Source organism: Rousettus aegyptiacus, unplaced genomic scaffold (assembly GCF_014176215.1).
Source record: "Rousettus aegyptiacus isolate mRouAeg1 unplaced genomic scaffold, mRouAeg1.p scaffold_m13_p_15, whole genome shotgun sequence".
Classification (NCBI taxonomy): Eukaryota; Metazoa; Chordata; class Mammalia; order Chiroptera; family Pteropodidae; genus Rousettus; species Rousettus aegyptiacus.
The window spans coordinates 29,536,056-29,608,144 of NW_023416290.1; the positions used below are offsets into that span (position 1 = coordinate 29,536,056).

A 72,089-nucleotide genomic window follows, 5' to 3' on the forward strand; every position below is an offset into this window, starting at 1 on the left:
TTAAGGGTCTTTTCTACAAATATTAGTAACTATAAGGTCTCTGAATCTGTATGTATCTTATACAGGTACTTGTAAATGTAGAATGTTTCTACTTATGGGTGGTATTGCCAAAAGAGCTTTGTTTAATTGAGTTGAGTGTCAAATGCTGTGAAGACTGGGTATTCTAAATTTCAGAAATATAAAAGCTAATCAAAATATTTTTTCAAGTTCACATGATCTAAGATAATCTTTAGTGAATAAAAGCTAGTTTAAATTTGTCAGATTAATTAAAATAGATATGTGTTTAGAGTTATAAACATTAAATATAATGCAGATAAACAACTTTATTCTGCCTGGGTTTTCTAGTCAAATGAGTTCGTGTTATCTTGAGATGTTAAAACTTTGTTGGTAAAAAAAAATCATTTGGTACTAAGGCAGGAGAGCTAGTGCAGGGACATCCCCTCTCCTTCTAGAATATGGCTATCGAAAATTTTCATTTCTTCAGACGTCCCTGTCTTAGCCCCAGCAGGGGCGGGGGGAGCCAAAAACTGGTCTTTTTCAGCTTAAACGCCGTCTTTGGCTAAGGCACGAGCCTTGGCTAATTATAATGTCATTATAATCTCATCCACATTGCAAATACTATGACTTTCATCATGCACCTGACACCATGACAGTTCCAGAAATACCATGTGAGGAAAGAAAAAGCAGGAAACCAAACACCATGTGAGGAAAGAAAAAGCACGAAACCAAGCTCCTTGACTACTGGGAGGAGACAACAAGGTTACGTCAGTACCATGTTTTCCGGAGCTCTGACTCTAGGTATAACAAAAAGTTCATAACCAGCCATCTTGGGCAACTCTCTCGCATGCCCTCTCTCTCAAGTTCACCCTCACTCCCACACCTTGAGTGTGTACTTTTGTTTTAATAAATTTTGTGCATTTCTATTTGCTGTTTGTCTTGCCTTTTAAATTCTTTCTCGTGGAATAAGACCAAGAGCCCCTAGCGTTCAGGCAACAGTATGATGACATTTTCATAAGTAATCTAAACATAATTGTTAAGAGCATGTAAATTAAACAGATATAAGTAGGATACAAAGTTCTTTGGTGTATTTTTCAAATCAGTTTCCAAAATCTTTTTGGTAACATGAATCTTTTTGGTAACTTAAGTCTTGCTAACTTAAGTTAAATGATGATAATTTATTAAATATCTTGATCATTTCTAAATAAGAAAAAAATACTGAAACATTAATTATCGAACATAAGTTTATTTACTTTGGCTTCCTATTTAAGAAAAGCTAAAGATAAATTTGTGCCTATATTAGTAAACATGTCTTGTGTCTGAGAAATTTACTATAAGAAAGGATGTTTCCAGAAATTATAAAAAGTATTTATAAATTTTCCAAGCCACAGAATACTAACATTAAAAGACAGTTCATAATGATTTATTTAATAGTTTTGCTAGAGATTAAGGTTTTTAAAGGTTAAAAATTCTAATATATGTAATCGAAGCTACTGGAAATAATAAAGGGGCAACTAAATGCAAGGAAAGTAGGATGTGTTTCTGGTCTGAGGAACAAATATGCATTTTGTTAAGGGAAATGAGAGTATTTTGTCTAAACTAGAACTTCTGGTTATGAAGGACAAATTATATTAAAAAAAGTTGAGGAGAGGGAAAGAGAATTTTACCTTGTGTAATTAAGCTGCCTAAAAATTGAATTGCTACTATAAGGGTTTTAAAAATCAAGCTTATTATAATATCAATGGTGTACTTATGTAAAACCAAAACTGAATTTTCTGAAAGGTTTTTCTTTCTGAGTAATCTGCCAAGAAAGTAGATTGTGCTTTATTAAAATTTTTCATTTTATGTTGTTTTAATCAGGTCTTTGATTACTTAAGAAAATTGAACCTTCTGAATAGTAAAAACTAATCTTCTGTATTTGTCTTTGAAATATTTTATTGTCGCTTTGACCAAATAGATAATTAAGTATTATTTCATAATAATCTGTGATCCCATTTAGGCAAATGTCCAAATATTAAAATTTCTTGTTTGTCAAGATATGTTATGTGTTCCATAAATTGTGTTTAATTCATGGAAGTCTGATATGTCTTGGCCTGAGATATTGTCTGTCATTAAGACTGAACCTGAGGATCAGGAAAATGCCCTCTCATGCCAAGGCAGCAAAAACAAAATCTATCAAGATTGTGGCACATGTGGATGAAGTGTGTTCTGCTTCTGGGAAAATATGACTCTTCATTGCCAGATTTTTTGCCATCCTGATGTCTTTGTTAATAGTCTGCTCCTAAATCAGAGAAATTAAGGGGGGTAAACCGGTGCTATAAATTGAACAAATAGTTGAGGCTATGAGAAACCCGAGATAGCTGTGTGGTTCTTCAAGGCTCTCTGGCAAAACCCATTTTTTAGGTTTTTGCGATTGTTCACTCATCACAGTGCATTTAAGAAAAACTTAAATCCCCTGGGGCCTCAGATCTTCTCCCTTTGAACACTTGCAATTAAGATGTTGGACTTCACTCAATTGCCACTTAGTATGAGTTATCAATATATTCTTGTATGTATGTTTTCTGGATGAGTTCAAGCCTTCTTCCATAAGGCTGGTTTCCTCACAGTGGCCAATAAACTGTTAGAAAATGTGTTTTCACACCACATGAGATAGTCACTGGAAGGCCAGTGTCTATTGGTATATAACCTTCTGCTGATCCCTTGTTGTGTCAGTCTCGTATGACCAGTTATTATAAGTCTTTAATGTCTTATGTTCAAGCCTATTATTAACAGGTTAAGGACACTTTCTCAGACCACAATTCAAGGGATCCTATTGGTTATAGTCTAAAGCCTTGTGACTGTCATCAGAGGACAGCCCTTAAGCCCTGTTGAAAGGGACTTCACAAAATACTCCTGACCACTGACACTGCTGCAAAACTAGAAGGCATGGAGCCTTGAAATCATGTCTCACAGCTAAAGAAGGCTCCATCTGACATGTGATACTGTACAAATGCTAGAGACATTCAAATCAAATTGACTAGTAAGAGTAGCAGCTAACATTGATGTAGACCACTTCTGCCCAAGATGCCAAATCAAGACTTCCTATTTTAGCTACACATGAAACCCTTTCTTTTCTTTCTGTCCTTTCCTCTCGCATTGGCCTGGAAAGATAACGCTGTCATTCATATCTTCCAGGCCATTGCTAAGGGGTGAGGTGAGATAACCTTTGGAACTTAACTTTTTTATCTCAGGTTAGGAGAAAACCTAACTGACCACTGGCTTGAAAGTGCCCTGACAGAATTTATCTTTGTGGTGGTTATCATTCTCCTTGTGCCTATGAATGCCTGGATGGCTGGTGCAAAGCTGGACAATACCGCTTAGATTCTCTAACTGCCCTTAACTGTTCAAGAAAGTGATTCAGGAATTACTTTCTTTGGCAGGGCCATATTTTACTGGTTAGGAATAGATTCAAATGGGAATATGATAAAACAACAACAACAACAACAACAAAAACCTCTCCTTAGCTCCTGGAGACATTTCGAATTCTGTTGCTGAGGCATTAGCTGCCCAGAAAAGATCCTTAGACTCTCTGGTCAAAGTTGTCCTTGATAACAAAATAGTTCTTGATTATCTTTTAGCTGAATAAGAAGGTATCTGTGCAGTGGCCAACATCATCTGCTATATCTGGATCAACATCTTTAGGGAAGTTGAAACTCAGTTACATAAGATTACTGAACAAACCATTTGGCTTCAAAGGGTGACTCTTTCAATGGGATCTTTGATTGGTTTGGGTTTTGGGGACTGTGGCTCTGAAGTGCACTCAAAACATTGGGAATTATTATGCATATAGTTATTATAAGAATCTCCCTAGCATTATATTCTTTCAAGGCTTTAAATGCATGGTTGTAGTTACTAACTGCCAAGCAAATCATTTCCCTAAAACTGGAACATCAAAAGGGAATGAAGAGAATGACCCACTTAAGGATTATAAATCTAGAACCATGACCTGTGACTGTCACAGAGATTAATCAAAAACGTCATGCCACACCAAGGAGCAAGAGCTTCAGAGTGGTAGCTGAGTGATGCTAATGCCTTAATTTTTAATCACATCTCTTAGTTAAGCTGAGAGTTTGATCAAAAGGGGAGGGGGAACTGATAAAGGGAAAACCACAGACCCAATATGGCATCATTTGTGTAAAAGCCCATGACCTAACCGCAGTTTTGACCTTCACCATAAATGAAACCTTAACCAACCAGTCTGGAATCTTCTGGTCAACATCAGTGAGGTATTCAATCTGTCAGTTGGGCCCTCTTCATTCCTACTCATACCACTCCCTATAGAAAGAAGAGAAAATATGCATGATAAAAGTTCTGACTTCCCTTCCCCTGCAAAAGCAGCTATCCTGGCCTAAAAAGAATCCTTTCTTTTCTTTTGCTAATAGCTCCCTTGCCCCACCTTCTTCCTATAAACACCTTCCATTTTGTACAACCCCTCAGAACACCCTCCTAGTTGTTAGATGGGACCCTACCCAATTCCTGAATCATCAAATAAAGCCAATTCGATCTTCACATTTACTTGTTTGAATTTTGTTGAGAACTGAGCAAACCCAGTGGGAGCAGAGCCAAGAGATGGCTCCTAGTGACATCATTTACATTCTGAATCAAGCTGTATGTAAAGTCAACTCTATCCTTGCATATTTCAGTTATAAGAGCCAATCGATTCCTTTTAAAAACACAGACCTATTTTCATTGGATTTGGTGTCAGCTTCAATGGAAATAGTCTAAATGATAGCCTTGGCCTATGCCAGCTTCCTTTTGCTGTGAAAGCAGGGACTATATCTGTTCTCAGGGTCTGGCTTAGTACCTGGTCCATAGGAATGTTCAGCAAATGAATCAACCAATGAAAAGAGGGGTCTCAGAGCTTCTCCAAACCCATGACTTCTTTTGAGGAAACGAGGCAGTGGGTTGTGGTTCTTTCTGGGTGATGATCTCGTTAGAGTCCCACTGGAACCAATTTTCTATAGAGTAGGGAACTCAACTATAAGAGGGCAGACGCTTACAAATCTGTGACAATGGGGCCCTAGGAAAGACCCGTTGCTTGATGATATTTTCAGAGTCTCTTAAGTTTTACTGTTAGTTGGATTCCTTTGGCTTACGGTTCTGAGAACTCTTAAGAATTCTCTATAAATATATATCTGTGTCTGTTTAGATGAGTATAAAGAAACTCTGAAAATATACACAAGAAACTAATAAAAATGGTTACTTGCAGAGTTGGGATGGAAATTGGCTCAATGGAAAGCATACGGATATAGGAATGACTATTTATAGATTGTTTCAATTTTGAGCAGTACGAATGTATTGCCTTTTAAAAAAATTAAGTTAAAAAAATATCCACGAGAGTGCAGAACCACTAGGAGCCATTTATCAGCTGTTAACAGCTGCTATGGGGTGGGGGTGAGCATTTATCAGTTGTTTCTCAGCTGAAGGAGCTGGTTTCAGCGGGGGAGGCCCTGATAGACTGAACAGGAGTAGTTTACCTTGGTTGAAGGAGGAAGAGTGAAAAGAGGGATGAAGAACCGAGGGGACTATCTGGAGAGGTCTGTCTTGGGCAGGTTACACACTTGATAGCCTTGGCCTATGCCAGCTTCCTTTTGCTGTGAAAGCAGGGACTATATCTGTTCTCAGGAGGGAGAAGAATTAGGCCAAAAGGAAGGGCAGGGCCCTTCAAAGATACTCTTTCCTGGGGACCCACCTGTCCTTGGCTGGACTTGATAATTTCCAAGACTCCGCTTATCTAAAGGAGTTCTGACACCAAATATGTGTGTGTCTGTAGGCATGGACATTCTGAGCCTGTTAATTCATCTGTAAAACAAAGGGTCTGGATTAATGATCTAGTCCAAAGTCTTCTCCTGTTCTGATGCTCTCATTTTAAAATGCTGTCCTCCCTCTTCTAAACCTCCTGTCCTAAAGCCTCTTCCTGTCCAGAAAAGATACAAGTGGTAACCAGGGAAAAACACATGTCCCTTCATGGCAGGCCAATCTTAAACACCGAAGAGAGCTTTGGACACAGAGCATCTGTTTACAGTTCCTTTCTGTGTTTAAATGTTGCTCATTGAGGTTGAGCAGAAGAGCAGGTGATGAATTGACTGACCAACCTTGCTCACCCTGGACCCGCTGGTATTCCCTTGTAGAACCTCTCATGCCTTCCTGATGCAGTACATTCCCTCACTGGCCAATAAACTTTTTCAGGGCTGAAAACCTGTCCATGACCCTGACTGTAAATGATGCTGCCTCTCATCTCTGAGACCGCCTGAGAGAACAGGGAAGGCTCTTACCCTGGGAAAGCAGTGGTGGCAGCTGCCGATGTTGTCAGTCAGTAGGGGCAGCAAAGTGGAGACAGGCAGCATTTGGGGATGACTAGAACACAGACCTGGTGCAGGGTGATAGTGGGGCACCTGGGCTGGACAGTGGGGCTGGAAGATGGGTGTGGAGCCTCTGGCACAGGGTCTGCTAAGAGGGCAGGAACACAAGAGGCCCCGTGGTAACACTCAAAGGCTCAGGCTTAGATTTTGATATTACAGCAAACAAGACAGAGATACAGTGATAGGTATGAAAGATATTCATCACATCACCCAAAACTCTTGGCTCCTGGCATCTAGCTCTCACCGTAGGGCAAGAACAGCAACAGTTGCACACAGGTGGAAAAGAGTAGGGGTAAAGGTGCCACTCAAGCCCTGTAAAACCACTGCTTATAATGCACTATAAAGAAAAAAAATTAGATATCCAGTTCATATATTACATGATATATGGAATTAAATTCTGTAATTATCTTTTTTTGATAATTATCTTATTATATGGCTTGCACTTTTGTGTTAATATAGTAATTTGCTCAGGATAATACAGATGCTCCTCAACTTATGATGGGGTTATGTCCCAATAAACCCATTATAAGTTGAAAATATCATAAGTTGAAAATGCATTTAACAGAACCTACTGAACATCATAGCTTAGCCTAGCCTACCTTATACGTACTCAGAACACTTACATTTGCCTACGGTTGGGCAAAATCATCTAACACAATGGATACACTGTAGAGCAGGGGTTCCATCCCCAGGCTGCAGACTGGTACTGGTCTGTGGCCTGTTAGGAACTGGGTCGCACAGCAGGAGGTGAGCGCCAGGTGAGCGAGTGAAGCTTCATCTGTATTTGCGGGCACTCCCCAGTGCTAGCATCATTGCCTCAGCTCAACCTCAGATCATCAGGCCTTAGATTCTCATAGGAACACCGGTCCCTGGTGCCAAAAAGGTTGGGGACCACTGCTGTAGAGTATTGGTTGTTTACTTTCGTGATCATGAGCCTGACTATGCACTGAGGCTCTCTGCCACTGCTCAGCATCATGAGAGTATTCTACTGCATATTGGTAGCCTGAGAAAAGATTAAATTCAAAATTTGAAGTACAGTTTTTATTGAATATGTATCACTTTTGCACTATTGTAAAGTTGAAAAATCATTAAGTCAAACCATTCTTAGTTGGGTACCATCTGTAAGTTAAATGATACCAGAACTTTTGCGATTGTGTTTTGAGCCTTCATTTTATAACTGGGAGTCAGAGTACATGCAGGCAGATCAGGTTCTTCCTTGGGAGGCTCTGGGGAGATGGCTGGAGGGAGAGGGCCCTCCTCTGTGGGTGGTGGGCTCAAGGTAGCCTGGGCTGTCAGCAGGGAGTCAGAATAGCAGAAGAGCTGGCTCAGGTGTCTTCTGGCATTCTGAGCACACGGCTTTGGCATCCACTTTACCTCTATCACCTGCCCCAGGTGAGGAAATCACCACTGTAGTCAGGTGCCTTCCATGTGCTGGAGCTTCTGTACTGGGAGCTCCATGGCCCAGTCATCAGGTGTTTGGGGCTCTCTTCCTAGGGATCATAATAATTCACACCTATCATTCTTCATAATATGACTTTGGCTCCTCTTTACATTTCTCAAAGATTCTTCTTTTCCATATTTCTCCTGACCTCCTCCCATTCTCAATCCCCAATAGGAACCTCTCAACAAACTCACGTTCTCACTCCTTCCCTACCCCATGTCCCCTTCTTCCATGACGCCTTTGGCAGAAGTATTTACTGATTTACAGGTTATGGCTTCCAAGCTTGTCAGCAGCCTCGTGGTGCCAAAAGAAAGGGAATGGGGCTTCAACGCCTTAAGCCAGGACAGGGACAGATGTGGAGAGAGCCATAGGACCAGCCGGATGTTTGTTTTTCTTTTTCTTTTTCTTTTTAGTTTTGTGATCTTCAGAAGTTACTCAGGCACTATGACCCAAAGTCTTAGACTTCCACTACTATTTATCTATAATTTGAGTTACATTATATGAGAAGGGAAATTGGTAAATGAAATGAGTTTGGACTTTGAATTTGGGTTGAAATCTCAGTTTAAAAATTAGCTGAATGGATAATTTTCTGGAGAAAAATAACTTAAATTTGACTTCAATAAGTGATAAAAATATATATGAACCAGTATTTTATCCTATTCTCTGCACTTTCCTTTATGTTTGAAATATTTCCTAATATATAGTTTAGAAAGCAAATAATGCTCAAAAAGAATACTTATTCCATTGCTTTAGAGAAAAAGCTAGTAACTTTCATCCATAGTTGGTACTAATATAAATTGATACTACCTTGTAAAAGGATAATTTGGCAATATTATCTAAATTAAAATGTACATATTCTAAGGTCAACCATAACATTATTATTACTTTTATAATATTTTTACAAGTAATAATGTTATTATTACTTTTTTGGTTTAAAACAACTACCATTTAATTACATCTCACAATTTTATGGACCAGAAATTCAGATAGGGCTCATCTGGAGCAATTCTGCTCCATGCCAACTAAGGTCACTCAGTTGGATAGTGGATGGGCTGACTTGGAGGGTCCAAGACAGCTTCACTGAGTCGGAAAGGCTGGGCTCCACTGGCACCAGAGTGCCTATGTGCAGCCTTTGGCATGTGGAGCAATCTGAGATAAGCTGGAATTGTTACATGATGGATTACATACATGGTCTAGCTGCTCAAAATATGGTCCATAGATCAGCAGTAAAGAAATGCATAATCTGGCCAGCAATCCCATAACAGAAAAATATTGAAACAGAAATCTCCATAAACAGAAGAATGGTTACATAAATTATGGAACATCCATATCATGGAATACAACAAGCCATTACAAATAATAAGATAAATCCATGTACACTGGCTTGGAAAGGTGTCTATGATCTACTATTTGGTAAAAAAAAGTAAATGGTAGGATAATAATATATACCAGATTTTCACCTTTGTTAAGAAAAAATTTTCAGTAAATATCGCTTCCATCCATCCATCCATCCATCCAGAAGTCTAAAAGGAGTAGCACCAAATGAACACTGTTTAATTCTTGGGATAGTGGAGGGATTTTTGCTTTTATATATTGTATTTCAATAAACAAAAAAGTGAGAGTATAACATTTTTTATTTTTTTTGTTTTTCTGTACATTAAAAAAAAAAAAACAAACAAACCTTAAAAACAAAACCAAATCACTGTATTCTGGGAGTATTTGTGTAGAGCAATCATGCTCAAAGGTCCTGAAGGTATGGTTTCCTGGTCTCAGAAAGCCTGTCAACATAAACTTACTTACCCTTATGATCTCCTCAGTCACCTCTGCCACGCCTGTCACTTTGATTTTCCATCTTTTGCTGTAGGAATCATTTCACTGCTCCTCTTTAACTTTAGGCCCCTGAAATACGTGGAGTCAATTTTTGTGTATCAATTAAAATGTTCCAGTTTCCTTCCTAGGGTGGGTCCACAAGCTCAAAATGACAAGTGCTTCTGCATAAACTTCTGGGGTTAAGACTGATCATGTTTGGGGACTGTCCTTTTCTCCTAAAAATAAAGACAGTGGTTTAGGGAGGATTTCCATTTTCAGCCAGAGAAAAACATTTAATGCCACCACTGCGGGATATAGTTAACGACAGCAGGCAGATTTTGATGAAAAACAAAATGGATAATATTTCAGAGAAGCAGTCTGGGTGCTTTCCCAATGGACCAAAAAGCCCATCGAAAAAAATAAACAAAATCAGGTCCTCAGTGCACGCCTGCCCCCTATGGGCTAGATTCTTAATTTATTAGTTTCACCAAGTCTGTAGGGCTAAGAATGATGGGGTCTTTTAAAATCCTCAAGTCCCTTGGAGCCAAATTTGTCCCTTCTTTCCCCAATGTAACTAGATACATTGGGGAAGTAAAGGCTTTTTCAGGACCTCCTTCCTTTGCTGGGTCCCTCAGGCCTCAGCCATGGCCAGAGTTGGGCTCAGAATGTGATTTGATGATTCAACAGCAGATCTGAAAGTATAATTTTAGATGATAAAAGGGGAAGTTTAAGCTTTACTTTCATCCTTCTGGAAGCAGTGTACGTTTCTAGCAAAAGTATTGACACACAGGCTAGCAGTTTCCATTTTAGTCACCTTCTAATCAATGATGAGCAAAGGGGATATATGTCCAGTGTTGAATTTCACTAGGTTGTGAAATAACCTAAATGTACCAGCTCTGCTTGTAGATGTTTGTATTTTGATGTTCAAAGATGCTTAACATAAAAGACCCATAATTACAACTCCTTAGGAAATGGTCAGTCTTCCTGGATGATGACTAGTGTCCTTGGGCCCTACTGACACAAACCCAACCTAGCACCTGTGCTTTGAAGCTCCCTTTAAATGGATCACTTTAGGTCATCTGCTGTAAGAGGAAGCTTGGCAGCGCTACCACACGTTAAAGACAAAATAGGAAGAATGCTGAAGGGGAAACCTATCTAGAAAGTTGTCTTTAAGGTATGCATCTTTACGTGGATTATTGTATTCACTTCCTCCAGCAATTCTGTGAGGTAAGCATTCTTATAATCTCTGTTCTACTGGTGGGGGAGGAGAGGCTCTGGGAGGACGTGACGTATCGAATGTTACCTCTTTTAAGTTGTAGAGTCAGGGTTCAAATCCAGCAGCCTGACACCAGCCTGTGCTCCTAAGCTCACCCACGACAGCTCATTAACAGGGCAAAGGTGAGAAGGGGCATGGAGTTCCTTTGTTGAGCTTCATGAGTATGCACATCACCTATGCCTTTACAAGTTGGGCTGTACACATCTTTTCCTTCTCATTCCTTGGGTTTATCACTGGACCTGGGATAGCTCAGAATAAATTTGTGCTGGTAATGAAATACCTAAAGGTCTATAAAAAGTGAGTGGAAAAAAGCCCAAGTGGTCTTTAGTACATAGTCAGCTGTGGAGGAAAACCAAAGCTAGCTAGAACAGACTTGGAAGGCATTTTCTGGGATATGCCGCAATCCACTGGAAAAACTCTTGATCCTCCATCCCTCAAGCAAAATGTAAAAATAAAGCATTATATTCTTTGAGAGTAAATCTTTTGCAATTTTTCTTATACATCTTCTGGATATTTTAAAAAATCTCGGAATGGAAGAACTTACATTGGCTTCTAAGTTATGTAAAGTTTCTCTATTAAATGAAAAATTTTTCCATCTACTTTTTTTAGAATACTGCTTTCTACTTAAGTGTTGCTCTTTGCAATTAAAAATGGTGCCAGTGACTCACTTTCTGAAGGCCGCATGCTCTGAAATGCTTCTTCTAGTGGAGAATTTGCACTATCCACATTTGGGAGGTTGTTATTCTTTTCCATGTAAGGTGAAAGGCTACTATGGAACTCAAATCTTGAACTTGATATTGATGCCTTGCTGTTTCTAAGGACTAAGAGAAACACTGATGACAGTACACTCTGAACCCTAAATGATGTAATTATTTTATAATGATTATGTCATGAAAAGAGATTAATGCAAGTTTAATCCTAAAAGAGACATTAGAAATCACTTAGTATTAAACCTCATATTTTTATACTGGCAGTGAAAGCTCTTAGCAAATAATTTTTTTTTTTTTTTAACAGGAGAGAACACTAAAGCCCAAAGAATGTGACATGCCCAAGGTCATATGGCTTCACATTGGAATAACTAGGAGAATTTTTTAAAAATACTGATTCTTGGGCCTCACTGCAGACAAATTAATCAGAATTTCTGGGCCCCTGGGCCTGAACACTGGCACTTTTTAAAGCTCCCCAGGCATCTCAATCTGAAGCCAGAGTTGAAAACCACTGATCTGGACAGGAACCCAGGTCCTAACTTTGTTCCAGGGTCATCAAATTCACAGTTGTTTTTCATTGCTCATCCCCGACCCCACGGCAGACTTGACTAATGGATTATGGAACTCCTTCCTGCTGCACCCAACCTGGTCTCCCTCTGGAAGCTACCACCTGTCCATCAGCATTGAGCAGCAACCTGTGCACTGAATGTTGCTTCTTCTAAAAATGGCAGAGAAAATATCTGAAAGAATTATTTTGGTAAAACTGGGGTTGTATATTCTCTCACTCTGGTGTATTTATTTATTAGTCCACCAGGGTTCTACTGGGGAATACAGGGTGAAAGGCCTGGGTTACTCAACTGAGCCACTCTAGCTCTTCTTGCAGAAAGCAACTTTTCCTTTCCCTTGCAGAGTTGAGTTGATTTAGGTTTGAATCCCATTCTGCTATTTACAACCCTGGTGACTTTAGGCAAATTCCTCATGCCTCAGTTTCCTCATTCATAAATAATAATGACACTATTTTATGGGTCCATCTTTCTTGTCTCTCTTCTGGTTTTGATCTCTAGCAAAACTGATGCCTAGATCCACAACCTATTCTAATCTTCCTTATCTGTCTCCTCTCAGTTCCCTGATAACAAATTGTTCTGATGAATAGATACTTGATAAGAAGGAGTTAGTCCTTAGGCCTCACTTGCTAGTATTTAGAGTACCTGCAAATGCCTTCTGAAGACAATGACTACATTCCAATACATTTAGGTTTGTTTGGAAGAGGAGAGATACATAGGCAGAAGCTGAAAAGATACTGTAAAAGGCCCAGAATGCCTTGATGACAGGAAAAGGCTAGCGTGAGCCATTTTTGTTTTGTTTTTGAAAGTTGTAGTTTCAACTTTTATGTAAAGATAAAGCTGGCCATGTTTACATTTACTAGTTATAAAATAAAAACAATAGCATAGCTGCTTTTCTCATAAGGAAGTTTAGGGAATGAAAAAAATAAATGTGGTGAAATGCTTTGCTGTAAGAAACATGCTGCAGTTTTACTTTAGACAACACTACTTTCAGAAGGAAAAATAAGAACATATATAAGCACATATTCTGAACACTATGCTAGTCACTTTTCATGTTATATAATTTAATCTTACAACAAGCTCAAAAAGAGACGTCACCATTATTCATATAGATGAGGCAAATGAAGCCAAAAAAGTAACTTCCCAAGGGATGTGACTCTCCACTCTGATTTCGTAACATTTCATATTGTCTCCCATTATCTCAAGGCATTTGGGGAAAGTCTGAAAACAAATTTATTTATTAACCACATGTATATCTATATCTCATGTGATCTTTTAAAATAGAGCACAAAATGGCATCAAAACCTCAAAATACATATAAGATATTAAATCTCTAAAGAGACTGTAATTTTGAATTTTTTCTTCCATTCAAGAACTATTTTAAATAATATGCAAGGCTGGTTACTAGGGGTGGTATGTTGGCTGACAGAGATTTTGTTAAAACAGAACAATTGAGAAAAAGCAACATTTGAAAGTTACTGCTAAGCAACACTGTGCTTACTGAATACAAAGACCTCTTTGGTTCACATTTTTAAATATTAGATCAATAAGAAGAGGGAAAACAATTTAATATCATAGTCTGATGCCATTTTCTTTGGCTCAAGAAAAGAAGGATGCTAAGTTTACTGACATCAACATACAAGATCAACATGGCTTGTTCTGCTGACATTTGGGCCTGCTCCTTTAAATACCCACATTGTGCTACACATGCATGTACACACACACTGCGTGTACACACATGCGAATTTATGACATGCTTCTCCACCCCAGTGTAAACAAGTAAATTCTCTATTCGACTAGATGGTTGGAAACTTTTGTTGATATTTTAAAATAAATCATAAAAATTATTTCGAATTAATCCCAATATGAATATTTTACTATGTAATAAAGGTAACTAAATATAGAGTAAAGCTATTAGTTATTCATTTCTAAGTAGGATAAGGGTTGGAAAGTAAATAAAGCAGTTACCTAGCTTGGCAAAAAACAGATAGTGCTAAAAGTAGAAAATTATTATAAATGTTGAAAACAAATAGATTAAACATCTTGAAAATTTTATAGATTTTACACTTTAAGATTATAGCTAATTAGAAACTACGCTTCTACACTGATACTAAAATAGTTGCATTTTGGCTTAAATTATACCATTTGGATATAAACATGATATTCATTCTACATTTTAGATTAAAAATTGTACGATATTAGAAAGCTTATAAAGGAAATTGCCAACAAAAATATGAACCCACATAGACATTCTGACATTAGGGAATTATTATAATTACTGTTATGGAATGCCAAACACTGGCAATGTATCCAAGTTTTAGGGTAGCTATGATGAATGAAAATAAAAGAAAAAATATTTTCAAATTAATGATTTAGTAAATTTATTTGAATAAAAAGAAAACATCACCATTATGACTAATGTGCCAATTTCCACAGCGTTCTGAATGTGCGGATCTTGTTGCTGTACTACTTTTTGTAATAGGTGACTTTAATCCAGATCCACCTACGTTTCTGGATACAACTACACTGAGATAAAATTTTAGGGGCTAAAACATTTTTATTGAACGATAAAATCTGTAAACATATTCTTAATACAAAAAATGTGAGCATCTGCCACTAGATTTCTTCTGTGGCAATGCCAGACTTACCAAAGTCAGTTTTACATATGTGCAAATGTGTCATGGCCACGAAAAGGATTTTAATGACCAGATTTTCCTTCTCTGCTTAAGTAGGGTGGCTGCACTGAATTCAGCAAAAGACTAAGCAGATCATAACTTTGCTTTGATTACTCCTTTTCAGCATGCCTTATGTCACACATTTGAACTATATACTAGACACATGCGATGAAGAGCTTTTGGCAGTTGGGAAAGCCCCTAGAATCTCTCAACAGTGGCTATGAACTGGTAATGTTGAGGTAACTGATTTCCTGAATGTGCTGTTATTGTAGGACTCCTCAAGTTTCAGTGATGTCAAGGAGCTCAACAAGTTGGTTCAGCTTTGCTTTATTTCTTTTTTCATGCACTCATATAATATGTTGATCTGATCCTACCAGAAAAATCAATAGGCTGCTGAGAAAATACCTTACTTGTTGTTCACGATACTTGACTGGAGTTTTAGGTCTTAAAGGCTAAAAAGTACTGGAACATCCAACAATTACCTATCTGTATTAGGATTGTTCTTTGTGATTTTAGGTGCATCAAAAATTTTTATATAAAAATGAATATTTGCTAAAATTGAAAACTGGGTAACTTTTGATATCTAATGAACAAAAGTAGAAATAAGCTAAAACTTGCAATATGTACTTATCATTACTATACTTAATATCGCTTTAAGTTGGTGAGGTAAGACCAGATACAGGCAGTGTTTTCATTTGCAACATACCTATACTCCTGAAAACCCTTTAGTCAGTCACTGCTTATATGGTTTCTACCATGTTTAAATTATGATATTTGGCAACAACAGCTCTGACTGGAGGAGGTGATGTATACACCTCTCAATGACCTCTCTGACTGGCCAGGTTTATCCCCTTTAAATGCTATAAATGAAGAATGCTTATGTAAAGTGTATTAACAGTCAGGAATATTGCAGTTGTGAACGAACGGCTATATGTTTCTATGAAACGCCATACTCAAACTTCCAATTAACAGGAGACAGGCTGGTAAAGAATCTGGATAACTTGTTGCCTTACTTACAAAGGGAAATGTCTATATATCAAAAAGGAATAATTCCAACATGTTAAAGCACATTATCTTCTCAGGTCCATTTGGTTTTCAAAAATTGGTATAGTCATTAAATGAAATTTGCTGTCTTTTTCCAAAGGCCATGATACTGCTATGTACCTTTTCCTAAATATTATGATTAATGGAGACTACTCTCATGAATGCATTTGTCTGAATGTGAAAAGTCTGCATTCTTAATGTTTGCCGCAAACCCAACGTAGTTGATGATCAGTCTGAAGGTCAGTCAGTTCTTCAATAGTTCTCCAGCTACACTGGCAGGCATATGCTCGTGTTCCTTTCTTCTTCACCAACTTTGTTTTTAATTTGTGGAATTCTGGCATGTTGTTCCTATTAGTAAAATATGAATATTTTAGAATAATGGCTTTGTTTAGAGCTCAATGACTTGAAAAAAGTTCTAATTGCTTTATTTTCCTATCTGTATAACACTTGAACACTAAACAAATGTTTGGTCCCCTCATACAAACGGTAGAAGATATGCTTCTGCATTCTTTCTAATGGGATTTCTTCAGTATCCACTACTTTTTAAGGGCAATTCTCTAGGCCTGTTCAGAACACAATGACCTAAAAGGCTGAAGAATTATTGCTTTGTCTTATCAGAGATGGCATGGTATGAGAATAGAGTGGGAAAACTTACCTCAGATTCTCGCTATTCCATATTCTAAAAGTCTGCACTATGGCCAATGGAGGGCATACAAGAGGTCTAAAAATAACAGGCTTCTAATGGGTTAACTACAGAAATTTTTCATGAATAGAGAAAAGGTGCCTGTTATTTTTATGTATTGAATTGATGTATCTTTCATTTGTTTCAATATGTTTATTTACTTATAGTTATCAGCAAGAAAATAAATGCCTACCCTACATTAAACGACAGTAATGTTAAAATAATTGAATCAATGGGCAGGACTATCATAAAATATGATAACCATCTGACTTGATGCAGTTACAAAAAAAGACTAAAGAAGTTAAAGTTTAATTAACTGAAAGTCAGTTATGATTTTCATGATAATCTATGTGCTGAATTTATATGACTGTTTTGTGGCAGAAGAAAAATAAAACAATTCAAAATGAAATTATGAAGAGAAGCAAAGGAAGACAATGAAGTAAAATATAAACATTTTACAAAGACATATAGTCCTATCTTCGCTCTTTAAGTCGCTGCAATAGAAGGCAGGCTACAAAGTGCCCTCTGGTGGCCAATGGGCACCAGACTCAGTACTATACTGTACAAAATCCAGGCACAATTTAGGTTTGGTACCTAACAAAACCTGAGAGATTTTCCAGGCCAACTGTCTGATTTCAGGAAAACGAGACATTAACCACCTAAGTGACTTAGTTAAGGTTACAGTGAGCTTGGGAAAGAAATCATCGAAGTTTTATCAGATAGAAAAAAACTCCACAAAACTAAATGAGTTTAATGAAAACTAAATGTTTAAATGAAGTAAAAACAGTCTTTATTCAATCTGCAATATATTTTGACAAGTTTAGCATCTGATACCTAATTGAATATTTAATTAGAGATTTTGGGAGTAGGAATTATGAATAGCTAGGGAACTAATTAATACATTTCAAATGCTTTTAAAGAAGCACATATCTTAAAAGCTTAGGAAGAAAAATAATTTCATTATTTCCCATAAAGAAAATGATTTAATAAAACACTTAATTTAGCTATATTATAGCAGGATGGTCAAGTATAGATTACACTTCTTTAGAAAGTCCTACAACTTCTCAAAACTAGGATATACTTATTTCTCTCATTTATGAAATAAGGACAATAAAACAAACAATAGCATGGTGTTTCACAATAACTAATGAGCAGATTGATAACCTTTAAAAATAAATGGCTCCCCATGTTCCGCTGGGCATTCAATGGCACTCTGTAAACCTTTTAACTTTCTTTCAGTCACCACCTATTTCTGGTTTCCCTCAGTGATTTTTCCCTATCCTCCTCAAGTGTTTCATCTACCTTCCACTTCTTTACTTTCAGCAGACCACATCCTCAATCATAAAGCCAGGCCATCAGATGTGAAAAGGCTTCCATCTCCAAGCTTTTCCCATTATCACATCAGTATCTCACCTCCTTCCACTCCATCACAGAGGGTGAACCCCCTCTTCTTAGCTGAAGCTCACTTTCCAATAGCACTCCAGGCCCCAAAGCCTCCAGGACCTTGTTATTGCCATCCCCCCTCGCCCTCCATACATCTCTACTACCCCTGACAATGTAAACATCAAAGCACCTATCTTAACTAAATGACTCTTAACTCTGCATTCACTGACATGCTTCCACGTTGCCTTCCTGGGTCATACTACCCAATCTCATGGTTTCAACTACCACGTTATGGATTACATTTCCTACCAGAACTTCAGAGCCATAGTTTCAATAGCTCCCATAAATGAACTTATAGCCTCTTCTTTCAAATCTGTTCATAAATTACCTCTATCAATGGACAGTATCATTGCCCATCTACATATACCAAGACAGAAACCTAGAACTCATCCTAGATGACGTTTGTCTCTCACCTTTCACAGCTAGGACTACCTCTAAAATATCACTCAAATACACCTACTCTTCATCTACTGCCATAATTCAGATCTTTATTCTTTCCCACTGGATTATCATAACACTGGATTATTATAACATCCTTCAATAATGATTCTACACTGGCCTGGTTCCCATACAGTAGTTAGTTATCTTTAAAAAATTCATCTCTATTTGGATCTCTCTCTTGATTAAAAATCTGTGTGATTATCCACACTGCAGAAAAAATTAAGCCAAAATTCCTCAGTATTGCTTTCCTGGCTCTGCTCTTTTGGATCTCTCTCTCCTACTTCACTTACCTCTTGCCATCTCTTGCCCTTGTATCCAACATTTACCACAGTCCAGACTAGTTTTAAGTCTCCAAACATGCCATGGATTTCATGTATTGTTTCCTAGGCAAACCCCTGATTATTCTTTAAGACTCTGAGGCTTTCTCTGATACCTCAAGGTCCTGTGACATTCCTCTTTTAACCTATCTCCTCATCACATCTATTACATGATATCACATCTTCTCAAAACTACATTACTTCAGAGTTGAAACTGGGTCCTGTTCATTTTGTGAGCCCAGTTATCTAAGAATGCCACAGACTAGGTGCTGATAATGTCTGTTTGATAAAGAAATGCTAATAAACTCTATAAACTAAAAAATATATCAATGATTTATATCGTGATGACGGTGACAGCGTTTTCTTTCATTAGTTCAAACCTCAAATATTCCTAAGTATCTTAAGGGCTGAGAGAATATATTTTCTACTGATAAAAATAAGTACTTATTATTTGCTTTTAAAAATATTATTTAGTATATTGTAGAAAAATAACATACTGTTATTTATTTTTAATAGTATAATACGTCTTCTAGTTCTCACTATTTAATCTAAAAGTATGTACCTTGGTAGAAAGTCCAAGTGGGCAGCTTGATAATAATTGAGTGCCTAAAAGTATGTATTTTTTTAAACCAGGATATCACAGATCTAGAGTAAACCAATCAATATTCTTAATAACTCTGAGATACTGCAAGTTCCTCAAATACTAACTAAATCACCAATACATTTACTTAGTGCTTGTGGCTTGCCCATTTTGATATTACATGCATTCTATTATTCTATACTAGTTTTATACTAAATTGATGGTTTACCTTGGTGAAGTATGGGAATTATTAATCACTCATTAGATCAACCTTTAGGCAGTATCTAGCAGAGGATTTAGAAAAGCCTGAAAAGGCAAAAGAGATCTGAATTAAAAGCTAACTTTTCCAACTATGGGATTAAAGTGAGCTAACCTGACCTGGGATTTTGGGACTACATTATGCTTTATCTGGATTGGAGACTATAAAACCTCTTAAATTGTAATTTTTCCATGTATTTGGAAATTTCAATTTTGGAACATGTGTGCGAAGAAGATTCAGTTTTCAATAAGATTTTCAAAGTGGTTCTTGATGTGAAAAAGTTTAAAAACTATTAAATAACTCCTAGGGATTTACACAAGAATGGCTCCCAGAAGGGGTACAAAGACTCACCGTTTTTTTAAAATACTACTGGAGATTGCTATAATATATTCTGATTACTTGTATCTGAAAATATAGTCTTTGTCTAGGCACAGGTTTGGGGAGCCAAAAATGTATGAGATGTGTAATTAATATTCAGCTCTAAGTTTTTATTTAAAAATGTGAGTGCATAGTTTATATTTTTACAACTTACAATATCTTAAAAACATTAGTTATTCAGTAAGTGTATAAGAATGTACAAATTGCAAAAATATCCTGACCACAAGGAAGGAGGCAGACATATATACCAATTTTCAATCTTATACTACACTGAGCGCTGTAATAAGTATGAAGTGTTGTGGACAAATAGAAAAGAATGAGGGAATCATGGAAGATGTGTAATGTATTGTACTCTGAAGGATAGGTAGGGTTGAGGTAGATAAAATGACAGGAAGGTGTCACAGGAAGTGGAGAGCCTGTACAAAGTCACAGGGAATGGGAGTATTGAGTAATTTGATGTAGCTAAAATCTTGTGAAGGTGAAAAGTGTATTGTGGAATGACAAAGCTGGATGACAGATAGATAGGGGCTGGATTGTAGAGGGTCTTGAATGCCAAACTAAGGAATTTGGACAAGAATCTGTAAGCAGAAAGGTTTTGGGCAGAAGAATGGCATCCTCATAGTTATGCTTTAATTCTCATCAAGGAAAGAGTGGTCTGAAAGAAGAGACAGTAAGCAGAAAAATCAGTGAGAAGGCTGTTTCTGTACTGCTTCCCAGAAATAACATGTCCTTATCTAGGCTGATAGCAGACAGATAGAAAGGAGATGGATGAGAAAAGTATTGAAGAGATAGAGGCCACAAAAACTGGCCAAGTTCACCAAGATACACCATAGCAAAATAAGAAATATAAAGTTGTACTTGGTACATTTCTCAGAGCGAAATTCTTTAGAAACATACCTGAAAAACAGATAATCGCATGTTTTGTCCCACATATAGTCATCATAGCTTACTACCCAGAAATCACATGCTGTACAACGCAGATGGTCACATGCTCTGTTCAGAGAAAAAGAACAGTACATTAAAGATTACTGGTATGTTTAAATATAAAAATATGGTCATTTATTCATACGATATACCACATATTACAGATTACTGTAATATGTGGTATATCCTATATACCACATAAACAATAGAAAAGTAAACAATAGAAAAGTAAAGATTAATCTGATTATAAATTTTTATACTAAAGGACTGATTATATATCAGGTTATATATCAGGTTAAATTTCTACAGAAATTTATTACATACTGATACATATATGCACACATATATATTGTATAGATGTAACAGAAACAAAATGGATGTGCAGTTCAATGGTTTTCTAATTGTGCCTGAGGGAGAATGTCACGTAAGCTAACTTCTTTAAGTTGCTTCCCTTCCTACTGAAATTTTCAAGGATGTCTTTATCACAGAATTTGCCACATTATATTGAAATGAATCTGTCTCTCCCATAAGCTACTTAAGTGCTGGGATAATATCTTATTTGTTTTTTGTTTCCCCACTATTTGGCATTAATGTATTCATTTACTCACTTAAAATATATTTACTGAAAGCCTACTATGTGCTAGTGAGATTCTGTCCTCATGTAGCTTAGATTCTAATGAGAAACAAAATAAGCAATACTCATTACAATGTCAGAAGTTGAAAAGTGCTTCAAATGAAATAATGAGTAGGGTAAAATCAGGAAGACTAGGAGTTAGTGGTATGCAATTCTATATATAGAGTGGTCTGCATAGGCCTCTCTGAGAAGGTATATCTGAGTAGTTTAAATGGAAGTGGTAATAGGTAAAAGAAGTAGGGTTAAGAGAAGGTTTTGTTTAAAAAGGGAGGGGAAAAGAGCATGTTTGCATGTTGATGGCAAAGATATAGTGAAGAGCAAAATGCTGATGATGCAGGTAAGAGGACAGAACTATTAGAATTATAATAGGTACTTAATGAATATCTGAGAACTTGAAATGCCAAGGAATTCTCAAAATGCATTTACTATAAAGTAACTTTAGGAGTAAAATAATAATATATGGCAATAATTATGAATTGCTGCTGTAATTCATAATTTGTTTGTATAATAATTGTGATTTACTTTATAGAAACCTCCATGTTTCTTGAAAGCATAAAAACCAAAATCAATATAGATACATTTGATCATCTAAAAATTAAAAGGAAATAAGAGTTTTTAAGATGAAAAAACAAAGTGAAAAGACCAGTAATAGAATGGAAGAAAATATCTTCAACACTTGGTCAAACACTTATATAAAGGCTGCTTACTAATAACAAATAAAGAAAAACTCAAAAATATACTCAATCTCACTAATACAGTTATTATAGAATAATAATTAAAGAGTGGAGACTCTGAATACAGATTGCCTAGGTTCAACTACTGATTCCACTATTTACTAACTGTGTAACTGTGGTCAAGTAACTCAACTTCTCTGCAACTTGCAACTCAGTTTCCCTACATGTAAAAGAGGGATACTAATAATACACATCTCACAGAATAATTCTGAGGACCTAATGAGTTAATATTGGTAAAGTGCTTATAACAGTGCCTGACACACAGTGTTTGTTAAAGATAAATGATAACATAAATAATTAAAATTTAAAACAACCGCAAAACAAAATTTTTAACCATTTAAGTTAGCAAAAATTAGCACATTCAGACTTTTCTGGTGAGTATGTGAATTGCTATAACTCTGGGCATTATTTTAAAGTTAAAATCATCCCTAGCTGTTACACTAGTAATCTCATTTTCGGGGAGCTATTGCATATCAATAAAGCACTAATATAAGCATGTATTTCAAGAACTTCTACTGTAGTATTGCTGAAGCAGCAAAAACAAGATACCACTTGGATACCTACCAAAAAGGGAAGACTGAATAACATGCAGTGTATTTACACCATGGAATATTAGGCAGCTAATAAAGAGAATTAATTTATCCACTGACCTAGAGGGATGTCCAAAGCAAGGTGCACAGTAGCATATGTAGTATGATTCTATTTTTGTAACCCCCTGCCCCAATTCCTATATAGATGTTTATGAGGTAGTAACATGAAGAAAACTGTGCAAGGTTATGAACTATGCAGTTCATAGTGGTTGTCTCAGGAATGGTGGAAATAGAAGGCAAGGAAGGAGATTATCTTTCCTTTTAAACATTTTTCACGTTTGTTCTTATTTTTTTTTTGATATGGATATAATCCTTCTCTAATTAAAAACAATAGATTTTTTAGATCATTAGATTTTTTCACTTCTGTCCTTTAAAATTCAGATATGGTAACTTAACAATTATAATTATTTTTTTTTGCCTAGAGGTTTCTTTGAGAATGCTTTCTATTTCTAAAATTATTATTAATTATAACAATAACTAAACATTTAAAATCTCGTAAGCAATTCCATATTTTCTTTCTTTCAAACTGTTAGCAATTTATGGAATTTTATTTATACATATGGAAATTCAACACAATTATATTCATATACATTTGAACTTGGATTTTGAATGTGCAACTCAGGAAATGCAAAATGATGGTTCCCAAAGCTGCCATAACTTGCTTTCTTATGCATATGTAGTTTATTACATGATTGCACAGAGTGTTAACTTTAATGCCTTAATACACATGTGCTATTTGGCTGAATTATTGCTGTTGTGGGAACTATAATTTTGAATTTCCTGACATTTTGTATATGTAAAATCTCAACGATAATGTTAAATACAGCCTTTTAATTTAATTTAAAATTTAGTAGTTTATTTAAATCTAGTAACACTACCACATTTTCCTACAAATACTGTCCTTTGAGAAAAATAAAACTAACTTGCAGCTAAGAAATCATTCTTCTGCTACGATTCACTGTTAGATCATAATGAGTACCGGTCTATGGAATAATCCAGTTACAAGTAGTTTAAAAAATAATTAGGAGAGTAAAATTCGATTTGGCTTGAAAATAACACCTTGGTTTTATCTATGCCTTATTAATGCTACCATGCTTCCTGCTACTCTTTCTCCTTTCCACCAATTGGGTAAAAGACTTGAATCTTTACACTCTAAAATCATCCAGCATTCCTCCCAAATCAGAAATCCACTCAGAAAACAAACAAATAAAACACATAGAGAATAGGTGGAAGAGACTCAATTTCCTTAATGCTCTGGGTATTAAATCAGTGTTTATTTTCAGGCCTTAAAAAATCTCTCTTCCAAAACTACATATGTATAGAGCATATCTAAAAGTCATGATTCCAATGAAACATAAATTGTCACTTTTTTTTTTTTCTCGAAAATGTGAAAGGAATAGAATGTAAAGGTGTCACCGACAGCTCTGTCTTTTTGTCCAGCTTTTATGTAGAATCTTTATTATTTTAAAGATGTTTATGGTGGAATGCCCACAATCCAGCCAGACTCTGTGGTCCTCAGTTAAATCCTATCAGATCTACACAGTGGACTAGGGAGTCTTGATGTCTGGACAGCTGGAAAATTACAGCAGCTACAGTAGTAAAACCAACAAAGGTTCTCCCCTCTTGCATACATTACATGGCCTTCTGCAAATGGTTATATTAGAAAGCACAAAGGAATAGGAACCAAGTTTCATATTTGAGTCCTTGCTTTGTAATAATAAATGTGACCTTGGGCAAGGCACATTACTTGCGAGTCATTTTTGACACCGTCCTCTCTTACTTCCCATAGCCATTTAATTCACTGAATTTTGTCAATTGTAGACTGGTAACAGCTCAAATGTAACACCTTTTCCCTATGCCACTGAAATCATTCAGATCATGGCTACCATTGTTATCTATTTCCTGGACCACTGTAACTACTGCCTGCTGACTGGTCTCCCTGGGTCCTTTCCTGTCTTGCTACTCCAACTTCTAATCCACTTTCCATTCAGCAGTCAAAATGACTTTCTTTATAAAGAAATATGATTAGCTCATTCCCATCTGCTCAAAACAAACAAACAAACCACCAATGGCTCCTTCTGAATATATGACATACTTCTAAGATCCTCCAGAGGACTACAGGACCTCAAACCACTCCTCAATTCTTGGTACAGGCCTCCCTACACTCCCCAATTTCCCTTTGACCCTACAGCCCTTTTTTCCAGAATTCCTAGGATCTAGGCCAGCACCATCACAATTCTACAACAAAGACATTTTAGATCCTATTTCTGTTATTCAATGTAACAGCTATCCTTCCTGAATGTAGACTGCTAACCGCTAACATGCAGTCATATAAATGTCTTTTCTTTCTTAAAAAATTAACAGAAAATAGTGTTTTAGAAATAATGACAAAAATATAATAATCGAGGTAAGCAAGCCTCTATAAAGATAGAACATAAAGTATCAGGATAACAGGTTTGCTTAAAACCAATCTATCTCCCCATATTATGACAATGATAATGTAATATGCTAGGAGTATGAGGCTAATATGGGATTGGGGTAGGTGGCATCAGGACCATAAGACTGCCCTGAAAAAGCAACTGAGTAAGATGGTGAGTATAAGAAGGGGTGGGGAAGAGATAAAGGAGGGAGGACAGGGAATAAAATCAAGCGACTATGCTTGAGAACTTTTTAGGTACTGCAGACCTGCAGCTTATCATGCTGACTGTTCAGCCAGTCAGTGTGTAACACATCATGTGGCTGTATGGCCACATTGCTTTACCTGTCTTAGCCACTGGTTTCCACTGCTTGGAAGGAAAAACAAGGCAAAGCAGATGATTACTCTCCTGATGTCCTGTGGAAATCAAGCTGGGACTGGAGTAATCCAGGCACTTCAAGTGGGGCTTAGAAAAGGACATCAACACAACGGACGACAAAGCCAACATCATAGCTTTCAATAGCTATTACCCAAGAATAACAAACATCTCTGTAAAGTGTTCTTGGATTCGCTAATAAAATATTCCTCTCATATGAAACAGATTAATGCCAAAATGATAAGAATTATGTTTTAACAACAGGGTATCAATTTGGCAAAACCTAATAAGACTCCTACCTCTGTGAAGTAGTTGTTCCTATCCCACATGGAGCAGTGCTGCCACCGAGGTACACTGGGCTGCAACTAGACACGTGTAACAAACAAATAGGAGAAAAATGAAATTACAACAAGAAATATGGGAAGTTAATTTGGCTTTACTGACTCTATAGTCTTGTAATCAAATTTTCCCGAGTAAGCCGACTGCTTTAAAGAGGTATTTATTCAGGAATAACTGCTTTATTGGATATAACCTGTACATTTAGGAACATTCAAGGAGTTAAAATGAGTCACAGAAAATGTCTGCCAAATAATGTAAGGGACAAAGCAAATACTGAAGAATGTAACAAAACATTAATTTGAGAAACTGTTCACACGTTTTTTTCCTCCACATGGCAGAAATTATTTATAATAGCAATAATCTCCCACTCAAGTTCCTTTACATTAAGAGGTCACAGACCATAAGAAAATTGAAGATATTGCTATTGGTCTTTCTCCTAAAAGCCAACCAGTGCTTTGTTGTTCAATGTCATTGTTGTTTAAATGGTAGTAAAATCTACTAGACTATGCTTATAGTGTTTGCTCACTAGTGTGTATAATTTACCAAAGCAATCTCAACTTACCTTTTACCAAGGCCTTGAATGGAAGCTCTGACAGATATGTTACCTGAAGATTTAGATTTTAATTTCTGTTAAGAAAACAAAACAATAAAAGACTAAGAGTAACTCTGATAATCGTAACATGAAAACTAATATGCTTTATTTTATAACAAGAATATTTTTTAAATGGCCTAAAAATTCTGTATCATTTTAAAATTTCTTAAATAAAAACAACGATCAAAACCTTTTAAAGGCAAAAGGGAAGTAGACCTCTCTGAGGAATTTGCAAATTACTCTGCTAACTTTTAGTCTAGGAAATTGATATACTGCTATTATTAGCATGCTAAGATTTAAAGTCACTTTATAACTCTTCAGTTAATACTAGACTTCCAATGATTTAAAAGGAAGGACCTTCTATTTAAAACTTCATCCTGGAAAAATTCAAATGAGGAGGAAAAAAACCTCAGACTCGTTTTTAAAGTCTGTGAATGGTACTCACCTGAACTAAAAATAAACTAACCAAACTCCTGGGTAACTTCAGGAATATTAATTTTGATCAGATGGAAAGGTATCAACCAACAGGCATTCAAGGAAAATGTAGAGCTACCTGTCACAACCACACAGTAGTTCCTATATGGTTACATAACATCATCATCATCATTAGTAAGCATTTATGAAGTGTTAACTGGTATATGGTACCAAACAACATAAACCAACTAACATACTAGGACCACCGCCAAGGAGAGGAAGTGAGATGGAGAAAAGGCAATTTAAACTATGCAGGGACATGCCTTCATTTTACCTAGTAGGTGAAGAAATTTAATGGAGGCAAAGATATTTCATTTTACCATTTCCCTTAACTCTTTCATTTGATGTTAAGCAGAACTGGAAAGATTGTGGGTACATGTCTGTAAAATAATTATTTGCATGAATCTGTTTCTGTTTTTCAGAGCATGTTTCATGTACCATCCAGGCTCACACTTATGACTTGAGGCTGGCATACTGTAAAATTTATTATTGCTTCTGAGTTTTCTCGTGTGGGTCTGAGAGCAGTTCAGAAACTCAACAGAGTGGGCAAACAATGGGGGAAGGAGCAGTACTCTCAGGAGCATGACCTGGCCTCTGAGGACAAGGTGAGTATGGACTGGCCATTCACAGACACCTCTTTTCCTCATCCAATCCATGTTTTACATAGACCTGCTCTCCTTCAGGAGTTTGAGTTGCTTTCTCCCCAGAAGGCCTGAAAACTGGGTATAACTTAAAAAAGGAGCATATAAAAGTAAATAAAATTTTATTTCTTCATGATTTTGTTATTTCTATTTCAAATTTGCATATCTTAAAGCCAAGCCTTGAGAATTATTTCCTTCTGAATGCCTTGAATTAAAGAGATAGTGCCTCATATACAGATACCCACCTTATAGGACTTAATAAATAATGAATTGCTCAGATGATCAATGAATCATGAAAACATCATGTAGTTTCCCCCCTACTATGAATTAAATTAGCATTGCTGTTCAGCATTCATGATGCATCCTTGTTTGCAGAATATTCAACACCATGGCTGTTGTGTTGACATATTAATCACCTGGGCCATTGGCTTATTAATTTACCTCAGATGAATTGAACATGTTAAATTCAGACAGATAAAGATCTTAAGATCTATACTAGTCATGTTATTTTTTATCTGTCTGACAAAAAATATAAACGACCCATATCCATGTCCTTAACACCACCACCACCGCCAGGGATTTTCAGTCTACTGTCTTGCTTTAACCTTCTCTGCCTTTTAAAAAGTATTATATTTATTTCTTAGATTTTTTTCTTTGTGGTCCTTGTAATTTAGCCTTCCATTTGGTCTCTTTTAAATCTAACAAATATATTTTGCAACCACCAAAATGGTAAAAATGAAAGAATAAAAATTCTCATACACTACTAGTGAAGAATATAAATGATACAGCACTTTGGAAAACACTGGCAATGGGTGGAAAAGCTGAAAACGAGAACACCTTATAACATAGCAATTCCTCTTCAAGGTTTATACATCCTAGAGAAACTTGCACGTGAATAAAAGAAGACATGTAAAGATAGCTGATGAAGTACAATACTTCATTAACTGGACATAATCTAAATGTCCATTACCAGGGGAGAAGATAGATAAATTGGTAGAGTAACATAATGGGCTATTATGCATCAATGAAAATTGTTTATGGTTACATTTATATGTAACAAAAGTATAAACGTATGGACAGAAAGAACAGTAGTTACCTCCAGAAAGAAAGGCAGTAGAGTAGGTTCGGAGAGTTCCTAAACTATAAATTTTATTTCTTTAAAAAAATCCAGAGAAGCATATATGGCAAAACATTTATATGTTCAGTATGAGTGCTAAATACTTAGGTGGCTGTTATATGAGCTTTTTTATAGAGTTGATGTAGATACATAAGTATTTAAAAAATTAAAGTATTAACAATTTACTCATGGTTCATAGGATAATAGCAATGGTACTGTATTTGAGACGCTAAGGACACTCCCATAATAAAAGCTGTTTTTAATCTTTTAGAAAAGTATTCACAGAGCCTACAAATAAATACAGGTAATCAACTTCAACTATGAGTTAACTTCTAACAGCCTTTCTAATTTTGCATTCCTGCTGAGAAATGAACAGCAAAATACACACTAAGAATTTCTAATAGTCTTTATACAACTCCAAGTGGAATAATTTACTAAGATGACTGTATTTCTCAGAATGCAAAGGACTACAGATACTTGTAAATTCTATAAATTTTCATACTATTCTAAACATGTCTTGAAATAATGAAATATTACTTCATATTTATAATACTTAACTTACAAAGGGTTTTTTATCAAAGTTGGGCTCTTCGAATATTTCATTAATAAGACTGTCAAGATCATCTTCTTTTTTAAATGTGTCTGCTGATCTGAAAAACAAAACAGCTGAAGCTTAAGAGGAGATAGTCAGCTAGTACCCGAAGAGTTTTGTCTAAATAAAGTCCATTATTAGAGTTAACAGAAGGATAAATGTAATGTTAATTAATTTTTCCTTCTATAGACATAGCCTGAGTTTGTTGAAACAAAAATGTAGTTTTTATCAGTTATGAATTCACATGTGTACTTTACTATCAGCATACGTAAGACATTTAAAGCTATACGTTCTATTCAAGAGAAAGCTGGGCATGTACTTTTCTAACATCAACCACTTATTTAAAGGATACAAAATATGTACAATTTTAGCAGAACCTGAGAATTTTAAAGTTAATTTTAGTCAGTCTTTCTAATTTTTTTCCTAAGGGTTTCTTTGTAAATAAAATAACCGAATCTTATTAAGAGAAGCCACAGCTAATATAATCAAATGATCAATACAAAAAAAGCAATATTCGTTTGATAGACTATTTCAACTACATTTCTCCCTTCTGCAGGTAAAGCAGAATTATAGATACAAATTGTTATTGCATGGAACTTCTAGTTAGTAGCTAACATTTACTGAATACTTCTATATAGATGAAGAAACAGAAACTCAGAGATTCAGAAACTCACTCAAAGTCATAACAAATAATGGGAGAGGCTTGGAATTCAATCTAGGGAAGTCCGTAATACCTAGCACTAAACAAGATTAACTCTCTTTAGAATGTATATGTTTACAGATGTTGTACATCAATTTTATAACTTCACTGGACCATTAGATTATTTTTAAAGACAGGTGTTTTAGTCAAACTCCAAATTTAGAAAGGTATTTAATCTGAAAAACTCCTAATATCAGAACTGCAGCCCTTTGTTATTACTTGAAGTAAGACAATTACTCTGATGTTAAGAAAATCCAGAGACTCCTGGTGAATCTTGTGAATGCCTGATTTCCATCTACTTCCCTGCTTTGCCTCTTTAGTTGTCCCCTAACTTTTATCCTTAATATTTTCCACTCTGTACTGGCCTCTTCACTTGACTTTAAGTACACTTAAGACTCTGCTCTTCAAAGAAACCCTCAAAAAACCCCTCCTGAAGCTGCCATCTTCTCTCACGACTGAAGAGCAGTCTATATTCACTATTTGTACTTCTTTACAAATATTTGGAGTTAGCATCATTTGGTGACCTGGATGAGGGTTTCTCAACCTTGGAACTACTGATATTTAGGATCAGATGATTCTTTGGTGTGTGTGTGTGGTGGGCGGGGGTGGGCAGCTGTTGTGCATTGTAGGATGTTTTAGAGTGTCCCTGACACCTACCTATTAGATGCCAGTATCAGACCCTTCCCCAGTTGTGGCAATCAAAAATGTTAAGACATTGCTAAATGCCTCGAGTGGTAAAAGTATCATTGGTTGAGAACTACTGACCTACTTTAAATGATCTAATCTCTCTGAACCTAAAACATGTTATCTGTAAAAAAATAGATCTAGACAACCATTTAAAACTTCCAGGTACAATATTCTATCTCTGGCCTTTACATCCCTCAACTAAAGTGAAGCTCTTCTCTAAGAGGTCACTACTGCCCAAATCAGCACACACAATGGCCTTTCTCAGTCCCAATCCTTTTTAATCTTTCAGAAGCATCTGACATTGTTGGGTACCCATTCCTTCAATTTCTTTCACGACAACAGGTTGTAGGATGTCCTCTTGAAATTCTCTCCTCCTTTGGTGTTTATGATATACTCTTTGGGTTCTGCTCTCTCATGAAATTTCACTATTTTAAGAATCAGATGCATTCAAACTTTACCAACCTAATCAGTACTATTAGGGATCCAAACTGTCCGTTTACATAAGATTCTGGTCTGCTTGTAAGATCACACAAATACACATGCCTATGCTTTGCTACAGAAATGAAAAAAAAAAAAAAAGACATCATTTCATTGAGAACTCATACGAATTTTAAAGGACAGTGTAATACATTAAAAAATTTTTTTTGTCTTCTGATGGTATAAAAATCTTAATCAAAGGTTAGTGAACATTTATTTGTTCTCTCTATACCTTTGCCTCTTTTTTCTTCTTAATCTAATTTTGATTTAAGATACAGTTTCTGTGAAAAATAAAAGGTATATTTTATGATATAATTCAAAAGGTATAACTGAAATCCACAATTAAAAGTGAAAGGTACATAGAAAAACTTAAATCTAGATCTACAATGTCCTGACAGAACTGGAAATAGGACCTTGGGAAAGTAACTCTTATTTCTTAGTCTTGGTTTGGTTAATGAAAATGGGGATAACAGTATCCACCTCATTGGGTTGTGGAAATTAAATGTAACATACATAAAGTATTAGCATATAGAAAGGGCTTGATAAACGTTGGCTATTTTTATAGCTATTATCTAAGTTATGAAACTACCTGTAAATATAACCATCTGTATCATCCTGAACCACTTTATTACTATTGCAGTTCAACTTGCATTACTCTTTTTTAAAACCAATCATGTATTTCTCTTTATCATTTTGAACGCTTCAAAAAATTGCACGTTTTGACCACTTACATTAGCAGTTGTTCATGGTATCCAGATGTAGCATGGCCATGTATTTTATCATTGCAGAGTTATCACTTTAAGAGACAATTTTAGTATTTTAAGTCTTATAAGGAAAAAATACAGACTACATCGCTATACAATCGGCAGGTAGTATCCTGCTAATGAATTCATAACATAAATTGGTTCCTAGCTTCTAAATATCAATTTTGCTTCAGGACAAAATTTTATTGTTTGACATTATATACCAGGCGGGCACTGTATTTAGTACTAGGTTTAGGGCCTTTGTTGCTGTTTTTTTGTGGGTTTTTTTTTTTTTTGCATTAATTTACCTTTGCAACTACACCACCAAATGAAAAGTTTTAACACATGACAACAATCGTGGTTTGCTACAGCTTATATAAACGTATTACTGAAAAATCTGATGTAGTAAGGTGGGATGGGGTGCTAGAAGCATTATGGATGGATTTTAGTAGTACAATAACAGACCCGTGAGAGAGGCATAAAAGGATCTGTGCTTGGAGAGGATCCACATTAGCAGCCCTTTCCATTTTAAGCTGCCTGATCCTACCCTCTGTATGCTAGTTCTCCTAAAGATGAACAGGCTCTGGAAGACTCTGATAATCTGTCCCTATTCCGTAAAATAATGAATAAAAACAATAAAAGAAACTACAAGGTAACACTGCTGTGGGATAGGGATGATAGATGTGCTGGGAATGAGTACCTAAGACCAGCCAGCATACAAGATAATATACAAATTAATAAGTGATATTTGCATACACATCCAATCAAAGGAGCCTCAGCCCACTCAAAGTAGTCAGTTGGCTCTACATTTATTTTTTTAGAATGCTGCCCAGTACTCAATTAACTTTTAGAACTTCTGTTTTTGAACTTCAGAATCTTTTCAATGTATTTATCTTCCGAGGGTGAATTTTTGTAAACAAATATATGTCATTAGAGGCAAGTCTGCTAAATTGGGTAACAAACGAAGTTGAGTAATACTTCTGGGAAATCACATACGCATACCAAAACAAAAACCACAGATGCAGTCATAAATTAACAAGAAAGACTTTCTTGGGTTGTTCCAAAGCTGCCTCTGTGTAATTCCACAAGCGTCTCCAACTGATTCTAGCAACAATTACTACAGGTCACTTTGGAGGACAATTCTCATTCTGACAGATAAATTGTTTTCGGAATTGAAGGGGTAAACAAGGAGGAAATTCTGCTATTTAATAATTACACAGAAGAAAAAAACAGACAAATTCGAAAGGTAATTTTTCGGATTAAAACCCAAAAGACTTAAGAAATTTTCCCAAATTCTCTGAGCTAAAGATAAACAAAAATCAGCTAATGACAATTAGAACGGAATCGTTTTCTCCAACAATTGGTTCAACTATAACTCTAATTCGAGAATGGGGTCAGAGGTTGAGGTTCTCTGTGCCGACACCTCACAGGGATACTAGAACCGCTCTCGTGACTCAGAAGAGGGCGCCTACGCGGCACCCTCTCTCCCTACCTCCTTCAGGACCCCCTGGGCTCTGTCTGGTTGAAGCTGTGGGCTCTCAAAGGCGGGGTCAGCTCTCTGGGACTTGCCCGCGGGCGGAGTCGGGCCTTGGTAAGAGAGGCCACAATCCTTGTGCACTCGGAGTTGAGGTGTGCGCGGCCCAGGCCGGGGGATAGGGAATTGAGGATCCGGGCCTAACTAACGAGAAGAGCTAGAAGTCGCGGGCGGAGGAGCGGTTTTAGGACCTGGAGCAGGCTTTACCAGAACAGCTCACCCCTCCCGCCCGTTAACCTGAGATTTTCTTTCGCCTTCGCTCGGTTCCGGTCGTTGCTGAGGATGCTGCCACCGCAGCCTCTGGGCCGCTCGATCATGCTCAGGCTCAGTGGGTCTGGTCTGCAAAACTTGGACTCGACCTCATCCAAGAGCTCGTCCAGGTCATCCGCCATCTTGAATCGTTACGTTTTTACCTCTCCAGTTTCCAAGGGTAACGCAAGGACCCGCCGCGCGCGCCCTGAGCCACTCCTACTCCTGCGCAGGCGCGCGCTCTCCCGTGGCGTCCACGAGGGTTCGGTTCTTATGCGTTCGCGCAAAAGGACGCTGCGAGTCCGCGAGCGCTGGAGGCGCAGGACTTCTCGGGGGGCCGAAGATCAGAGATGTCCCTTCTTGCACCAGGTCGCGACGCTCTCTTTTCCTTCCAGGTTTGGCACGTTTCAGTCCCATCTGCCCCTCCTGGGGCCAGGTTGTAATTACAATCACACGACTTCCTACTTCCCTCAGCCACTCCTTTTCTGGCTTCATTGAGGGTCCCTTTTGTAGTTCAGCTGTTTATAAATTCCTTGAATGGTGTGCAATAAAATAAAAAACTCTTGGAGAGGATATTAGCAAAATCTCACCTCTCCGTAGTCGGCAGGATTCGAACCTGCGCGGGGAGACCCCAATGGATTTCTAGTCCATCGCCTTAACCACTCGGCCACGACTACTGCTGATGTAAATTTTGGCAGTGAAATCTCTATAGAGTCTGTGCAAAAGTGTCTACAGTAACGTTTAGATGGGGAGAAAAACATTGTAAATCTATTTTGTCAGATAAGAGAATTTTTGAATATTATGGCGCTAATATTTTTAGCTCTTTGCATAAATTATTATGAAAAATAATTTTAGAGCATACAGTGTCCAACCTATTTTTCTTTTTCCATTAGAAAAAACTGAGTTCTAATCAAATCTCTAAAGTTAGAGTCAGAAACAGGAGAGAGGGAGGAAAACCCACAACTACTATACATCTACTTGTGCAGTGATGGGGCTATTTTGGCTATTTTCAGGAGGGAATCTGGAACCTTGGGGTGGCTGAGCAGGCTTTGGGAGTCCTGTTTCTCCCAGCTCCATTCCTTGGTTTAGCTCTGAAAAGAACAGCTCACAGGGCTCTTTTACCCGCTAAGCACTAAAATGCTATTACCCACGGATTTAAAATCATTCTGCAAAGTCAGACTGTCCCAATGTTCCATAAAAGCGCTACTTTGAAATGTGTAATGCATGATACAAATGTAAGGTATTGTCATTTAATGGTAGTCCTATAAATACTATGCACTATGTAACCTGAACTTTGAGTGTTTTAAAAGTGGGGTAGCAAAGATGTAGGCACCATAGGAAACGAGATAGTTCAATCCAGATGATTTAATAAATTCATTTATTTGGTTTGATTTTGTTCAAAATATCTTTAATGTCCTTGAAGAGCAAACTGCTGTGGTGTGCTGGAGCGAATGGTACTCGCTCATTAGTGCCTACCTTTAAATTTTCATGAATTTTGGGAGCCAGTTGTAAATTCAACGATTATTAAAAATTCACTATCTAAAACAAACTAATACTCAAAAACCACCATGGTCTAGTTATTTCACAACATTTTACTATAATTTATGCTGCCGAGATTATTTACATCTGTTGTATCTGAAATACTATACAATGGGTTGCTATTGTGAATCTCTTCTTCTCATTTAGTGATGTCACTTGGGTAGCTTAAAATCAGCCTTTGTGGGGGAAAGCTTCACCAGGGAATTTGCAAATGCTGCAAATTAAGGGCTTTTTCTCTGAAAGAGCTGCTTATGAAACATTTACCAGCACACCACTTAATGTTACCTACCATCAGATCAACCTTGAATATTCCCAGCAAGGCAACACTCTCCTTACCTGTAGGGCTGCTTTGGTTTTTTTTTTCCTGCTGCTTTGTTTTAGTGATTATAATCCTGGCATATTGTATAATTTGCCACTCAATTTTTTGAAGGTTTTTTTTGGGGGGGGGGGGAGGATGGTGAGAGAGGGGTTTGTGTCAACTTGCCTTGTAGGGTAATTGTATTTGGAATTATCCTCCAGCAGAAAGACAGGAATAAGCCACTTGATACTGAAGTTGACTTTGCAACTGCATAGTTGCCATGCAGTTTAACAGGCTTAAATTAATTTGATTTAAATGATTTGATTTTTCTCCAGAAAAGATACAGCGGTATGTACCAGTATAGTTGACTGTTGAACAACATGGGGGCTTAAGGGTATAGACCTCTGTGCAGTTGAAAATTCTCTGTAACTTTGACTCTCCCAAAACTTAGTTGTCCTTTGGTAGCTGCAGGGGATTGGTTCCAGGACCACCCACAGATACCCAAATCAACACATACTCAAGTCTCCCAATATAAAATGGTGTAGGTAGGTTAATGCATACAGTTGGCCCTCTGCATCCCTGCTTAAGTGGGCCTGTTGAGTTCAAACCCATGTTGTTCAAGGGTCAACGGTAGTTGAAAGAATCTATTAGCATGTAGATTTGCATAAAGGACTGTGAAATGATGAAAGAGGAAAAGTTTCTAGTTGTGCGTTTTGTTTGTATGAATATTAGAAAAAATTAGAGCTTGTTTCCTTCTTCCACTCTCACCCCCATTTTAATAAAAAGCTTATATAGACCATCCAGAGGTCGGTGTTTTCAGAATTTCATTTATAGCTCATTCAGCTCGCCTTGGGCCTCCTGTCTTTAGCGGTGTTGTCTTTCTGCTGTGCCTTAGAAAAAGAAAAATCTGTGTCTACAAGGAGAGATGCCACATATCACATAGGTGCATGGCTGTGTAATAAACTGTAAAATGATAGATAGTGAACTATTAAAAATCTCCAGTTGTTAGGAGTGATACTGGGCGTGCTTCGGTGGACTCCTAAACAGTGGATGTGTATGTACGTGATGTATATACATGACTTTAGAAGATTCTGCATTCATGAAAATCATATTAGAAGATAATTCTTAAAAAACCGTATTACAGTAGTCCCCTCTTATCTGTGGGGATACATTCCAAGACCCCCATTGGATGCCTAAAACCGCAGATAGTACCGAACCCTCTTTATACTGTGTTTTTCCCTATGTATACATACCTATGATAAATTAGGCACAGCAAGAGATTAACAACAGCAACTAATAATAAATTAGTTATACTAATAATTATAACAATATACTGTAATAAAAGTTATGCGAATGTGATCTCTCTCAAAATATTGTATTGTATACTCAACCTTCTTGTGATGATGTGAGATGATAAGATGCCTTAAGTTGAGAACTTTCACATTTTCACTTAAAAGAAGCACTTTACCTATTTGCTGTATCAGAGTTGCCAGCACCACTACTCAAAATAGGGTTGCCTGAACAGAAGGACTGCAATACCACAACAGTCATCTATCTGATAACTGAGATGGCTGCTAAATGACTGACAGGTAGGTAGTGTACATAGCATGGAGATGCTGGACAAAGATATGATTCACAGCCTGGATGGGATGGAGCAGATTTCATCACACTACTCAGAAAGGTATGCAATTTAAACCTTATGAATTGCTTATTTCTGGAATTTTCCATTTAACATTTTTTGGACCACAGTTAACCATAGGTAATTGAAACTATGGAAAGTGAAACCTCAGATAAAGGGAAACTATTGTATATATTCTTTGATATTTTCTTTTTGTTTTCCGAAATGAGGAATCTTATTTATTACCTCTATAATCGTTAATATGTGTAAACCATGATGTGAATCTTTGTCCTCAATCTTTACCCATCTTGGAAAGCACGCTGAGTGTCAGTCAGATGTTTCATAAATGAGTTTTAGCCAGGTATCTTCAGATGATACAATTATTAAACATGGGAAAAGGGGCATGTCATGTATTATTACATTTACTTAGTATTCCAAGAAAGTGTTTTGGGGTAAAGTTGTTCAAAATAAGAAAACAAAGTCCTTTTGGCTCTTCCAAGTAACTGGAGAATGCTCTGAGCCTGCCGTGCTAGCACCATTCCAAATGAGTTAGAGGTGGCGATACAGCTGGTTTTGTTGTCTTACACAGCTCCAGGCCAACTCCTTCAGTTAGAAGGTGTTTTATAATCCTCCTGGCTCTTCATATAATGAACTGCAAGGCCTCTTTGAATCCTCATGTACTTGGGTTAAATTTCCCCAGCCCTGCTTTTCTCCTCACGCATTGCAGACCTTCTAAATAAACACCCACACCTGAGCAGTGACATTGGTGTGAGGGGAGGTATCCTCCCGGAACAGTTGCCAACCTCCCAGCAGCTGATGCTATGGAAGAAAAGGAATAGCATTGAGGCAGCTCCAGTTCTTTTAAGTGGTCCCTGAGTTAGGCCCCGATGTCATGTAGGTAAATTCAGTCCAGAACTCGCAGAATCTTTATTGGAATTTGTACATCCATCTCTCACAGCTGGGAAAGTTTAGACTAATCACAACTCTCACAGGGATACTATCATCTTCATAATTTGAAAAAGGATCAGGAGCCTGCAGGCTTGGAACATCTTGAGAAAACTCTGGCCCTGAAATACATCATCGCACGTGGGGGACACCTCTTGCGGCATCATCTCAGAGAGCTTAAGAATGCTGAAATCTAGTATTTCTCTGGTGTGGTTTCAAGTGGCCTGAGAAATCTGAGAACTGTTTTTTTTTTTTTTTTAACTGCAAAATATATTCTTTCTTCTTTTATCAACCCCGTTGCTGTCAATGTGTCCAACGTTAGGTGCCAAAAGTGAGCATTGCCTTTTAATGATAGCAATGCCAAGGTTAACATGGCCACCAGGGGCTCTCTCAAAAATCCGTTAGGGTGTATTTTGATCCACAAACACGTTCCAAAGGCGTGCACCTCCTTAGTCTTTCTAGCCTCAGTATATTTCTCTTCAGCAGCCTGGATAAAACTTGTCACTTTTGTCAGAACTTCTTGTGCTTTTGGGACATGATTTTTCATTGACCCCATGTGTCCATATGTTAGGGCTAGGTTCTAAGCTGGTATTTGGGAAGCAGCCTCTGACAGCACAGAGGCCTAGTGAACTACAGTCATTTGTTCAAAAGGATAGTATTTACAGATGTGCTTTAAGAGTGTAATACAATTTTTGATCCCACCCAAATGGATATTTTGTCGCCATCCACATAGCAACCAACAAACAGATCAGCTTGAGGAGGCAAGTGCTAATGTCACTCAAACTAGTCAACTCTCTGAGTAGTCAGAAATATAGCCCTTTTTTGAGGCTTTAACATTAAAAAGTCCTTTTCAATTCTACAGTTCTACGAGTACAATTCCCTCTTCCTTTCTCCTTGTCTCATATTAATTTGCTTTATGATTTTCAACCTTCAGAAAGTTAAACCTGATTCAGTGAAAAATAAGGAATCAGCTGGATGACGAACAGAGGGGATTGTAAGAATTTCAGCTAGGTGTTATAATGAAAGCAAAGTGAGGCCCAATTGATGGAGTCAATTAGAAACGTCTCACAGCTCTGGGCTTGGGCTTAGGGAAGAATCCAGGGTTTTAAACAGACAAGTTCGCTGTATTGCTTCAATCACGTTTCTACATGTCAGCCAATCTTTATGCCCTTACAAAAGATACCTGTAGGTTTTTGAAATCTAAAAGTTCTCTACCTACACAAAAAGCTCATGGAAGTTCCAAAGGGTAAAGCCAAAAGAGCTATCTCCTTTACAATGAACTTCCCGAGAATATCCGGAGGCTGGAAAGGACTTTAGTGATTACATATAAATCTCTTTCATTTTACAGGTGAAGCAATAATGGCCAGAGAAGTGAAACAACTTAGAAATTGTCTTATTTCGTTATCATGCTGGTTATTCTGGATAAGACTATTTCTAGTGGCCATAAATTGATGATATAAATTTAATATCAGATTTTGGAATCCTTTCATGCCTGGATTGACATATCAATAAAAAGATAGCTTATCCCCTCAAGTTTTGTAAAATCTCTGATTGTACTCTAATATCCATTGCTCTTATAGTTTAGTGATTATGTCTAGACCTACACAGGAGAACACAAGCTCATATTACATATGAGGACAGGAACTATAACTTGATGCATCTTTGTTTCTTCTACAGTGCCTAGGAAGGTAGGGAACATCTACATTGAAATTCTATTAGGAAACTACTTTTAGGGGCCAGGGAACCCCCATCGTGTTTTAATAGGGAGGCTGATTCTATGACCTATGAGTTGGAAGCCTGTAGAAATGGTAAGTTCTAACAAATGTGGGTGCAGAATGGGCTGTTCAATCCAACAAAGTTCTTGGCTGAAGGAGAATGAGTCTCCTTGAGCATGCAAGGAGGTCTAAGTCCTAGGAGAGATTGGGGACTATAGAGGAGGGTTAGAGCTGATCGTGAGCTCTGGGTGGGGAAGGCCTGAGCTCACCTCTGTACCCTCAGTACTGGCATGTGCCTGGCCCATGAATGAAGGGACAGATTCTTTCCACAGCAGAAGCAGCATATTTCTAGCATTTTATTTTTTTTCTTCTGAAATCAACATTATTTCAGACTGTATGTGGCCAAATTCTATAAGACATTATCATTTAATTGCAAAACATCATGGATTGCTGTATCAGTTCCTGTTTGCCCTTCTTGACTGTGGGTATGAACCCCTCTAGATCCTGAGCCAACCTAAAATTTCCTTATTCTTCTCCATCATGGTTAGATCTGGATTGGTCTAGATGGCCTAAGCCTGGTATCCAGTGAGCAAAGTGCCACACTGCTCTCTTCTGAAGTATAAAATGAAGATGTAGGCAGACCACATTCCTTCTGAAGGTTCCAAGGAACCTTGTTGCTTTCAGTTTATGATGACTGTTAGCATTCCTTGGCTTGTAGCCTCATTACTCCAATCTCTGCCTCCATCTTCATGTTGCCTTTTCCTTTGTATATCTTCTCCTCTGTGTGTTTATTTTGTAAGGATACATATAATTGCTTTTAGAGCCCACCTAGTTATCCAGGGTAAGCTTCTTCTTTCAAGATCCTTAACTTAATCACATCTGCAAAAGCCCTTTTCCCAAATGATGTAATAGTCCAGAGATTTGACATGGATATCTTTTCTTGGCGGTGATTTCTTAGCTTATCACAAAGACCTTGACATACTTCTGGCCTGTGCTGGTCCCTCTTCCTGGGAGATCAGCCCCTTGTCTCACTTGGTTCTAGCTAAGGATATGTCTCAACATGATGAGTCTGTCTGTAATCAAATTCTGTCACCCACTTGACTCTGAGTATCTTCATAGCTCACACATTCTTACTGCCATTCTAGGCCTCCAGTTCCAGCCCTTGGGTATAGGTGTCAGGCTGGATCAGATCCAAACTTGCCTTTAAATACTGTGATTTTTCTTAATGGACTCCTTTCCCACAAATAAGCCCTAGGTCAGATCAGTTCTCTTAACCTGAGCCATACTGGAATGGTTTTCATCCTCTTGTCAGCCTGGCATTGAGGTCTCGGTGAGCCTCATGGCAATGATTGTGTTGATAAGTATAGTGTTCTCATGTCTATAATATAATTTATTAGATATCTACTATATTCTGAGCTCTTTATATAACTTATTTTATTTAATGTCACAGCTGAAAAAATAGGGGCAAAGAGGTAAAGCTACTTGTGTTAGGACTTATAATGTGGGTTCATTTTACCGTGCCATACTATATTTTGCATGGCTTCATTATTTATCTTAAGGTTATCTTCTCTTTTCCTCCTCCTTATTAAAAAAAAAAGAAAAAATAAAAACAAAAACAAAAAACTGAGGTGAGGGTTAGAATTTCCTTTAATTCGACTTTCTAATTATTTATTAGGACTTGGTAGATGAATGTACTCAACCAGACAACTTAAATTCTTGTCTGTGAGGGATCTTTCTAGCTTAGGGTCTTTGATTGCACATATATTTATACTACTCTTGCCAGTTTATAATATTCTACAGTTATTGCAGTTCTCCACTGTGTGTAGAATCTGTCTGTATTCTCTTAACATTCTCTAGCAACCACCTGCATTCACAAAGATGAGATGCGCATGTGAAGGAAAATGCCAAATTCAATCAGCCAGGAAAAGTTTAAAAGTCCATATTCCAAGGAAGAAGTTCTGCAATGAATTTACACATTGGCCTCTGACTGAAACAGACCAATATCCATGTTTCTAAGTATAGTTAGACTAAAATTCTTAGAACCAACAGCTATCTGTCTCTTGGCCTTGCTAGTTTTGGTTTTAGTTCTAGCTCTGTTAGTATATTATGATCTTGGATGAGACATTGACCCTTCTCATTCTTCAGTCTCCTTATGTGTAATCGTGGGTAGTAAATACTTACGCATTCTATACTTTCTATGGTTTAAAAAACTAAAATTTTTATAAAGTTTTCTTAATCTAAAGGAAACAATTTAATAAAAGGCAGTGTGCTAATGGTGGTGAACATGTGGCTTTAGAATCACATGAGCCTAGTTTCAGTCTCATGTCCCCCATTTACTAGTTGAGGGAGTGGGGGTACTTGAAGGCATTGTCTTTTCTAACTGCCAGTCTCTTTATCTGTTAAAAACTGGGGTGAGTAATGCGGTACTTACCTCATAGGAATGTTGTGAGGGCTGAATGGGAGCCCAAGCTGGAGGCAGTAGAAGTGTGGAGCTACTGAGAGAGCCAGGCTGGCCTCTATCAATGACCCTAAGAGGAAAAAGGCCATCCTTGCTGCCTCGCTTCTCTTTGGGCTTGCCTAATGGTTTCTCTCCAAAGACAAGACACTGCTCCGTAACAGACAGATTAGTGGCCCAAGCAGAGAGCATTTTGTTTTTTTACTTTAAAACAAACCTACACATCAAAGACTACTTTGCTTGAGCCCTGTGGATGGGTGCAAGATGGAAGAGATTAGTGGCCCAAGCAGAGAGCATTTTGTTTTTTTACTTTAAAACAAACCTACACATCAAAGACTACTTTGCTTGAGCCCTGTGGATGGGTGCAAGATGGAAGAGAAAGTAGGTAAGCAAGTTAGAAGGGGCCTTTAAGGGATCCCTGTTGAGGGAGAGAGAACAGGTGAATGATGTTCCAGTGTAGATTGAGTCAGAGGTAACATATCTGTTGCACACAGACATTTCTGCTGAATCTTGTCACCGCCTCAGTTCACACTCTTGTCTATTATGGAAATCTGCAAATATCTTCTAACTGGTTTCCCTGCCCCTAGATACTTGTATACATACACTCCTGGAAATCTTCTTAGAGCTCGAACTTTCATGCTTTTCAACCATGGCTCACAGTGAGAAATACATTTTAGAAGACAGGACAGTATACACATGTCTGTTTAGTCTGTCTGTCTATCTATCTATCTATCTATCTATCTATCTATCTATCTATCTATCTATCTATCTATCTCTATCTATCATCTATTTACTTACCTGTATGTTATCTAAAGTGAGACAAAAGTTTTATAAATTGAATTTAATCTATGTGAGATGCATTCTGATATTTTCTATTTTACTCTATTCTATCCTTTTATTTGAAAAAAGTTCTGGTCAAACCCACTTCAATAGATTCCAAGAGGAGTGGGTGAAGGAGTGACCTATAGTTTGAAGTATATTGTTCTTAGAGCATTGATCTGATTATGTCCTTAGTTTCTTACTAAATCTATGGTGACTTTACATTGCATTCCACATGAAGTTCCAATTCCTTAGCCGCATGACTCCTCGTTCCCTCTCAGATCATTTTTCCATTTCCCCTGGCAGGAGGCAGCAGACTGTAGTGGGGGCTTTGGAATCAGAGGGGCAAGAACTGAGGGCTGGTCTATGGCACTTACCTGTGTTATGGCCTTGGAAAAGCTAACTTAATTTTTTTTTAAATTAAGTTTATTGGGGCAACATTTGTTAATACAATTATATAATTTTCAGATGTACATTATAATTTGACATCTGTATATTCTATTGTTGTGTGTTTACCACCCAAAGTCCAGTTTCTTTCAACTGCTACATATTTGATCCCCTTTATCCACTTCACCCTCCCCCTGTTCCCTATATTTGACTCTCTTTACCCTGTCTACCTCTTTCCTCCTCCCCCAGCCCCTACTCTATGGTAACCACTAGTCCATTGTCCATGTCCATGAGTCTCTGTTTGTCCTGTTCATTTGTTGCTTTTAGGTTTATATCCCATGTGTAAACGATATCATGTGATTTTCAACGTTTTCTGTCTGGCTTATTTCACTTAGCATGATTATCTCGAGGTCCATCTGTGTTGTCACAAATGGCAGTATTTCATCTCTTCTTATGACTGAGTAATAATAGTCCATTGTATATACGTACCACAGATTCTTTAGCCAATCATCTATCATAGGGCACTTTGGTTGCATCCATGTCCTGGCCACTGTCAATAATGCTGCTACGAACATTAGTGTGCAAATATCTTTTCGGATATGGGTTTTCAAGTCTTTGGGGTAAATACCCAGGAGAGGGATTGCTGGATCATATGGTAGATCGATTCTTAGTTTTTTTGAGGAACTTCCATACTGTTTTCCATAGTAGCTGTACAATTTTCAGTCCCGCCAGCAATGTATAAGGGTTCTTTTTTCTCTGCATCCTCTCCAACATTTGTTATTACTTGTCCTGTTGATTATAGCTATTTTAACAGGGGTGAGATGATATCTCATTGTGGTTTTGATTTGCATTTCCCTACTAGCTAGGGATATCGAGCATCTTTTCATATATTTGTTGGCCATTTGTATGTCCTCTAGGACATAGTGTCTGTTTAGGTCCTCTGCATATTTGTTGATTGGATTGTTTGTTTTTTTGTTGTTACTGAGTTGTAAGAGTTCTTTGTATATTTTGGATGTTAGACCCTTATCGGAGGCATTGCTTGCAAATATATTTTCCCATTCAGATGGTTGTCTCTTTACCTTGTTAATGGTTTCTTTTGCTGAGCAGAAGCTTTTTTAGTTTGATGTAGTCCCATTCATTTATTTTTGCTTTTACTCCCCTTACCTTTGATGTCAAATTCATAAAATCCTCTTTAAGGTCCATGAGTTTAGTTCCTATGTTTTCTCCTTGCATTTTATTGTTTCGGGTGTTATATTTAGGTCCTTAATCCATTTTTAGTTAATTTTGGTGTGTGGTAATAGGTAACAGTCTAGTTTCATTCTTCTGCAGGTGGCCTTCCAGTTTTCCCAAAACCATTTATTGAAGAGGCTTTCCTTTCTCCACTGGATATTTTTGGCTTTTTTTTCTTTGTCGAAAATTATTTGCCCATATAAATATAGATTTAATTCTGGACTCTCAATTCTGTTTCACTGGGACATGTGTCTGTTGTGCTGCCGATACCATGCCATTTAATTACTGTTGCTTTGTAGTATAAGTTGAAGTTGGGCAGAGTGATGCCACTAGCCCTGTTCTTATTTTTCAGGATGGTTATGGCAATTCAGGGTCTTTTGTGCTTCCACACAAAGCTGCTGATTTTTCGTTCTATTTCTTTAAAAAATGCCGATGGGATTTTGATGGGGATTGCATTAAATCTGTATAATGCTTTAGGTAATATGGTCATTTTAACTATGTTGATTCTTCCAATTCAAGTACACAGAATATCTTTCCATTTCTTTGTATCTTCTTTGATTTTTTTTAATAGGGTCTTGTAGTTTTTATCGTATCAGTGCTTCACATGTTTCGTTATTTTTATTCCTAGGTATTGATTCTTTTTGTTGCAATTGAAAAAGGAATAATTTTTTTCCTCTTCTTTTTCTGACACTTCATTATTAGAGTGTAGGTATGCTATGGATTTTTGAACATCGATTTTGTATCCAGAAGCTTTACTGTGTTTGCTTACTGTTTCTAGTAGTATTCTTGTGGAGAGCTTTATGGTTTTCTATGTAGAGAATCTTGTCATCTGCAAATAGTGACAGTATGGCTTCTTCATTTGCTATTTGGATGCCTTTTATATCTTTCTGTTGTCTTATTGCAATTGCTAGGACTTCCAATGTTATATTGAATAACAGTGGTGATAGTGGACAGCCTTGCCTTGTTCCTGATCTTAGTTTTTAGTTTTTCATCATTACGTATAATGTTGGCTGAAGGTTTGTAATAGATGGCTTTTATTATGTTAAGGTACTTTCCTTCTATACTGATTTTGTTAAGTGTTTTGATCATAAATGGATGCTATATCTTGTCAAAGCCTTTTCCTGCATCTATCGATATCATATGAATCTTATTTTTTAATTTGTTTCTGTGGTGTATCAATTAATTGATTTGCATATGTCGAACCATCCCTGTGCCCCTGGGATGAAGACCACTTGATCATGGTGTATAATCTTTTTAATATGTTGTTGTATTTGGTTCGCTAGTATCTTATTTAGGATTTTCTTATTTGTGTTCATGAAAGCTATTGGTCTGCAGTTTTCTTTTTTTGTGTTATCTGTACCAGGTTATGGTGTCAGAGTAATATTGGCCTCATAAAATGAGTTGGAAAGTATTGCCTCCACTTCAATTTTTTAGAAGAGTTGAGGAGAATGGCTATTAAATCTTCTTTGAACATTTGGTAGAATTCACTGGTAAAGCCATCTGGCCCTGGACTTTTACTTTTTGGTAGGTTTTTGATGATTGTTTCAATTTCCATACTGATGATTGGTCTATTTAGATTTTCCAGATCTTCTTGATTCAGTCTAGGAAGGTTGTATTTTTCTAAGTACTGGTCCATTTCTTCTAGGTTATTAAATTTGATATTATATACTTTTTCATAGTATTCTAGTATGTATGATCTTTCATATTTCTGTGATGTCTTTCATTATTTCCCCTTTTTCATCCCTCATTTTATTTGTGTCCTGTCACTTTTTTCTTTAGTGAGTCTAGCTAGGGGTTTGTCAGTTTTATTAATCTTCTCAAAGAACCAGCTTTTCATTGTATTTATTTATTCTATTTTTTTTGTTTTCAATTTCATTTATTTCTGTTTTTGATGATTTCTTTTTTTTCCTGCCGATATTAGGTCTTATTTGTTCTTCCTTTTCTAGTTTTTTAAGATGAAGCATTAGGTTGCTTATTTGGGCTCGTTTTTGTTTTTGGATATGAACTTTCCTCTTATGACCACTTTTGCCGCGTCCCCAAAGTTTTGATATGTTGTATTATCATTCGTTTATATGTATCTCTTTTTATTTCTTCTCTGATCCAGTTATTCTTCAGTAGCATGTTGTTTAATCTCCATATATTTGTGGTTCTTCCTGCTTTCTTTTTACAATTGATCTCTAGTTTCAAAGCATTATGATCAGAGAATGTGGTTGGTATGATTTCAATCCTCTTATATCTGTTGAGGCTATCTCTGTGTCCCTCCCATATGTGGTCAATTCTTGAGAATGTTCCATGTGTACTAGAGAAGAATGTATGAGCAGCTGTTTTGAGATGGAACACTTTGTAAATGTCAATTATGTTCAGTTGTTCTAACTTGTTTTAAGAATGTTATTCCCTTATTGAATTTCTGTTTGAATGATCCGTCCATATCCAACAGTGGGGTATTTAGGTCCCCTACTACAATAGTGTTTTGGTCTGTTTCTCCCTTTTATTCTCTTAGTAATTGCTTTACATATTTCGGGGTTCCCTGATAGGGAGCATAGATAATAATAAGTGTTATGTCTGCTTGGTGCATGATTCCCTTTATCATTATGTAGTCCCTCAGTATCTTTCTTTTTATTTTGGAGTCTATTTCGTCTGATATTAGTACTGCCACTCCAGCTTTTCTCAGAATGCCTTATGCTTGAAATATCATTTTGCACTCTTTCACTTTGAGTCTATATTTGTCTTTGGAGCTGAGATGTGTTTCCTGGAGGCAGCATATAGTTGGGTTTTGTTTTTTGATACAATCTGCAACTCTGTGCCTTTTTATTGGTGAGTTCAGTCCATTTACATTAGGGTGATTATTGAAATATGAGGTCGTCTTATAGCCATTTTATCTTTTGCTTTCTGGTAGCTCAGTGTTTTCATTGCTTCCTTGTCCATGTGTTTCTATTTTCTTTATTTTGGTTGGGTTTTGTGGGTTTTCCCTCTGGTTCTTCTTGTTTTATGTTATATACTTCATTGCTGAATCTTCAATGTGTGGTTACCATTACGAATATGAAAAGGATAGTTTTATATATATACATACATATATGTGTGTTTATATGTATATATACATATATATATAATATATGTATGCACACACACACACACACACACACTTACGTTGTCTATTTTCTTTTGCGTGTGCCTTATCTCCATTTCCCTTTGTGAGTTTGGATCTTCGAATCCTTCCCTTTTCAGTCACTGTTATCTTAATTTGTCCCTATGTCTGCTGAACGTTCATTACTGTCTTGCTATAGCAATTCTCTTCTTATTATTTAAACTTATAATGTTTTGTTCTTAGTAAGTATCACACTCCTCTGCTTCTATTTGCCTGACAGTCACTTTACTCCTAATTATGTATTTTCTTTTTTGTCATTTTGTTTTAGGTGAGCTGACCCCTTTCATTATTTTCTCTAATGCAGGCCTTGTAGTGAATTCCCTCAATTTTTGTATGTCTGGAAAGTTCTTAATTTCTCCTTCATATTTAAAGGAGAGCTAAGCTGGAAACATTATTCTTGGTTGGCAATTCCTTTCACTTAATCGTTAAATATGTGATTCCATTTCTTTCTGGCTTGTAAGGTTTGTGCTGAGAAGTCTGATGATAATCTATTGGGTTTTCCATTATAAGTTACTATTTTCTTCTCCCTGACTGCCCTGAGAATTCTATCTTTTTCATTGATTTTTGATAACTTTAATACAATGTGTCTTGGTGAAAGCCTTTTTGGATCGAAATAATTGAGTATTCTATTGACTTCTTGAATTCCAGGCTCCAGCTCATTCCCTTGATTTGGGAAATTCTCATAAACTATTTGTCTGAAATGCTTTCTAGTCCCTGCTCCTTTTCCTCACCTTTGATAATGCCCATTATTCTTATGTTTTCTCTCATGATGATAACAGCTAGTTCTTGTATTTCTCTTTCATTATTTTTCATTCTTCGGTCTCTCTCTTCTTCCTTCTGAGTTATTTCTAGCTTTCTGTCTTCGATATCACTGATCCTTTCCTCCATTTGGTCAACTCTATTTCCCAAGCTTGCTATTTCATTTTTCAATTCTTGCAGAGTGTGTGTGTGTGTGTGTGTGTGTGTGTGTGTGTGTGTGTTTTATCTCCAGAAGGTCTATTCAGTTCTTTTTGAGGGTTTCAGTCTTCTTTCTCTTCTTACCTAGTTGTTTTTTCAGTTCCTGAAATTGTTGATATGACTTGTTTTGGAGCTCACTGAATTTTTTCAGAAATACCATCCTGAATTCTCTGTCATTTAAGTTGCATATTTCTATGTCTGTCAACTTATTTTCTGGAGATTTTTTCCTTTCTGAGCTACCTTGTCACCTTGGTTGTTCATGGTGTTTAATGGACTATTTCTCCACCTGGGCATTAACAGAAGTGTATTCTGCTGTTTTTCCAGAAAGAAGATTTATTATATAAAGGTATCTTTAGCCTGTTGCAAAGAAGATGCTTTTCTATTGGTTTCCAGTAGGTGGTGTCTAAGCCTCTTGGATCCCTGCTTTATATAAAGCCTAAATATTTCCTTTTTTATTTTCTTGTGTAGATATTTAATCACACTCACTACACTCAGTTTCAGTCCCTGTCAGTGTCAGCGACAGTCTTGGCACCTGGGGCTCTGCAGTGATCAGTCTCGGAGGGTATGGGGTGAGAGGCCCTCTGGGTTGGGGTTGGAGGCTGTGGCTCAGCCTTGGTTTTGCAACCAGGGCCAGTAAAAGTCAGCTGTTATTTTTCTGCCATCCCGCTTCTTTGCCTTCTGTTCTGATGACTGGGCCCTGCAGTCGGCTGACTGTGGGGATCTCACAGCTTTCCCAGGCAGGGCTGATCAGGGAACTCTCCACTCCTTCTTTCCTTCCCCTCCTCCTACAGGGAGCTCCTGCAGCTGCGAAAGGCAGCTTCTTTACTTCTCCCAGTCTACCACCTGACACCTGGGGTTCTGACCTGTGGTAGCTCTTATGCGCAGATCCCATGCTCAGACGTGGTGTGCAGTTTGGGTGTTTTTTTGTTCACTTTTAGATATTTGGCTTATTGTTATTTCATGGGGAGAGATCTGAGGATGTCTCTCACTATGCCATGTTTTGCAGAATCTAACTTAATTTTTATATCCCTACACTCTCACCTAGATGGGAAGAACATTTTCTGAGGATACAGGAGTCCGTTTTCTTTTCTGGTGATCTTCAGAGGAAGGGACAATTCCTTCTAGCCCTTTTAAACAGCCTTGTCATCCTATCTTCTAATTAACCACTTATGAGTAATGTTTCTGGTTGCTTGTCTGCAACTGCTGGGAGTACTTGTCTTCCTAAACTTCATTTCAGCCAGAAACTTCTTTTTCGACATCCTCTTGTTTGATATCTTCTTTTGAATGTTGAACTTGAACAAAATAATTCAAGATGGTGATGTAGAGAAGCTGATCGTTGGCTCTTCCCAAAATCTGCCTTTAGGGACCACATATTGAGCATTTAAAATTTAAACACCGTAGCAGCAGTTTAGATTGAGTTTTCAGCCCTAAGACAGACAGACACTCACCATTACTGAGATGGATGATGTAATAACTAAACGACTATTTTGTGCAATCAGTTTTACCTGAAGGTTCTAAAGCCTTAAGAACATCTGGTGACAATTTGTAGTTAGCACAATATTATTTTGCATTTATTAAGTGCTGATAATGCATGAGCGTTTTAGAGAATACAATCCCTGTTCAGTAGTCAAGGGAGAGGGCAAATATGTCCCAAAAGAAAGAAGGTGAGGCTTTTATAATAACTGAAGATTTTTCTTAAAAACCCTTTCTATCTAAATTAGTTTAAACTTTATGATTTTGTAAAAAGCTGTAATATTTATAAAACTTCTGCAGTTTACAAAATGTTTTTATAGAGATTATCTAATTTAATCCTCACTTTAGCTTTGCTGCATTGTCATTTAGTCAGCAGCAAGCAACAGAAAAACTGACTCAAACTGCATTCAACAACAGGGAAAGTTATAATTGTCTTAACTCTAAACCCTGAAGCATATTGGTCTTGGGGTTATTAGCCCAGCAGGTGAGTGAGGACTCAAGGAGGTCTCCTTCTTTTTATACTCTGTCATCTAGGGCATCAGCTCCAGCCAAGGCTACTTTCCCTCATGGTAGCAAGAATTCTGTCAGTAGCATTGGGGCTACCCATCTAGCTCAAAAGAAGAAAAATCTATCACCCAACCATGAAAGAAGTCTTTTGCTTCTCCTGATTCGTCATTTTAGGTAATGTATCAACCCCATGGGTTGAACTTATAGTGACTGGCTTGGGTTCCTGAACCAATTACTAGCAAGGAAGGGTGTGATTACTGTGATTGGCATAGACTAATTGAGATTTCCCTCCTGGAGCCAGGCAAGGAGCTAGTCTAGTCCCTCTAGGTCACATGGAGGGGGTAGATGAAAAAACAAAGTCAGGGCTCTATGAGGAAATAAGAAGAGGGGAATGGATGCTGGCAGCACTCAACAGGGATTACTCTAAGTATCTGGTGCTAATTTATAGGGTAAAAACTGGGGCTTATGGAAGTTAAATCACTGTCCAGGATCTCACATATAAATGGATGACCAAATGGAGACTTCTAATTACAAGTCTGTTCACCTTTGCAGTACAACCAACCTAAGATAACCCAAAGCAGAGGTCTGTCTGCAATAGTTCCCTTTCCTCCTTCTCTCTCCTCCTCTTTCCCTCACAATTTAGAAAAATAGCACTCACTGGTATTGTGTTGTCACAGTCTATAGAGAGTGATGCTCTCAGCTAGGAATGCCTGAGGTACTTTCCAGACCCTACCAGTATTACTTGCAGAGTGTCCCAAGCTGGGTTAGTGCTGTAGCTGGACCAGCACTTGTGGTTTTTATTATGATCACAGGTTGCACTTCAGCAAAATCATCAGGGAACTTTGAGGATCAAGGTTTATTGCTCATGAGTCCTGGAGAGTACATGGTCACCCAAAGGCCACACAGTGAAGTCAAAAAGAGAGAGAGAGGGAGGGAGTGGAGAGGGAGAGAGGGAGAGAGAGAAAGAGGAGGATGAGGTTGTTACAACAGATCGTGAGTGATTTTTGGCTCGTCTTGTTCGAGCTGTTATTCTGGTTTTCCTCTCTTCTCTTTTCTTCTCTCTCTTCTCTCTCTCCTCTCCCTCCCTCCTCTCCCTCCCTCCCTCCCTCCCTCCCTCCCTCCCCTCTCTCTCTCCTCTCTCTCTCCTCCCTCCCTCCCTCCCCCCTCCCTCCCTCCTCCCTCCTCCCTCCCTCCTCCCTCCCTCCCTCTCCCTGCCCTCCCTCCCTCCCTCCCTCCCTCCCTCCCCCCCTCCTCCCTCCCTCCCTCCCTCCCCCCCTCCCTCCAGCTCCCTCCCTCCGAAAGAAAACCCTGGCCCCTGGTCTCCTGTCTTTGTTTGGTATGTATGTCTAGGGTTTTAGAAGTTCACCCTTTATTGGTTAATTTAAAGCATAAGAATGGAAATTAGGGTGTGGGAAGGGAGAAAGAATTAGGTCACTCAAGTGGTCATTTAGGTTACCTTTGAGAGGGAACTTCGAGGGGGGTGGGCAGACTAATTCCTTATCTGGTTATTTCCCTAGTAGCTGTGTCATATAGCTGGCAATATGTTTATTCAAGATGGATGTCTTTTGAAACGGGTGCTTCGACAATTGAAAAGTGTAATGTCAGAGATTCACACTACAGGCACATTCTGCAATGTCATGAGTCCTAGAAACTGGGCACATTATTTTGTTCCTTTGGGCTTCCATTTTTTTCAAAGAGGGCATTAGAACTGTCGTGGCATTTCCTAAGAACTCTAATTTTTATGAATTTTACAACTCTTCCCTCCCTCTTTCCTATTTTCCTTGGAGTTCTGCTTATCAATGGTTTTAGACTTTTGGTAAATACACGTGGTAAAATCTATGTTTTATATAATGACCCAGTGCACACATTGACACACACTCCTAAATTACAAGTTTCATTAATATTTATCCTTAGTACAGAATGTAATACACTCTTCTAGTATTTTATATCTTATCCTAGCTCAATTTATCTTATTCTATCTTATTTTTAAAAATTATGGAAGAAAATGGACTACGATGATTTCTTAACCTTTTCATGGATTTCAACCCTTAGTAAAGCTTTCAGGGTCAGACTTCAACTGAATTTTTAGGCCTTAGACTTGGCAAGTCTGAACTTTCCCAATCTCTCCACCTGACACCCAGTAAAATTTCTCAATCTTATATTTCATCTCCTTGGGATCCTGGCTCCTACTTTCTCCTGTGACAATTGGTCAGCTGGATACACTAACATTTAACTGACATTACCAGTGTGCTAACAATCGATATTCTGCAGCCTTCTCTGGCTCAAGTTTTTATGAAACCCATTGGTTATGTCTGGTTGAGTTTTTAAAGGAAGGGCCGTTAGTCACAGTTGGGTCTCTCCTGACTTCTCACATTCATAAGTCATAAATGAGACAGAAACTATGCTTTTCTAGAACAGAGATATAAGACTAGGCCAGCTTATTAAAAAAAAAGGGAGCCACTCATTTTCTCAGAGTTTTGTGCAATCAGTTTACCTTGTTGTCCTCTTTCTACTTGCCTCCTCCCTTCCTGCCTCTCCCCCATCTTTTCCTCTTCTCAAAGGGAGGTACTAAACCTCATTACCATGAATGTTTGATGTTAGCTTTGCCTGTAGAACTGTGGCTTGGCTCAGAATTCCTACAGAAATGCTAGATTCCTACAGGTTCACCAGCAACTTTCACTTTCCGAAATCCAGTCCAGTCTAGCTATTCACAAGCACATAAATCATTTTAGGGAAGGTGAAAGTTCATCTGGCCCAATATTTCTGCTCTGTTTTTGGTTTATCTTAATTCCGTTTTGCTATTTTTTTTCACCACACCCTCAATCTTCTCTGTCTCCAAAAGAAGCATAACTGCCCTTCCTCAACTTTTATAAACTCTGTTAGAGCCACTTTATTCAATAACTAATTCCATATGTTGCATACATGAGCTCCGTTGAGTACCCCCTCCCCCATTCCACTTTCTCATTTTTGCACGACATCCCTCAGTGTTTGGATCATTACAAGTAAAAGGAGAACATACTCTCCAACCCCATACCAGTAGGGCCTTCTCTTTGGTATGTTCCACGTGCGCCATCATTTAAAATGTTTTGTGGAAGTTTTTCTAACCTAGTGAGAAACAGCTGGTCTACCTTCACTGTCCTGCTCCTTTTTCCCTTGAAAGCTCTATATGGTTTGAGTGGTGCTGCCTTTTACTGGTCAGGACACTGTGCTTCCTGGGATAATGGACAGAAACGGCCTTGATCTTTCTTAGAGGGTCCAATAAGAACTCTGAGCAGACAGAGGACACTTTTCTGGTTTCCCAGTAAATTTCTTTTGTAAACATACTCTCAAATTTCGGTTGTTTTTAACCACAGCTGGGCATAGGGGTGATGATTTTTTTAAAATAGATTTATTTCTTTTTCTAAGTAACTTCACTTAGTTCCATTCTGGTTATTTTCTGATCTGTGCCCAGATATGACTATTCCATGATAGACATACTCTGTTGTTGGTTCTCTGCTCCCAGACTAATTATTCCATTTTTTGCTAATAATAATTACTTTTATCTTTTAGGTAGATATAACTTCTCTTTGTGATGATATTTTTTCTTTTCTAACAACAGGCGTTATCACCCTTTACCTCCTTCCACATCTCTGTGAAACAGGAGAGGGGGCTTTGCCTGCCTTGCTCTGGTCCAGGGCCCCACAGTTGCTTGGAGCCACAAATAATGCACAGTGCCTGGAAGGGCGGCAGTGGGAACTTGCACATCATTATTGTTGATTTGTAAATCTGACCTTTCTTATATACTGCCAGGAAGCTACTTTAGAATGTTTACCATGCCTCACAGGCATGGAACTCATTGATGTGGTCAGCCTATAGAGACTGTGCCAAGGTTCATGAAAGGGAGAGTGATATATGGTAAATATTTTTTCACAGTACCCATTCCCTCCCTCCCCCCAATCATTTAAATATGTAATTGGGCTTGCTTCATAGGTCCGAATGACCAACTCTTTGCAAACACTGGTCTTTGACACCCATTGTTGGAGGTACTTCTAAGCCAAAGGGGACTTGATAGATTCCTTTGTCTCTCATTTGATCCCATAGTGCTTTATTTAAGGGAGTTCTTTTATTTGGACCCAAAGTATAGTATTCAAGTAAGTAAACTCTGATACCATACTGCCTAAGTAAGATATCCCAGCTCTGTTACCTATTCACTGTAGATCTTGGGGAAGTTACTTAATCTTTCTGTGCCTCAGTTTCCTCACCTGTAAAACAGAGCTGATAACACTACTCTCTTGAGAATTAAATCAGTTAATGCATGAGAGTGCTTAGAAGAGTACCTGGTACATAGTAAGCACCAACTTATATTGGCTATTATTGTTTGGCACTTCCATGTTCTAGCTCCATTCTCCAAACCCCGGACCCCAGGAACATTTGCATGAATGGACAGTTAGGAGAGTTCTATTTGGTCACATTGGACCTTGGAACTGTATTCTTTTTTTCTATCTCTGGTTTTATTTTGCCAACTTCTGAGACCCTAGATTTATGAATAGTATGGGCATAAAAATTTTGCATTTGGAGCTCCTCTAAGGGCCATGGTGACTTCCTGCAAGGAAAACAGAAGAGATTTTCAGACATGTCTGTGCCTCTCCAGGGAAACAGCTGTATCACTTCCCCTGCTGACCTCAGGGAATCAGTAGAAACCAGCCCCATTCGGTTGTTCCCACCTAATTACCCTTATTACCTGCTCTGATTCAGTTATTACTTTGGTATTTATTAATTATGCTGTGACTGGCCTTCAAAGTATGTCTTTTGTTTATGCAATTTAGCTAAAATCACATTGTGGGGCAACACTAATTATAATGATACTGGCAGGTGCTATAGCTTGACTTTCTAAGCTCTTTGCACACCTAACTTTTAGTTTGTACTGATTGGCAATTTTATGAAATGGTATAATCACTTTCTAACTATTTTATCTTTCTCAGGCGCACTGCCATTTTTATATTTGGGGGCAAATGAACTCCAGATAAAGGCTGTGGTTATAGCAAAACATGTTTGCTATAAACTTTTGATGGGGTCGGACACAAAATTAACTGAATCTTTTACTAACTGGCAAGTTAAATGAATGAATTGATTGACTTATTAGTTCCTTCGGTCAGCTTTCTTGACTAGGTGGTCTGTTATCATAAGGATAGAACCTGCAACATTTTTACTTTCCATAACCACATGTAAACACAAATATTAATTTGCTGTGGATCTTTTAAAGCAATACTTGTTCTAAAAACCCTCTACCAGAGATATTTTCAGGTACCATTACATGGATTATCTTTGTAACTCTTCTTCTACTGTGAATGTGTGAACTGGTTCAGCAGAATAAGGGATTTGTCTGAAGTGCTAGGTTGTTTCTCTGTCTTGAATCATTTACCAAGTGGCTTTGATCTTGAAAGGCAAACTCAGCTTGGGTTTGTGTCCTTTATCACCAAGTGAACCAATCACCAATTCTATAGGGACTTGGGGGCAAGAGAAATCTCAGTGGCTGGCTTATTTCTTAGCTTGGTTCTACTAGTGTGGTGGCGCTTAGGGATAACTCCGTTCTTATAGTTACAAAGTCTGCCTCCTAGTTTTATAGGCATCAACATTTATTTTATTAATTTCCAGGCAGTAAAAGTAACTAGTATATAACCCTCACAGTGTGCAGGCACAGCTCAAAGTACTTTAGGTATGTTACTCCATTTAATGCTTTCAACAGCTCTATGAAGTAAGTTCTGTCATTACACCCACTTTATAGATGAGGAAACAAAAAGTGTCTCAGAGGAATGAGTTTCTTGCCTGAGCTCCCACAGCAAGTGAGTGGTGATATCCAAGGTCTCAGAGCTGGTGAGGGTAGATCCAGGATTTAAACTCAAGCAGTCAGTCTGTGGAATCACAACTACTATCCTGAGGGACTGACTTAACTCCTGCTGAAACCAGAATGGAAATTGATTTACTTACAAAGAGAGATGTAATAACTGTGACACTAAATATTGGTTATTTTCTCTGGTTATTTGCTCCCTCCCTCCCAGTGAGCAAATCTCCTCAAAAGTCCAAATCATGATCAATTGTTGCTAGATGAGCATAACATCAGAACAAAGGGATTAAAAATATTCATTGGATCGGATGAGTAGGGAACAAGAGAACATCATTGGTTCCTGAGCTGCAGGCTCCTTTTTCAGAGACAAGAGGTAATGCCTAGGTCTTGGCCCCCAAAGTCATAGGTCAGTGCCAAGAGACTGAGGCACCATTACCAGCTCAACCCTGGGAAACAAGCAGAGAAGGAGCCAAGGTGAGGAGCCAAGAGAACAGAGAATCATGTGTGGTGTGTGGAGGCTCCAAGCAGGCTATGGGGAAGCATTCTGGAAAAATTTCCTGAACCATAGTCCAGTGTTTGCCATAGCCTTTTATGTGCACCTCTCATGTGGGCATTTTGGAAAGAGTCAAAGGAGCTGTAAAGGGAAGACTTGATTTCTAAGACTCTGAGGAAGCTGCACAGATCACCCTTTTTTCTTCTAGGGATGTGCTTAGAACTCTGATAGTGGTCCCAGAATCAGATCACCTTCTACCTTGAGTGGGTCAGAGTCATAATAACACTCCTTACTCTAAAATTCCTTAAATGTTTTTTTTACTTTAAAATAATTCTAGATTCATAGGAAGTTGTAAAAATAGTACAGAGAGTTCCTTTACCCAGTTTCCTCTGGTGGCAAATCTTACCTAACTAGAGTACAATATCAAACCAGGAAATTGACACTGGTACAATCCACAGATTTTTTTCAGATTTCACCAGTTTTATATTCACTTATCTGTATGTGTGTGTGTGAATTGTTCTGGGCAATTTTATCACATGTAGTTATATGTAAACACCACCATAATCAAGATAGAGAACTCTTCTGTCACCACAAATATCTTTGAATTCCTTTTAAAAATAAAAAATTTTCTACAGTCTACCAACCTGAACACGCCTGATCTTGTCTGATCTTGGAAGCTAAGCAGGGTCTGGTCTGGTTAGTACTTGGATGAGAGACCACCTAGGAATACCAGGTGCTGTGGGCTTAAATAAAAAATTTACTCCTGAAATCACTCTTAGCTCCTGCTGCTGCAACACAATTAAACGGATTAGAGTTTCCTTTATGTCCTTTACATTTTTAAATATTTTTGTGTGAATATATCCTGTTCACCTCTAAGGACCCAACAGCACTTGAATCTTTTTGACTGGATTGAGAAATTAAGTTGCTACCATTTTTGACACACCCTTAGGTCAGCCACCTGAGGACACAGGAGATTGGCTTGTGTTGTTTACCACAGCACCTAGAACAGGGCCTTGGACACAGTAGACACCAATAAACATTTCTGAAATGAATTAACTCATTCTATCTAGATTCTTACTACTAATGCTCTCAGTGAGGGGGCCTCCACCAATCCCATACAGTTTTATCTAGGCTCCTTGACTGACCTTGATTTTGGGTCTGATTCAATCCTAGAATGTTTGCTGCATTGTTATTTTAATGTAGTTAAAACTTGTTTAGAGTAAACAAATTTGGCTTGGAGTAAACATGTTGGACAAATATACAATGGCTACTGCTTATGCCTGGCCCTACCCTCCTCACATGCCTGCTAGGCTATTTCTTCTGGCAGCTCTTCATGTCATTGGGCTAACACATTTACCAATTCTATGACATTCAAATATAAGTTCTCATGAAAGTCTCATTAACAGAGTGGCAGAACAAATTACATTTTTTTCTGAGTCCCAACTGTTTGAGTTTCATTTTACCTGCTGCATGGCTCATGTTAAGGTGATGCACATCAAACAACTGGTACATAGATCAGAGTTTGTTTTCATAACTGGACTAATTCATGGTTATCGATTCTCCTAGTGAGAGTGACTGCTAGTTGCAAAAGGAAACCTGCAGGTGGAAAGTAGTAGGGTGAGAAAGGGGTAGAAGGCTAGGACAGAAAATCACTGAACAGAGGGATTTTCTTTGACTGCACCTGACTCCTCTCAACTGGCACAGAAAATCTAGGCAATTTGTTCTCATGCCAACAAAGCGAAGTCCTTAGATATTCAAATGGCATTGGTTAAACTGCCATTCGAGTTAGCTTTTCTTTTCAGTATTCTCAGTTTGGACAGAGGCATTATCTTTTCCTGATCTAATGTTTGATTCGATATCTGTTTGAAATTCTTTATGTTTTGTATATTAATTTCCATTGTTTCTTCTTCTGACACAGTTTTCATCTAGTCTCTAGACTCTTGAAACTAAATGTCTAAATGGTATCCTGACTTCAGGAACCACCCCTCCTTGCTTACACCCCCATCTAGACTGCCCATTTTTTCCAGTTGAACCTTTAAAAAACCTGGCTTTAATCAAGAGCCTATGGCTGCCTGTTGGATCAAGTCAAGTCAAAACTGTCAAGCAATTTTCTCAGTCTGTTGAGATCTTGCTTCCAGGGATAGACCCGGTTTTTCCTTAAATAAACTCATATATATGTATTTCTGTCATCCACAGCTCTCCTCTTTAACTTGACCACTAACCCTGTGTCCCTGGGTCTCTACACTCTTTTGATGGCCTCCTTCACACAACATCTAACTCCTATTAGTATGTTCAACAAGGAAACACACAACAGGTAGTAGTTAAGCACACAGTATTAATTTTCTAGGGTTGCTACAATAAATTATCCAAACTTGGTGGCTTAAAACAACAGAAATCTATTCTCTCAGAATTCTGGAAGCCAGAAGTCCAAAATCAAGGTGTATGCAGGATTGTGCACCCTCTGAAGGCTCTAGGGGAGAACACTTTCTTGCCCCTTTCAGCTTCTGGGGGCTCCATGTGCCTCTTGGTTTGTGGCTGTATAAATCTGATCTTTGCCTCTGTCTTCATATGGCCTTCTCCTCTCCCAGTGTCTCCCATCAATATCCCTTGTAAGGACACTTGTCACTGGATTTAGGGCCCACCCAGGTAATCCAAGATGATCTCATCTTGAGATCCTTAAATTAATTACATCTGAAAAAATCCTGTTTCCAAACAAGATCACATTCATTGTTTCCAGGGGCTAGGATGTGGACATATCTTTTTGGGAACCACCATTCAACTCACTACAATAATTAGTCACACCCCTAAGAGCACTGACTTTTGAGGTATCAAACAATGCTATTAAAATATTAGTAAAAATTTGGACAAAAATGTCAACTGTGGTTATTAAATTTGTGGTTAAGATCAAGCTGGGTTGGATAGTTATTCACTTGAAAACAGAAGCAGAGAACTTTGGTAGGTTGTAAGAATAAGCCAAAATTTGCAAAATGTACTTTAACTTTGTACTCGTCTCTCTTACTTCTCACACAGTTCTGCCCTCCCGTTTCACTGGGAGTTCCGCATGTCTTGGGCCTAGTATATTTATTGTGTAAATGAATAAAGGAAGAAATGTGAAATCTCAAATATGGTTCGAACAATTAACAGTACAGACGAGGTGGACATCCAGCTTTTAAAGAATTTACGTGGAGAATTATTCAGTACATTTCGAGCTCAAAATAACTCAATAATATTACATGGCTACTAAAAAATGTCACAATTCTGGGGTGCATTATTTGAAGTCCAGCTCATATAGATAATTAATAATCTTTTATAATTTGCACAGGCTAGAAGACAAGTAAAAAGTCTATAGACCCACATAAGATAATGACCCTTTGTTGCTTATGTGACCAGTTCTTATTTTTTTAATAATCTGTTGTTCCCTTTTAGAGAAGATTCTTCTTGCTTTTTTATCATCATGATTTGTGAGCACCTAAGGGAAAGGGAGGGAAAGGGAAGTCAATGATAAAAGTTGAAGAAAGTGGAGTTAATCACTTCTCAGCTGACTCATCAATGCTTAGATAAAGGCATATTGACCTACTATTTCCTCTGGTTGAACATAACAGGCAATGTGCGGACTGTGAGCTCTGTTTACTAAATCAGGCATTCTCAGTGGTTGTGATGGTCAGTTTATGTGTCAACCTGGCTAGGCTATAGTCTTCAGTCAATTAAAATCTAATCTCGGTGTTGCAATGAATGTATTTTGTAGATGTGATTAAAGTCCATATCAGTTGACTTTAGGTAAGGGAGTTTATCCTAGATAATCTGAGTGGACCTGATTTAATCTCTTAAAAGGTCTTAAAAGCAGTTATGAGGCCTCCCTGAGAGAAGACATTTTGCCTGGGGATAGTACTTTCAGATGTGCAGCCTGCCCTTCCTGGTGGCTTATCCTATGGAGTTAGGACATGCCTCACTATCCACACAATCTCATAAGCCAATTCCTTGTAATATATCTCTTAATATACTTACTGGTTTTGTTTCTCTGTTTGAACTCTGATGCAGTGATTTCCAGGATTCCTAGTAATGGGCTGAGCAGCTGGAAGGCAGTAGAATGTTTATCAGTCTCCTTTAAACTTGAATGAGATATGCATCACCTGGGGATCTTCCACATCAATAGGTCTGAATGGACTCAGGTAATGTCAATGCTGTCTGTGGACTATGCTTTGAGTAGCAGAGATGTATATAGTAGTTCTCAACTCAGGCTGCACATTAGAATCATATGAGGAACATTTAAAAAGTACCAATGCCTGGGCTACACCTCTAATGATTATGATTTAATTGGTCTGTTCTAAAGTGCAGCCAAGAGTATTAGAAGCAAGAATGTAGGTGAGTGTTTCTCAAAGTGCAGTCCTCAAACCTGTACCGTTAGCATCACCTAGGAACTTGTTAGAAATGCAAACGATCAGATTGTATGCCAGGCATAGCGAAGTTGAAATTTTGGGATTGGGCCCTGGTAATCTCATAAATTCTCCTAGGTGATTCTGATGCCCAATAAAGTTTGAGAACCACTGGTGTGGGTGATAAGATTTTGGGTTCTATAATTGGACTTCCTTGAGGAGGCAGCTTAAGCTCATTATACCTGGTTTTCACATCTATAAAACAGGGATAGCAATAATAATTATGTTATAGGGTTAAGGTAATCCATGTAGGCTATTCTGTGCTATGGAGCTGGATCAGGGAGTTGACCCAGATATTATTGTGAGAGAAGCCGAGGTTCAAATGCAGGAGAGCATGGGTAAGTGTTAAATCTGCAGAGGTCAAAGACAGAGATAGAAACGAGGTTTATCATAGGTGAGCCAAGCATGAGAAAAGGCAATTTAGGATCAACTGGGGAGATGGAGCATCATGAGAACTTGCCTTGGTGGGACAATGGGAGCCTGAATTATCAGGAGCTAAGTCCTTGTCATTAGCATCAATGCATCCCAGATATAGACAGGCGGTAGTATCAGAATGAAATCCCAAGGGACCAAAATCTGGAGGATGATGCCTTCCCTGAGGCAGTGGAAGAATCTGCTGATGAGGGCCTAGAGTTGGAGCTGCAGGAGAGGAGATGGAAGACGTCCTTCTAATCCCTACGGGGTATGGATTGGGATTTATAGTTGGAGTACAGGGTCAGGGTTCAGAATCCTGAAGCTGAGGGAAAGAAACCAGGGTCTGGCAAGCGGGGGTTGAGAAGATTTGTGGGAGGACTAGAAAGTGAGCTGATTTGGGGTTTACTCTTTGAGGTTAATAGGAAGGAAATGCCCAGGTTTAAGGACTCTGGAAGTGGCAGACAAACACACCGGCCCAAACTCTGGCCTTCTGAGGCTTATCTTGTGTCAGGGCTGCTCCAAGATCTTAGGCAAAGCTAGGACTGGAACTCTCGTTTGTTTTCCTAGGGTCAGTGATGGGAGGACAGGGGTGGAAGCAATTTCAATGAATCCTACCTCTCAACTTGCTGTCCGCCCCCACAACCCCGGCATTTTAAAAGTTCCAAACAGATGTCTTGGACCAAAAAGCCCCTTAACTGTAAGCACATTATGAGTCTTTATTTCTCTGCCTAGAACTCAAGAGGATGATGTAACTAAGAGAAACAACTGTGTCTGGAGTGGTTGCCGTGATATGGGAATGGATAAGTGTGAGGCCTCTGACCATGAGGCAAAGAGCTGCCAGGAAGTAAATATTAGTTTCTCTTGGAATGTGAAAGGTGCAAGGAGAAAAGCTGCTGCTCACCTTCAACACTTGAGGGATAAGTCAGGTGTCAGTCCTGGATTCTCCAGGGAACAAATACCAACTCTCCTAGTTGTTCATTTGAAGAGTCCCTCACTTTGCATGAGGTGGTGGCGGGAGGAGGCACCACCTTCTCCTTGTCCATGGCAGGGAGGACTCTTGGGGCACAAACAATACTCTTCAAAGAAAATCCCATTACCTTCCAGCTTCTTCCTTTCCTAATTAATTCTTATAATACTTTTTATATTGTCAGGAGGAAGGTGGTGTGTTCCTTTGGAAGAACAATTTTTTGCTTTCCTCCTTGAAAATCCTGCAGGGATGGACTTGGCATCTATTTTCTAAGCTTTGGGGTATGGCCCACACTTGGTAATGGGAAGATCCCCATCTGAATGTCCTGTTTCACTAGGATAAGGTTAAGCATTCACAAAGATGGGGCTGCAAACAGAATTCTTCCAGGGTCTTTCTGCTGCCCCTGGACACCCAGAGGCCCTTACGCCCCAGGCTTCTGGGCCTCTTGTCTTGTATATGCTTCAGATTCCATAATACAAGCCTTAAAACTCTCAGTTCCAACTAACGCCAAACCAAGTTGTTAGACAATGCTAGTCCGGTTCAAGGAAGTCACATTAACTCAAATGCAAAATCAATGCATTTAACCCTCCCAGAGTTATCTGCAGGTTGAAAGAGAAGGAAACTTCACGAGGGAAAAAAATCCAAGGAGAATTTCAGCATAGAGTTTTAGGTGATGAAATCGGTGTTATGTCCTATTGTAGCCACCTTGTCTGAGCTGGGGACAGGGAGGGAGGAGCTAGTGAGATCCTCTTCTAATCCCCTGGCCTCCTCAGGAGTTTGAAGTGCCTGTCTCTCTGTTGACACTGGGTCATCACCAATGTGATTCATAGGTATACTCTGTAAGTTTGTAACCAGGATGACGTATGTACAAAAATGACCCCCAATTTGAAGGATGTGTGGGAAAAAACCCTCAACCCTACCACATAATTATTTTCTCAGCACCATTTAGAAAGTCACTGCCATTCCCTCCATTCCTTCAACCTCTTCTTAAAATGACCAGTAGGGAGCACTGCAGGGTGAGATTCTCAGCACTACTCCCCCCTCCTTACCCACAAAAAATTATTGGAGCATGAAGTATGGAATATAATACACCTATTTTAGTGACAGTAGTACACTTTTAGCTACAATAATACTTGCTGAAAGATTGATTATCTATACATTTAAGATCTCAGTTGCTCTTGGGATATGATTAACTAAAGAAGGAAGTTTAAGCTTGAAATATGTGGGATACATTATTAGGACATGAAGCTCACGGCCCTAATGATTGTCCCTGGAAAAATGGTTCAGATGTGACCACTGTGAGGCCATGGTGTATTTGGCCAGGGGATGAAAGAAGAATCTGGCAGCCTTAGATTGGAGGATAGGAGGGAGCCAGACACATGAAAGCTGAGTGTTTTAAAACCTCAGGAAGCAACTATCTTTTATGCCTGACTTAATTGAATACTGTAAACGTGGGCAATTGAACTTAAAGCCAGCAGCAAGTTTATTATAAAATCAAATGAGGGGACACATAGTTCTTTTTTGTAAAGGAAGAGAAATTGAGGTACCCATGGAGAGTAAAGAGAAAACAAATCAGATTTTAAGAGTCGCAGATACTAAAACAAAAATTCAAGGCAGATTTTGAAATTGGGGCTTTTTAGATTTAAAACAAAATTATTTATTTTTCAATTGGGAGTACATTTAGGTGATTCAAATGAAAAGGTACAGACAAATTTAAGATGAGAAGTCTCCCATACCACTCTATTTCTACCAGGCACCTCTTTCTCCTCCCCACAGTGTTTTATGCACTTACGCAAATTATGTATCATCCTGGTGTTAAGTTTTAATATGACTAAAGCTTGGAGATAATTCTTTTTAGTCCTAAAGTTTTTCCTTTTTATTACTGTAAAATGTTCCATTGTTCTTGGATAGACATCTGGGTTATTTTCAGTCATTTCCTAATATAAACGAGGATTCGTTGGACATCTTAGGTAGGGAACTGAACTCTAAGGCTCTCTGCAGCAGCCAGGGTGCCTCAAGGAGGCTACCATAGAGAGAGTGCATTCACAGGGGAGGACAAGAACCCTAAAATATCTTTATATACCCACCAACCGAAGGTTGTAAAATCTATAACCTCAGCTCTAATCCAAGGCCATCCATAATCTTTTTAAAGTTTTACTTAGATGATCTTGCTGTACAGATTCCAAGAAAATTTATGATTTTCATCTTATCCCTTTGTCTTCTCTGGGCCTCAGTCTATTCATTGGTAAAATCAGAAAATTAGACTATAATATGTTTCAAACTTTTTCTTAAGCCACGGTACTTTTATAATTTTTTGAACCAGATGAAATTTAGGAGGAACTTTAGTAAGCGTTCCAGATATAAGCCAGAAATAGTATGATTTCATAGTTTCTTTATTATTTCTTGGCAAATAGTTTTCTGTGGAACTCCTGAGGTACCTCTGAGAAGCTGAGGAGATCTATGGGGGATTGGATGAAAAAAACCCACACCAACTTGAAGAGTTTCTTTTCATGTTTATGATAACATTTTAATAATGGCTGTTTACCTTGACTCATAGGGGCACGGGATTCTGTTGCGATCTTACCACCTACCAGCTTCTGTATAAATTACAATATTAGATAGATTTCCTAGAAGGGAGAAGATCGGAGACTAGAACATGAAAAACAGGTCTATGCGGTGGTGGTGTGTGGAAGTGAGTGGGAAAGAAAGATAAAGTAAGAACTAGGAAAATGAAGGGAATACATTCACATGTCCTTTAGATTCATGCACTGAGCAGTACCCTTTATGAACTGAGTCCTGAATGCGGGAGGCTCTGAGGTAAAAAGGGACCATACATAGGAATCAGAGAGATTAAGAGATGCTTACAATTTATTTAGATTTCAAAAATATGATAATATTCAGATGTTGAGATTTTTCAGCATCATGAATATATATATTTCTATTTATTTCTATTTCTATTTATCTTATCTCCTCTTCTTATTCTCTAAGCCATGGTTCTTTAGGCAGAGTATACACTATTAAGTGTGATTGACGAAATGATAGTCTAGCTTTCACCTAAGGTCTGAGAAGAAGCTGTGGTGACAGATGGTGTTATAAAGGGGATGTGAATGTTAAAAATCCATAAAAAAATTTTTAGCGTGTTTATAGGAGAGGCAAAAGCATCCTGGAAATGCCAGAAAAAAAAAAAGATCCTGGATCAGTTTCATCTCATTGAGTTATCTCTTCATCCCTGAGCTGTGTGATATTGGAAGAGTACTTAAATTCTTAGTATTTTAGTTGTCTCATCTATAAAACTAGAAGAATAATATATCTAAAACATAGGATTGTTTCAAACATTAAGTGAGCAAACGTATAATAACTTAGAACAATGATAGGCAATAGTAATTGCTCAACAAATATTAACTATTATTGCTCTCATTAAAAATCTTGGGGGAAAGATCTCCTACCCCCAAATGTAAAATATTTTACTAACATACTTTAAATATAACATTCTTTAGTTTTAGAGCGATTTTGGTGAATCTTCCAGTGTAGTAATTCATAAATGTGGAGTCTGTTATACTTTCCCCCTACTTCAGCTTCTTTGGTCTCTCTCAAACACCTTGGGACATGGGTCTTTAGTGCTCTCCAGAAGGGAAGTAAAATCTCAGAAGCCATGGAGCCTAGCAGAAGGAGCCCTGAACATGGAACAGACACCTGTTTCCAGTTCTGCCTCTACTATTCACTCCCACATATCAAGTGGTATCTAGGGGATGTGAAAAAAATTATATAGGGTCTTAAGAAAAAACACGTATAAGATTATAATGAAATAAGACTGGTAATGTAACAAGTGTGACTTTTTATAAATGTAAGAGTATTGTATCATTAAAACATATTGGTCTTGAGAGGCAAATGACATCCTTACCCTCAAAATAATTTGGAACTCCCTTCAGAATTGTCTCTAGATTCATGGATGAAAACCAGTCTGAATCCAAAGGTCTGAAGAGCAGAGGAGCCCAGTAGAGCCCAGTAGTCAAAGAGCAGGAGAAGACAGATGTCCTAGCTCAGGCAGGCAGCCAGGCAGGAAGAAAAATTGATGAATTCCTCCTTCCTCCACCTTTCTTTTCTGCTCGGGTTCTCACTTGGACGATGCCCACCTCCATTGGGAAGGGAAATCTGCTTTGCTGAGTCCACCAATTCAAATGCTGATCTCATCAGGAGACATCCACACAGACACACCCAGAAATAATGTTTAATCTGGTACCTCATGATATTGTCGAGTTAACACATAAAATTAGCGTTCGCAAGCATCTGTCTATAATTATTGCCTGGAGCAGTTATTAGGTATTTGCTAAATCATCACTTTTTTTTTTTTTTTAATTCCAGTATATTCAAATGGATGGTTCTCTCTTGCACACTCAATTCAGGGTGACTGTGGGTTGTTCTCACATTTGAATCCAATGTCTATATAAGTGTCATTCTTCTTTCCCTTTATCCTTTTCTCCCTGTTCTGTTATATTTTATACTGCCTATTAGCAGTGCCTCAGGCAAGGGAAAGCACATGTTTTTTGGAAACAGACAGCTCTGGATTTGAATCTTGCACCCACTACATACCATTTGGGTGACTCATTCAAGTATCCTTATCTCTGAGTTACACGTGCCTCATAAGTAAAAAGAGGATTCTACTTCATGGGTAGTTTTAATCCATTTCCCTTCTGGAAAAAAAAAAGTGCCAGCATTAATTTAATTTTATATAAGCACGCTCTTTGAGACTGACACAAATCTGACTCATTTTCAATGTGAAAATAAAATATAAAAAACTATTCTTATAGTTCTGTTATTTCTAAACAGAACTTGTCTCTAATCCTAATGTAACAGAAATGTATACATAAATCTGATTCATTACATGAATCTTTGGCTAACAACCATTTGAGAATGATGTTATCATAGGGGTAGGAATGCCATGTTTTCTAGGGTTTGACATTTTCAGTGACTGGGAATTAACTATATTTTGCAAATGGAAATACCACCACTGAAAGCAGAATGTTATAAATAGAATGATGTCATTTGTTTCTAAAGACTATCGATATACCAGAGCGATACAAAAATGATAATAAAAGTGAGATATTTCTTGGCAAAATTTGGAGATGAGGTTAGGACTGTAATGCTCAAGTTATCATGGGGTAAATGCTGCAGCCACAAGTACTGCCAGAGAGTATTCTCAAGGCAAAAGGGAAATAGATTAAAGAGTATATAAGGTACTGCGTATAAATTTTTCTGCATCAAGAATGATGTAAAGCTCTTTAATGATTGTTTCCCCCCCAATGAAAACATTCATATAGCCATAGTAAATACAAATACATAGTAAATACAGCATTGAGAACCACTGAATTAGATGCTTGCTTAAGGTCTTACTGATTTAAAACTGTAAGATAAATGAAAATTGATTATAGCTTTACTTTTATTTTATCATGGCATTATTAGAGGTATGGACAATACAAATAATGAAATATTGTACAAAGGGAGAAATTTAACATATTGGTTCATTCATTCATTTAGGTAATCAGTAGTTTCTTGATCCCCTATGTTAAGGTGTTAAGCGCTGGGCATATGAAGATGAAATGGGCACAGTTAAGCAGCTACAAAATAGTACAGTGTGATGCAAGGTGTAATGGTCTAGCATGCCATGAATACTATGCATGGTGCTTGCCTTGCAAAGGAGTTCAGATTTTATTTCATCAATGCTTGACAATATAGGAAGAATATTGAGTGGGTGTGTGGGGGAATCATGATTATGTTAGAAATATTACTCTGTGTTTGGAATGGGTAAGCAAGGAGATAGGGTAATCAGGAGAGGAGGGGGGAGGGGAAGAGACTGAGTGCTTAATGCTGGGATATGACAATGGGGATGAAAGGAGGGGCTGGTCTTGTGAAATATGTTGGAGGCTGAATGACGGGACTTGAAGACCAATTACATGAAGGGGAGGCTTTGCTGTTTCCAAGGTTATAGAGGATAGGAACTATATCTCTACTACTTTATTACCTTTTCTCTTGCTCACTGTTAACCTTTTGACTTCATGGAGTATTTTAAAGGATAAATAAGCTATGATTTTGGGCAGAAAGATATTACAAAGCAAGTCACAGAACCTAGGAGAAATGCCCTGGACAAAGTGTTTCTTAGGAACTCACTCAGCAGACTCCAGTCTAGTTTGTCTGGTTGTTTCCTTTTATTGCAGAAAATCAAGCTGTGGCCATCATGTGTTTTCAGGTCTGATGCAGGGTATCATTTAACAAAGCCCTGAGCTTCTGTCTCCTACCCACTATCATTCCCTTGGCTAAGTGATACTGGGGGCTGCTAAGAGGATGGGAGGAGAGCTGAGGAAACAGCAGCCCAAATCACTCTCTAACTCTGAGACTCAGAACCTAGTATCTGAGAAAACTCATCTGGAGACTTCCTTGCCTTCTAGAAGCATTTATTAACTCATGATATTCCGCCCAAGTTTAATGGCACCCGCCTCAAACATTTTTGTTCTTTTCTAGTTATTTCTATCTTCATCTGTCTTCATAGGCTTTCTCTCCACCTTTTTTCTCTTTGTCTCTTTCAGTTTCTTTCTGCCTCCATCTTTTTCTGTCTCTGTCTAGCTAAAGACTTCTTCATATTTCTGGCTCTATACATCTTTTTCTGTATCTGTCTTTGCTGGAAAAAAAACAATAAGCCAGAGTAGATAAAGCCCCTTTGCAAAAAGCTTGATACATAGCAGTTGTTCAAGAAATATTGTAATTGGGCAATCAGGAGGTCAGGTTTCAGTCAAATGTGCTGGAACCATGGAACCAATGAATGAATGATAGTGTATAGTGGTCAATAACATTTCTTTTTAGCTTGATGTTTTTGATCAAGGACCTCCAAGTACCATGCAGTCCTGACAGTTAGAAAGTTAGCTACAGAGACAGGCAATACATAGGCCTGGAGCTCAGAGAAGTCTGACTCTACAGCTCTAACTATGGGCAGGTGTTTGTTTAGAGTTCACTATTTTTTAAAAAATATTAAAGTTTTTTTTCAGTTACAGTCGACATACAATATTATATTTGCTTCAGGTGTACAACATAGTGATTAGACAATTTTGTACCTTATGAAGGGATCACCTTGATAAGTCTAGTACCCATTTGACACCATATAGTTATTATAATATTATCACCTATATTCCCTGTGCTGTAATTTACCTCCCTGTGACTGTTTTTATAATTGTCAATTTGTATTTCTTAATCTCTTTCACCTTTTTAGGGTTTACTATTTCTGAATCTATAGCCACAGGAATCCACCTCCTGTACATGTGATGTGCATACCACGAGAATGGTGAGCCCACTAGAAATTTGTAATGATATTATGTGTTGTGGAAATTAAAATTTAGACTACTCCATTCTTTCCTCCTGGAAATATCCTCATTTCCTTTGAGTGAAGACCTTGCCACACTGTGATTATCTCTTGGCATAATTCATATGTCAGCAGGCCATTATGGAAGTGGAAAGGACATGATTTTTTTCTCTTGCTACCCTGGTATAGCCAGTACCTGATTCCTTATTCTCTGGAACTGACTTGGATTCTGCCTGTTTTCAGCTGGTTCTTCAACCTCTGGTTAGTTCTGCAAGCCCTTCATTTCCTTCGGCTGGAGTTAGCCTGCTGTCTTAGTCTACTCAGGCTGCCAAAACAAGATACCACAGACTCTGTTACTTAAATAATAGAAACTTATTTTCTCACAGTCTTGGAGGCTGATAAACTCCAAGATCAAGGTTCTGGCAGGGACTGATTTCTGGTGAGGACTTCCTTTCTGTCTTGCAGGCAATTACTTTGGCATCACATGGTCTTTCCTCTGTCCATGTGCTATGAGAGGGAGTTTGCTTGCTCTCTGGTGTCTCTTATTAGGACACTAATCTTATTGGATCAAGGCTTCACTCTTATGACCTCGTTTAACCTTAATTGCTGCCTTCTAATATAGCTACATTGGGGGTTAGCACTTCAACATATAGATTTTAGAGGTGCCTAAACTTTCAGTTCATAATATCAGGCAGTCAGTTTGTCTTGTTTGTAAATTAGGAACTTTATCTGATATACCTAAACCTAGATTTGCAAGTCTTATTTTTCCCTTTTGAACTCCAAAATGAAATTTTTAAAAAATATCTTATTCTACAAGACTGGCTTTATTCAGTTAGTTGAAATAATAGTCTATCGAACAAAAGGTAAAAGCTTTTTGAACAACATCAGTTCTCTCCTTTTCCTCTTTTCTTGATCTCTGGCTTCTCTGTCATTTCATGGGAAAACCTGTCAGTCAAGCAGGTGATTAGGGACTCTCTGATGTCATTCTCCACACTGATGTCAGATGCCAACCTTGGGGCTGGCTGTGTGGAAAAATGACCAGCTTGGCTCTTACAATTATGACTCCCTGTTGTGAGAAGTTGGCAATTCTCATCTTGCTTTTTTCTTTTTATTGCTTGTTCCATGGTCTGGAGAGCACACACAGCTGCCTGGCAGTTCTGCTCTTAAAACTATGGCACTCACCATCAAAGGCTCTTACTCTGCCTGCTATTTCAGACAGAAGGACAATGACAAATAATCTTAAATCAAGCCCTTCACCTGAGAGTCTCAGAGCTGGAAGTTGTATGAAGCTTATCAGAAGGAAATCTGCCTAAAACTGTCCCCCAGGTGAGGCTTTCCTCAAACAAGTAGAACATAATGCCACATGCTACATATATGCACGAAGTTACTAACCAGGAAGGTGTATATAAATATGGCCTTAAAAAAACCCTTGGTTCATGTTCATTTCATTTTTTATTCTGCTCTAGTATTCCTTTTTGCATCTGGAAATCTCTCAGTATGAAGTAAACTACAGCAGTTTCCAGAACTGTTTTTGTGTTTGTTTCAACTGCAGATGTCCAGGAAACAGTAAATTCTTGTTTTGAAGTTTTTTAAAGTTGAACTTTTGATTCCAAGCAATTGAAAATTGTTCCTGTTTATGCTTCTTATTGGTGATAGTTTAACTAGCTGTATTTTGTTTTCTCTGGATGAT

General features: G+C 37.8%; 1 protein-coding gene, 1 long non-coding RNA gene and 1 other non-coding gene across 3 annotated transcripts; all 3 read right to left on the reverse strand.

Moving 5' to 3' along the window:
- Nucleotides 1-1,323: 1,323 nt before the first annotated feature.
- On the reverse strand, nucleotides 1,324-6,953 carry LOC107500324. The gene is made up of 3 exons (XR_001594507.2): nucleotides 6,312-6,953; nucleotides 5,729-5,838; nucleotides 1,324-4,311 (listed from the first exon to the last, which is right to left on the reverse strand). It is a non-coding gene; the product is annotated as an uncharacterized LOC107500324 (long non-coding RNA).
- Nucleotides 6,954-13,137: 6,184 nt separating this feature from the next.
- On the reverse strand, nucleotides 13,138-33,990 carry CUNH8orf37 (chromosome unknown C8orf37 homolog). The gene is made up of 6 exons (XM_016125416.2): nucleotides 33,821-33,990; nucleotides 29,413-29,500; nucleotides 26,589-26,653; nucleotides 25,987-26,052; nucleotides 20,911-21,006; nucleotides 13,138-16,261 (listed from the first exon to the last, which is right to left on the reverse strand). The coding sequence occupies exons 1-6, from the start codon at nucleotides 33,973-33,975 to the stop codon at nucleotides 16,108-16,110; spliced, it is 624 nt and encodes a 207-aa protein (XP_015980902.1). The 5' UTR covers nucleotides 33,976-33,990; the 3' UTR covers nucleotides 13,138-16,107.
- Nucleotides 33,991-34,427: 437 nt separating this feature from the next.
- Nucleotides 34,428-34,509, reverse strand: TRNAS-AGA. The gene has a single exon. It is a non-coding gene; the product is annotated as a tRNA-Ser (tRNA).
- Between the last annotated feature and the right edge of the window lie 37,580 nt (nucleotides 34,510-72,089).

Excerpts from the sequence above, each read along its gene's own strand:
- CUNH8orf37 (XM_016125416.2), bottom strand. The coding sequence starts at position 33,975 with ATGGCGGATGACCTGGACGAGCTCTTGGATGAGGTCGAGTCCAAGTTT. Across the intron at positions 29,501-33,820 it reads AAGGCGAAAGAAAATCTCAG|ATCAGCAGACACATTTAAAA; the intron begins GTTAACGGGCGG and ends TTTGTTTTTCAG. Across the intron at positions 26,053-26,588 it reads ATTCAAGGCCTTGGTAAAAG|TTGCAGCCCAGTGTACCTCG; the intron begins GTAAGTTGAGAT and ends ACACGTGTCTAG.